Source organism: Magnolia sinica, chromosome 10 (assembly GCF_029962835.1).
Source record: "Magnolia sinica isolate HGM2019 chromosome 10, MsV1, whole genome shotgun sequence".
Classification (NCBI taxonomy): Eukaryota; Viridiplantae; Streptophyta; class Magnoliopsida; order Magnoliales; family Magnoliaceae; genus Magnolia; species Magnolia sinica.
In genome coordinates this window covers 11,512,010-11,578,801 of record NC_080582.1, presented here as the reverse complement: position 1 = coordinate 11,578,801, position 66,792 = coordinate 11,512,010, and the positions used below count along the sequence as shown (strand labels likewise).

At 40.3% G+C, this 66,792-nt stretch overlaps 2 protein-coding genes across 5 annotated transcripts; one reads left to right on the top strand and one right to left on the bottom strand.

The window, feature by feature from the left end:
• Window positions 1-6,048: 6,048 nt before the first annotated feature.
• LOC131257980 (uncharacterized) lies at window positions 6,049-25,954 on the bottom strand. 4 transcript variants are annotated; one of them, XM_058258980.1, is made up of 8 exons: window positions 25,513-25,950; window positions 13,723-13,803; window positions 13,563-13,622; window positions 12,039-12,082; window positions 11,786-11,828; window positions 11,612-11,683; window positions 11,434-11,535; window positions 6,049-6,495 (listed from the first exon to the last, which is right to left on the bottom strand). In XM_058258980.1, the coding sequence occupies exons 1-8, from the start codon at window positions 25,885-25,887 to the stop codon at window positions 6,376-6,378; spliced, it is 897 nt and encodes a 298-aa protein (XP_058114963.1). In that variant the 5' UTR covers window positions 25,888-25,950; the 3' UTR covers window positions 6,049-6,375. The 4 variants fall into 4 exon arrangements, 3 of the variants coding, with proteins under 3 accessions (XP_058114963.1, XP_058114964.1, XP_058114965.1); XR_009177750.1 differs by having other exon boundaries at window positions 6,448-6,495; window positions 11,661-11,683; window positions 25,513-25,953; XM_058258981.1 differs by lacking the exon at window positions 11,434-11,535 and having other exon boundaries at window positions 25,513-25,953.
• A 17,095-nt stretch (window positions 25,955-43,049) lies between these two features.
• On the top strand, window positions 43,050-44,999 carry LOC131257979 (uncharacterized). The gene has a single exon (XM_058258979.1). The coding sequence runs from the start codon at window positions 43,753-43,755 to the stop codon at window positions 44,773-44,775; it is 1,023 nt and encodes a 340-aa protein (XP_058114962.1). The 5' UTR covers window positions 43,050-43,752; the 3' UTR covers window positions 44,776-44,999.
• Window positions 45,000-66,792: the final 21,793 nt, after the last annotated feature.

The following is a 66,792-nucleotide window of genomic DNA, read 5'->3' as shown; positions in this document are numbered from 1 at the left end:
CCCCTACTCCTTTTTATATTTTTTGTTGTTTTTTTTTTCACACACACTCAAGCCTTGTTTTGTTTGGTTCCTCCCCCCCTCTTGTTTCAATTGCCTCGTGAGTTCCATGTGATGGTTCTCCCCTCTACGATTCATTGAAGATAATTATAAGAAGAAAAAGGGATCTTCTGGCTAGGCAGAATGATCAAAAGAGTAACAAGCCAATCCACAAAAATAAGAAAAATGGATCTTGTGACTAGCATATCTTGATACTCTTCGTAAATCCTGGCAATCTTCTAGTAAGAAACAAAAATATTTGATTGTTGCCATTGAACATTTTCTGTAACCCTTTGACCACGAAACGTTGTGTAATGGTTTTTTATGTCCGCATTAGAAACTGAGAAAGAGAAGGTGAGAGTACAAGTGTACTTAGAATAAGATGATGGGATTTCAAAGGGGTAAAGGTAATCATTATATAAGTATAAGATCCAATTGCTTGATATCATAACAAATCATCAATTTTTTCTAGCTTGCCTCGCTAATTTCCTTGTTTGCCTGACTCAGTCTTCAGCTTGCCTCGCTTAATTCGTATGTTGCCTCGGTCAATTTTCACCTTGCCTCGCTCAACTTCATGTTTCCCAGACTCAAAATCAGCCTGACTAGCTCGCTGAATTTCTAGCTTGCCTTGCTTAATTATTAGGTTGCCTCGATCATGGCAAGCTTACCATCTTCTAGATTTGAGCGAGGCCTCGCTAAAATCCTTTTTCTCATGGCTCAATTTTCATCTAAGAAATTGAGCGAAGGAAACTAGAAATTGAGCGTAGGAATCTAGAAATTCAGTGAGGCAAGCTTGAAATTGAGCAAAGAAAGCTACAAATTCAGTGAGGATACCTAGAAATTCAGTGAGGGAATGTAGAAATTGAGCGAGGCAATATAGAAATTGAGCGAGGGAACTTAGAAATTAAGTGAGGCAACCTAGAAATTGAGCGAGGCAACATGGATATTCAACAAGGCAACCTAGAGCAAGGCAACCTAGAAATTCAACGAGACAACCTAGGAATTAAGCGAGGCAAACTACAAATTGAGCAAGGCAGCCTAGGAATTGAGTCAGGCAAACTACAAATTGAGCGAGGCAACGTAGAAATTTAGCAAGAGAACCTAGAAATTCATTTGATAGTCTTTGTTTATAGTCTCCAATTTGCAGCACTTTCCCTATTACAATCAAGTGTTATCTAATAGTTGCCTGGGTATGGAAATCTCATATTCCTCTCACAATGCTCACCTACTTTCCTGCGACTGTGCAAATAATTCAAATTATGCAAGTGTAATGATTGCTTGGTGGAATCCACCATTTTCTTTGCTCTCCAAGCAAAACAAATAGTCACATCAAAGGAAATTTATTTTCTTTTTCTGCTATTTGGCACTGAATCTATGGTTTCCAAACATGGCCTAATGGAAAGAAGGTCAAAATAATAATTAGTAAAATAAAAAGATGCAGCTCTTTAAGATGAGATTGTGTTGTTGGCTTTACAAAATAGCCGAATGACCTTCATTTTCATGGCTCGCCAAATATTAAGGCACTAACTTTCGTCTGAAGATGGCTTTTATTGTCTGATTTTCCATAGAAAAGAATTCAATTCGTGAGAACCTATTGTATTTGAGAAAATGGTTGATGTGCTACCATATGGAATAGTGTGAAAACAAGAATGTATGGTTATCTTGCCAATATTCTGAATCCTTTTTTCTGTCAACTCAACCGTGTCTGTCAGAAAGATTTGGTTATATGATTAAAACCTGTCTTAGTGAATAGTGATTATTACTTCAACTTTGGAATGCCTTTTGGCATTTCTTTGGGCAGTAAATTTCCTGACTCTTTATTCTTTAAAAACAATCCTCCAATTGCTCATATAGATGTGAATATGTGCTTCATTTCTTTCCTTTTGGGCAGTTTCTTTTTCCTCATTAGTAGAATATCTTTGTAACTGAGAGATTACCATACTTGGCACCTGTATATTAATCTATTCTCAACCCCTCTTACATGCACGTGAACTTATAAATGATTATTACCTCAACTTTTGAATACATTTTGGCATTTCTTTGGCCACTAAATTTCTCAACTCTTTATTCTTAAAAACAGTCTAAACGCTTCTATAGATGTGAATATTTGCTTCATTTCTTTGCTTTGAGGGGTTTCTTTTTTCATGTTAACATATTATCTTTGTAAATAGGGGATTACCAATATCTGTATATTGATCTATTCTCAGCCCCTCTTGCGTGTGCATGAACATATAACCTTAACACATTTATGTGCAGTTAGCCTCTAAGTCATGTCCACAATTAGAAAGGATAAAAAAAGAAAAAAAAAAAGGAAAGATGCCTGAACAAACGTGAGAGAGGCAAACGTGAAAAAGCCCGACGCAGATTTTAACTTCTACAAATTGAGTTTGGCAACCTAGGAATTGAGAGAGGCAAACTACAAATTGAGCGAGGCAACCTAGAAATTGAGCCAGACAACCTAAGAATTGAGCGAGACAAACTACAAATTGAGCGAGGCAAACTAGGAATTGAGCGAGGCAACGTAAAGATTGAGCGAGAGAACCTAGGAATTGAGTGAGGGAACCTTGAATTGAGCGAGGCAAACTACAAATTCAGCAAGGCAACCTATGAATTAAGTGAGGTAACCTAGGAATTGAGCGAGGCAACCTAGGTATCGAGCAAGACAACATAAAAATTCAGCGAGGCAAACTATAAATTGAGCGATGTAACCAAGGAATTAAGCGAGGCAAACTACAAATTTAGTGAGGCAACCTAGAAATTCAACGAGGGAACCTAGGAATTGAGCGAGGCAAACTACAAATTGAGTGACCTAGAAATTCAGCGAGGGAACCTAGAAATTCAGCGAGACAACCTAGGAATTAAGTGAGGCAACCTAGGAATTGAGCGAGACAAGCTGAAATTGAGAATGGGTTTGGAAATTTAGTACAAGAATTGTCACCTACAAACATGTAATGGAAAAATATAAAAAAAAAATAAAGTTCACTACATACTTAATGAATCATACTGCAAAAAAGTAAACATAGTTGAATCATTCATTCAAGATGTTAATGAATTTGAGCGAGCTTCAGCATAAATCGAATAAGACTCAAGTGAAATTAAGCGAGGCAAGCATGAATTTGATTGAGGCAAGCTACAAGTTCATCGAGGCAAGCTGGTAATTAAGGGATGCAAACTAGAAATTGTGCGGGTAAAACATGAAATCGAGCGAGGAAAGTTTAAAATTAAATGAGGCAAATTAAAAATTCAACGAGGCAAAGTAGAAAATGAGTAAGGGAAACATGAAATTCAACGAGACAAACATGAAATTGAACGAGGCAAGCTTAGAATTGAGCGAAGCGAACTAGAATTTGAGCGAGGCAAGGTGAAAATTGAGCGAGGCAACCTACGAATTGAGCGAGGCAAGCTCAAAATTCAGCGAGGCAATCTAAAAAATGAGCGAGGCAAGCTCAAAATTAAGTGAGGCAAATTAGAAGTTGAGCGAGGCAAGGTGATAATTGAATGAGGCAAGCTAAAAATTCAACGAGGCAAGGTAAAATTGAGCGAGGCAACCTAGAAATTGAGCGAGGCAACCTATAAATTAAGTGAGGCAACCTATAAATTGAGCGAGGCAATGTAGAAATTTAGCAAAGGAACCTAGAAATTCATTTGATAGTCTCTGTTTATAGTCTCCAATTTTTAGCACTTTCCCGATTACAATCAAGTGTTATCTAATAGTGGACTTGCTTCAGGTGTCATTATCACTGCAGCTTCCTTTGGTGTGGTCCACTAGAGGTGTGGACCTGCTTCATTTTTAGGATAATACCTTAAAGTGATCTAAGAAAATCGATCAACGGCGTTGATAAAACACTTTCATCACGGTGGGCCCCACAGACCCCTTCCCGGATGGATTACCGTTCGGGCGGGGGTAGGACGCAATCCGCGTCCAGCGCTGACGCTCGGACGCGGATTAGATACTGACATATTGAGTAGCGAGCCGGCTACTGAAGTGACGTTATCAAGTTCCGTGGCCCCTATTATGATGTATGTGTTATATCTACACCGTCCATCCATTTTTAGATATCATTTCAGGGTATGAACCAAAGAACTAGACAAATAAAAATCTGTAGTGGACCCCACCAAAGAAAATAATGGTGAGAGTGATTCCCACCATTGAAACTATCCTAAGGCTCATCGTAATGTTTATTTGAAATCCAACCTGTTCAAAAGTTAAAAAGACATGAAATAAGAGAAAACACAAATATCAGCTTGATCTAAAACTTTGTGGCCTTTAGAAGTTTTTAATGGTGGACTGTCCCACTGTTTTCTGTGCCGGGTCCACTGGAGATGAGATTTGGATTTAACTCGTTCCGTGGGTATTGTCCTAAAATGATCTTTCCAAATGGATGAAAGGTGTGGATACGAAACATACATCATCGTGGGGCCCACGAGCGTCAGAGCTCGTCTTCGCACACCAGCCAATCCCCTTCCGAAAGGAAGGCAGGGGTATTTTGGTCCTCAAATGCTCGTCCGTACGTCCAACGTCTATGTTGGGAAGGTAAGTTTTCGACTCTTAGTGAAAAGAAATGGGGTAAAAAGTTGCGTCTACAGTGATCAATTTCTCGAGAGTATGGCATGTGTAGTGTACACATGTATATATATATACACACACATGCACTTACGCACCTTTGTACACGTGTCATGGGCGTCTAATCTGAACGGTCCATGTGATGCGGAATCCCATGAAACTCCAAGAGACAAATTTTCACCCAGATCTAAAATTCTGGTGGGCCATAGCAAAGAGAAATGCAATTCAAGGGAGGAAACGATTTTCATTTTTCGTGGTCCACCGAAGTTTTGGATCAAAGTAAAAATTCGGCCCGGGGAGTTTCATGAGGTGCTGCTTCACATGGACAGTTCAGATTTTGAAGTCACATAACGTATGATGAGTTCTCTAAAAAGTTTGCACGGAACGGGACGATGCGCAGCTGAGCATTTGGCGCTCTCTCTCTCTCTCTCTCTCTCTCTCTCTCTCTATATATATATATATATATATATATATATATATATAACCATGGGAAGGCGTCTGTTGGGATGACAGTGATGATTAGCGTGTAGTTGCACACCAAACGGATGATCCTAGCCATCAGAATTTCCTTTTGAATGCTGATCATTATACCACTTTCCATGTTTAACATCCATTTCATTTCATTGTTGTTTCCTATAGTGGGCCAGCTACAGATAGGACCGACGAGAGAGATATTATAGATCCACAAATCTCCTTGCACATCTCAGGCAACGAATGAATTTCCCCATCCACACCTCGGAGGGCAAAAGCACCCCAGATTAGCGATACGGGCCGTGATCGGCCAGGTTCCGCCTGGCTCGATACCATAAAGCCCAAGACCAGAGCACAGAAAGGACCTATCACAGCAGACCCAAGCTCGAGCCCGAAAGTATTGGTTCTCGGATCCATATTTCAAAAGGTAATGTTCTTAATCCATCTGTGGATCAGGTGGGCCAACATGCACAATGAAAACTTTTAGGAAAAAAAAAAAAACTGACAGTACGCAATATTGCATTTGTTGCCTAACCTTTGAATAGAACGGATATCAAGTCAGGCTGGGCCAGGTTAAAATGACCTGAGCCAAACCCGACTAACTGGCCAAGCTTATAGGTCCAACCCAGTCCAAACCTGGGCCAGGCTCGCCTGGCTGTGGAGGCACCTAGACTGAAACCACTAATTATGGCTCTCAACAAGTCAGGTACGGGTCCAGATACCATATACAGGGAATTGGAACCGAATCACATCGCCATCAATTTGGGTAATGGTTTTCTGACTGGGTGACTCAGACCAACTCGAGTCAGAGGATAACTGGGTCAACACAAGGATATTTGGGGGTGCATGGTTCTGAACCAGATTGGACTCAGACAAGGCGGGTGCCTGTCGAATTACAAATTACATCCTAGGAAACGTCTTTTGACTGTCATCAGACACCTGATGGATGGAGTGGACATGATCCATTTATGACGATAGGCCCCACAATACAAAAGGTTCATTTGCCACTGTAAATATCCACAAAATGAATGTGCGGTGCATATCGCAGTCTAGCATTACATGATTACATCGTATCTAAGCTCATGTAACAGCCTAAAAACTGCAACTACCGGCATGAATGTAGTATAAGAATATCATCACAATGACAATGTGGTTGACGCAAACATGAGGCTAGAGATGACCACATACAGTAAATGCAGCATCCATGTCGACTGTGCCAACAGTATTTGTGATGATTGTCACCGTCTTGGTCCCATCTCTGAAATGCATCTGAGCAGGCAACAGCAATTGGAATGAAGCTGTCATCAGATTGCCTTCTCCAGCCACGTTGGTAATCTCAAAGAACCTCTCATCCCAAGCTTGGTGAGGAATACCGCATATATAACATGCAGCAAGAATACAAAGAATACACAGTTGAGCAGAAGCTGTTTCAAGAATACAAAGAATACAAACTTTCAGTTCAGGGGTATTAGCAAAGCTGTGGAAAAGTAACTAAATGATCAAAGGCTAACATAAAAAAGAAAAGGGAGTCATTCAATATACTCATGTGATGGTTGATACTAAGGCATCCAGAAACCGTATATGAGGCATATATAAACTCAAATTAAACAGTCCAAATTGTGGAAGCCATTGTAGACATCCACTCGGAGAGATTTCGAGCCAAGTCACTGGGAAACTTGATACTTGAACTGACTCAGCATTGACTCGTGAAGACACATCGAGTTGGCTCAATGACTCAGTTGAGTTGACACAATACAAGCTAAGCAATGTGCCTCACCAGCAGAGCATATGCTATCTTCTGCTTAGGTTTTTGTTTTTGGTTACTTATTTCATGCAAAACTATTCACTGATAAGAGGTTAGTAGACTTGATATAGGGGGTAGTACAAAAGACTGGGTGCTGCTTGACTCAGGGGGGTTGCCCCGGGGGAATGTTGGTAATTTGGGACTCAAAGGTGTGAGACAGGGGATCAGTAGAGGGGGTAGTCTCAATCTCTATGTTGCAGAGAGATTTAGTGTTGGGATTCCGTTGGGGATTTACCGTAGTCTATGGGCCGAATAATCTGAATCGCCAGCCGATGTTTTGGGCTGAGTTGCATGAATGTTGAAACAAATGGGGATTACCATGGTGTGTAGAAGGTGACTTTAACATGGTAAGATTTTCATTTGAAAAATCAGGTGGAGTCGTTTTAATCAAAGCATGAAAGAATTCTCCAATTGGATTCTTAAAAATGAATTAGTGGACTTACTGATGAGATATGTGAAATATACTTGGACAAATGGGCAAACCAAGGTGGCTTCGTCTAAAACTGGATTGCCTCTTGGTATCTGTTAACTGGGTTGAGAAGTATCCTCTAGTGCACCAAAGAGGCCTCCTGAGACCGGTATCTAACCATTGCCCGGTTGCTTTAGAGGTGGCGGATGACAATTGGGGTCCACAACCGTTTAGATTCAAATTATCATGGTTTGAAGTGGAGGGTTTTACGTAGTTGGTGAAGGACTGGCGGTTATCCTTTTCAGCTGAAGGATTTACGGGTTTCTTGTTGTTTTAGAAATTGAGGCTCCTTAAAGCTAAAACCATTATGTGTGTGTGTGTGTGCGAGAGAGAGAGAGAGAGAGAGAGAGAGAGAGAGAGAGAGAGAGGTTCTTATGAACTGGACAGCAGTGACAGAATCACCATTGCAAGAGATCCAAGCCTTAGATAATGTGGAGGATATGGATTTATCATCCGAGGAGAAAACTTGGCAGGAAACTTGCTCCACAAAGTACAATGCTTGTTTAAGGGAGGAGGAAATTAAATGGAAGCAAAGATTTAGGACGAAGTGGCTAAAAGGAGGAGACAAAAATTCAAAACTTTTCCATGCAATGGCTAGTGAGTGGGCTAGAGCCAACAAGATTAAATGTGTTTTGGTAAATGGAGAAAACGTGGAGGACAAGTCAGGCAAGTGCAGCCATAGTGGACTTTTATAAGGAGCTCTTGTCGGGGCAAGCGTGGGCCAGACCAAGGTTAGACAATTTGCATTTCGATATGATTCCAAATGAGATGGTTGAATCTTTAGAGATGCCGTTTTCAGAAGAGGAAATGAAGGTGGCAGTGGATGATTTAGGCAACAACATGGCCCTTGGACCGGACGATTATCCAATTGCATTTCTTTTAGAAGTTCTGGGAGGTAGTAAAAAGCGATTTGGTGTGCTTATAAAATGGATCTGATGTGAGAGTTAGAAGATTTTGTAAAGCCACCGAGGTGCTTTGTCTCATGAGGGGTGAGATGCTATGTTGTGGACTAAACATAAGTCTGCTCGGTTCTCTGTGATATCTTTGTATGTAGCAAATTCTGGGTCTTCATCGGGAAAACAGGTGCGTCATACTGCCTTTGTATAGCATTATGGAGCTCATCATAAGGTAGCAGCTTTGGCTTGGCTTATAGGTCAGAACAAAGTGCTTACAGTTGACAATCTTTGCAAGCGGATGATGGTGATTCCCAATGTATGTTTGATGTTCATAAAAAGTGAGGGGTCGGTCTATCACCTCTTCATCCATTGCCCTTCTGCCAAAGGAGTTTGGGACAACTTTTTATTTGTTCTAAGTGGCATGGGTCATGCCAAGCTCAATTGATATTCTCTTTCTGGCTTAGCATGGCAGAGTTGTGGGTAAGAAAGGAAAGAAAATTTGGAGACTCTCCATTGGTTGGCATTTGGTTTCTATGGGAAGAATGGAATTCTTGATGTTTTCGGAATCAATGTAGGCAGGTCTCCGAGGTGTTCATTAGGGCTAAATTGCATGCCATGCACATTAGACAGATACTAAGATTCGCCATCGATCATTTTTTAAGACTTTCCACCATCAAGACCTTTTCCCTACCAACTAGCCATCGGAACGTCGCTGCCTTTCGAGGGGCCCCATGAAACCACACGTGCCTCGTATTCGCAATATCACCATCCCCCCTCTGGGCTTAAAGCTAAAAATAAAAGGACCGGACCAAGAAAATCCCGGATCTATCCTTCTGCCAAATCATCCTATCCTGCTCTTCACCCACTGGATTACATAGCTGAATATAATCTAGAAGCAAAACAAACTCCTCCACCTCTTCGTCCTGAAGGTGTCTGCAGCACATAGGAGCCCATACAACAGACCTGCTAGCAATCTTAAAATTACAGTTCGTTGAAAGACGAGGGAACACAACTTGTAGAGGCGTCTTGCTGATCCATACATCCTTTCATAAACAGATTTTCTCCTCGCTGCTAAGAGAAAAACCGACTCCCTAAAAAAAAGTAGATTTCACACAAGAAACTCCTTTCAATATAGTTGAGGCTCCATACAGAGGGGAGTCTCTAGGGCTGCACATCCAGCCGAGTCAAGTCAAGGTGGGCCAAGCTTGGCCTGACTCATCCGTGCTCTCCTTGAGCTCACCATTGGAGCTTGGCCTGTTTGCCAAACCTTTCGAGGCGAGCTAGTGGATCGAGTCGAGGCAAGCCTACTCCCAACCCAACCCGACCCCCAAATCAAATATTCAAAACAAGATTTGGGATTTTTCTATTTTCAAACAATTACATTAAAAAAAATAATTTAAAATTAAAGAGTAGATTTAGATAGAGGTAACTTGTTGTTGAGAGAGAGAGAGAGAGAGCTCAAGCAAGTGGCTGAGTGTGGGCCGTACGACTGAGACGAGTTCGACAGATGCTGAGGAGAGAGAGATAGAGGAGCTCAGGCGTGGTGGGTTGGGTAAGGAAAGGAAAATGTAAGAAAGGGATGGGTACGGTAGGGTTTTTTATTTTTAAATTATACACACACACACACACACACACATAATAATATATGTATAATATTTGAATTGAGCCGAGCTCGAGCTTTGAGCTAAGTCATATGAAGCTCCACTCTGCTCGACCTCGGCTCATTTTCAAAACGAGTTGGGTCATATGAAGCTTGGCTCGCCTCGATTCACTGTTCAAGTCGAGTCAAACCGGGCTAGAACGAGCCAAGCCGAGCAAGCTTTTCAAGCTAGCTTGGCTCGTGTATAGCTCGAGGAGTCTCTAGTGCACCACCCCCCCTCCTGGCATCCATACTTAATAGCAATGGTCCCTCTCCATGATGCACCCTCCTCCATCGTAAACCTCCCGGACATTCTCCAAAAGAGCGAGATTCATCGACTCTAAATTCTAATACTTGCCCCGCCTTCTTCATAAAACTTACACACCTTTCCCTAGCTTAGTAAGTGGAACACTTTATTCTCTTCCGAGCCCTGCCTCAAGAACTCTTGTCGCAACTTTTCCAAACCAGCCAACACCGACTTCAAGCATCTGAAAAATGACATGAAATATAAGAGCAAGTTTGATAGAGCAGCTTTGATGAGGGTGATTCGACCTCCAAGAGATAGGTATCGGCTCTTCCATCTAGATAACATTCTTTCAAACCTTTCCACTACTTTGTCCCAAAGATGCTTAACCAACTTCCCAATGCACAAAGCTAACCCAAGATACGTTGAGGGAAATGAACCCATCACATGCCCAAAGATACCCGCTAGTCGCTCAACCTCCTCCCTAGCCGCACAAATGCCCAACATCTCACTCTTGGCAATATTAACTCTTAGCCTCGATACCACTTCGCCTCGATACCACTTCATTCTTTCAAACCTTTCCACTACTTTGTCCCAAAGATGCTTAACCAACTTCCCAATGCACAAAGCTAACCCAAGATACGTTGAGGGAAATGAACCCATCACATGCCCAAAGATACCCGCTAGTCGCTCAACCTCCTCCCTAGCCGCACAAATGCCCAACATCTCACTCTTGGCAATATTAACTCTTAGCCTCGATGCCACTTCAAAGCACCTTATGATCACTCTTAGCCTGTCCACCATTGTAGCACTGGCTTCACATCATAGAATTGTATCGTTAGCAAACTGAAGATGGGATACTAGAGGGCTTGTTCTGTTAACACAAATGCCACAAAACAAACCGACCTCCTGCCCCCTCTCCAGCATCCTACCCAAAGCTTCGGCTATCACCACAAAAAGGAAGGGTCACCTTGCCTAACATATCATATCTATTTAACTATTCTTTACTATTCCTAATATTTTTAACTCAAAATTATTAAATATTGAATCAAGTCAGGTCGAGCCTTCAAGTCGACCTGACCTTAGATGGACATCAAGTCAATTTCAGTTTTCGGTTTTTGAACTATCAAATCAGCACGATTTTTGGTTTACGATCTATCTGAATTGAGACGACTATCTGGACGGTTTAATTTAACTTAGTTGTATGCCATGTGTGCAATTTCTTAGAGACAGTGTATCAACCATCACAGTGGGCCAGAGTATCAAAGTTTCCTCCCTAACAAAAATCAAGAAGTTTCATTGGAACTTACCACACTTCCAAAAATGGCATAAATTACATCCATTGTTGGAATCGTATTAATGCCCACAGCCGCGAGAATGTATGTGAGAGAAGCATGAATATTTATGGTGATCTGGAACGGAACATAACTTAGAAATGGGTTATAATGATTGGCAATGAAATCACACTTATGTGGAAGCAACGATTACCAGAGCAAGGATATTTTCTCTGATTAAGAAAGAGGATATTAGAACATACCCCATTGCACCCAATGCACGAACCTGCACATCACATGCCATCCTCAGAAATATAGACATAACCTGACATGATAAAAGCACAAAACAGGTGTAATGAATTCAAGAAATGGGGAAAATTGACAGTACGAATGTGCATAGGACAATGGAAAGACCCCAATTGGCTCCCAACCTGAGAAGATGACAGAATACAATCACCACACAACTATTGCATTAATGAGAGAAACGTGACTATGCAATCAGACATGCAAACGAATGGAAAATCTGATCTGCTGATCACAAGATGCATTCAGGAATAGCAGCAACAAAATTGCCATGGGAATTTAAGGCGGCAAAGGAGCTGAAATAGAAGATAAAGTAGTATTGTATTTGCATGGCACACCTCCACAAAGAACCCATGGCTACACCAACTAATCCATGCATAAGCTGCAGATATAAAAGAAGACAAGTGAGCAAAGATAAATGCTTTTTCTTTCTTCTTCTTCTTCTTTTTTTTCCTGTTAGTATTTTCATTTCTTTTTTTCTGTTAGTACATTTCTTATGGTACAAAAACATCATATCCAGAAAAATACAGAGACGAACAATCAAGCCAGTGGAGATGTGCTTAACTGCAGCAGTGCAGGTGTGAAATAGGGTTGTTTTGTGCAGAAACAGCATTCTATCTACAAGCGAGTATAAAATACTACTGCACCTGTTTAAAAGGCTAAGGATAATGAATTGCTCTGAGAAGATGCAGAATGCAGGGCACATTTGTGCTACTCGAAGTCCAAAGTCTGCAAGCGTGATTACTGTGGTGACTAAAAACCAAGCCACAGTTTTCAACTAGAGATACTACAAAAAATGCATGCATGGATCTTCAGTTTTCATGTGATTTTACATTATTAGAAAAGCTGCTGCCCGTTGATTAGTAATGTGCAGCTCTATTCAAGTATTTAAACATTTATTATAAATTGTCATCTGCCTAAGAGAAGCCAACTTGACTATATTCAGATAATCCGGCCATAAAATGCTCCTACATTAGATTACAAATTTGCAATTCTTGAAAGTGCCCCACTCATCAGACTCTGAACAAGCAACTTTATTTGGACCATTAATTAAGCCCCCGGCCATTAGCTCTTTTCTTTTCTTTTCTTTTTTCCTTTTTAAAGAGGAAAAATTAAGAAGAAAAGATACCAAGATAAAGAAAGAGGAAGAGACGAATCAAGAATAACTAACCCTCTTGTCCAGGTCTACTAAGAGGGAGGGTCAGACATCTCATTTTCCCCTCTTGGAATGGGAATAAATAAGAGAACGCTCAAGTGGGGTACAATGGAATGGAGGTCGTCCAAATAGAGGATAACATCCATGGCTCCAAATATGAAGAAGCAAGTTTGATGACATATTGAGAATCTTCTTTCATAATTAAAAGAACCAAAACAGAATACTGGAAGGTGAAAGGGCTTGAAAAAGTGCCCTGGCTTCAACTTCAGTAGAGTCACACCCTGATCCATAGCTCAAGTGGCAGACAGAGTGAAAGATACCTCGTTTCAACACTGAGGTCTTGGTATCGATCCGTAGTGGGGGTGGCTCATGGTGAAGTGTGAACTAACAAAAAAAAAAAAACTTCATTAGAGTCATTATTCCCAAGCTGCCTGAGAAATGTAGTCCATTGAAGTTTAGCTTGATGAAGACAAGTCGTTGGATTGAAATTTTTTAGACCTTTTCTTCCCAAAATGCCCCATCCATTAGGTGCCGAGTATAACCCTTTATGCTGACACACATCTCATGACCATGGGCGTGAGAGGACAAACAAAGTCTTTACAACTATAATGGAGGTATGGAACTCCTCATGGATTAAAAAAAAAGATACACATGCACGCTCAAGAGTATCAATATATATCTCTACAGGAACTCTAAACATGCTCACCAGATACGTCGATGCTTTTACCGGACCCGACAATGTCAGCAATAGCATAGTAGTAGCCACCTAGGAGAACATCACTCCAACAACTGATAAGAGCTGAGAAAGCAATTCAAAAGTATCTAAATGAGAATGTATTGGATAGTAGGGATAGGTGGCGACATACCATAGTTTTTCTACCAGCTGCGACACCCCATCTCATTGATGATATTACTATTGGCAATGAGAAGAAGCAACCAAAGTAGTTCTGCAAAAAGTCAAAACTCATTTCATCTATAATTCAACAACATTGAAACCGACTTCAAGAATTCTGTGGAACTATAACACCACAAGTGCATACAGAAACAGTGAAGTTGGAGTCAACTTTTTTTGTCAAAAATGTCAGGAAAAAAAAAAACTTATATTTCACTAGTATTTCTACTAGTGTATGCTGATTGTTCTTGATATACCATAATAACTAATCTCTCAATAAAAAAGATATACCATAATAACAAGCACAATCGTTTCTGTATCTTGCACAGACACCAATATGAGTGGAGTACTGGTATGGAGTGACAAATTCACTGAACACAAAAAATAGGATTCTGGATTCTGAAGTATATTTTATTTAGTTTATAAATAATATATAAAATAGAAAGGTCCCTTTCCCAAAGAGCATGGTTTAATTCCTCATTAATGAATTTTCCTTTTGAACAAAATATATGATATTTGGGTTACTTCTCATCGACAATTGTGCCAAAATGATTGATGTCAAGTGAACTATAGATGCGTATATGTGTCTGATTCTTTATACTCTAAGAGCAATATTTAGTTCCTTCCGCACACATCCGTTCTTTAATACACTACAAGAGAATCCTGTAGTCCTCTTTTTTTTCTTTTTTCTTTTTTTTTTTTAAATTTTTTAATTTTTTTTTTTTTTTTTAATTTGAAACCTAAACAAGATGAGACGGGAAGATTTTCTTTCTTCTTTTTCAATTCTAAACCTTCTAAACCTAGTAATGATGATGAAGGCTGATGACCTGCAGCCTGATCATCGCATTTATTTTGACAAATTTCAAATAATAGTCGGTCTTGTCCATTTTGAGTAGAGTGAGATGGTGGAAACCACATATGGTCATACATCTTCAGTTGTTCCTATGATCTTTGACAAATTTAAAGAACAATCATGTTTATTTTGAAATTTTTTGAATAATAATCAATCTTGTCCATTTAGAGTAGAGTGAGGTGGTGGCTACCATATTTGGTCATGCATCTTCAGTCGCTCCCCTGATCTATTACTTCACGTTGATGAGTGCTCTCAACCTTCCTCAGGGACAATAGGTCCCAAGGCTCAAGACTTCACTTCATCAAAAGTTTCAAACATGACTTGGGTCTTCTAATTACTTTCTTGGTGTGAAGTGAACTGTTCTCCTAGTTTTGCATCTGCAAATTGGGAATTTTTAGGAGAAGATAATGTGTATTAGCCAAGGAAACATGGAGAATACATATGATCATGTTGATTGGGAGTTTCAGCTCATGCCCTTAGTAGAACGGGATTTAGAGAGAGGTGGATCAGGTGGATGTCATAATGTATCTCTATGGCTTCGTTCATCACTTTGTTGAATGGGTTGTTGTGGGTTGCTAGCTGTTTCCAATGCAGGGGCCATTTTCACAGCAGGCTCGAGTGGGGTGGCCTATGGGACGCAAGGGCACACTCGGGGTGGGCGGCCCGTGTGAGGTGGGTGCCTCATGTGAGGCAAGCCCCACCTGTGTGACGTGGGTGGCATGTGTGGCACATGTGAAGTGGAACCTATGTGAAGTAGGGCCCACGAGGAAGGTTCAGCCAAAGACCTAACCCATGGGATGTGGGGCTTAGGCTATGAGATAAAGGGATTGATTCGCCATGCTCTACCAATTCGAGCTTTTAGAGCAAGTGGTTAGTTGTCCTGCATCAAAATGGTATCAGAGCGGGAGGTCTCATGTTCGAGACTCCTCACCGAGGATAATTAATGCAGGGGCATTTTTACACCAGACTCGAGTGGGTCGCCTGTGGGATGCAAGGGCGCACTCGGGGTGGGTGGCACGTGTGAGGCGGAACCATGTGATGCGGGGCCCACGAGGGGGGTTTGGCCGAGGACCTAACCTATGGGATGTGGGGCCTAGGCTATGAGATAAAGGGATTGATTCACCACGCTCTATCAATTTGAGCTTTTAGAGCAAGTGGTTAGTTGTCATGCATCGGTTTCTTCTTTAGTTCTAGAGGGTTTTATTAGAGAGATTCATTTTCACCTTTACTTTTGGTGGCAGAAGGTTTGAGCTTGCTAATGTCAAGAGCCTTGGTGATTGGGTTGACAAAATGGATTTCAGATCGGAAATCCAGAGTAAAAGATTTTGCATCTTCAATTCGCGGCTAACACTCTTATACTATGTGAGATGTCAATGGAATAGGTTGGTAATTTGAAAGGAATCCTTAGATGCTTTGAAGCAGTCTTAGGTCTTCAGATTTAATCTCAGAAGAAGTACCATGACAGAGGTAGCTGTAGAGGAAGGTTTGGTCAAGTTTTTGGCAAGGATATTGGGCTGTAGTAGTGGGACCCCCCACATACATATTTGGGATCCCACTTGGAGGCAAGCTGAATATTGCTTCTTTATGAAACCCTGCTGTTGAAAGCTTTGAGAAAAAACTATCTAAATGGAAATGGTCATATCTTTCCTTTGGGGAAGACTAACCCTCATTAAGGCTGTCCTCTCACACTTAACACGGAATTAGGAAAATTTTCCGTGTTCAGTGGTGTTTGTTAATGCATTGTTAGCGCGGAAGACGGAATGCACTAAGTGGCTTTTCACTGAATTCTTTCCGTGATAGGAGTCTCGCTTAATGGTGAACGCGGAATGCGCTCCGTGATTTTTCATTAAATAAAAAGTTTTTGCTTCCAAAAGTACCCCTTTTCAATTTACAACGGCAATTTTTTCTTTTAAGTTGTTTGCACAATACAAAATCAACCTTTAACCTATGAAACTTCTTTTTGCTCCAACATGATTTATGTGTTTGATCTACACCGTCCATATGTTTTGTGAGTTTATTTTAGGACATGATGCCAAAAACGAACTGTTTCCAAATCTCAAGTGGGCCGAAAACGTGCTAATTGAATGTCCACAGTTGAAATATTCGTGGCCACAGAAGTTTTGAATCATGCTAATATTTGTGATTTCAGTTCATCCCAATAAGAATGAAGTTATTAACGGAATCGATAGCATGTAAACATCACTATCGAACCCAAACAGGTTTCAATGGTAGGAATTTCCCAAACCACATTCTCCTTTAGCACGACCCGCATGAGCTTTGGATACAGTTCATTTTTGGTATCATGCCCTGAAATGATCTTAAAAAACCGATGGAAGGGGAGGATTTCTCACAAACATCACAATGGGCCCCATCTAAGTTCTCAGCGCAGGATCTTCCTGCGGAAGGCTTCGGCGGGAAATCCGCGTCCGTTGGCGACGGGATTGGGAAGGACGCGGATTGGCTACTCCCCCTGCCACCAGCCAATGGCTCTGTGGGCCCAACATGATTTTTGTGCTTCATCCATTCCGTCCATCTATTTTTCCATATCATTTTATGATATGAGACCAAAACCGAGGTATATATAAATCTCAATTGGACCACATTACAGGAAACAGTTTCGAAAGAGCGTCGACCATTAAAAACCTTTTGGGGGCCATAAAAGTTTTGGATCAATCTGATATTTGTTTTTTCCCTTCATCTGTGCCTTTATGACCTAATTAACAGATTAGATGTCAAATAAACAGTACTGTGGGCCTGAAGAGGATTTTAATGGTGGATATCCAATCACTATTGTTTTCCTTTGGTGTGGTCCACCCGAGATTTATATCTCTCTCATTTTTGGGATAATGATCTAAAATGATATTTAAAAATGGATGAACATAATGGATGAAACACATACATCATGGTGGGGCCCATAGAGCACCGACCACCAGCCACCAGGCTGGTGGCAGGGGGAGTAGCCAATCCGTTTGGTGGCTGGTGGCTGGGGGAGTAGCCAATCCGTTTCCCAAGGATATAGGGACGTATTTGTTATATCCAAACCGTCCATCCTTTTTGCGAGCTCATCGTAAGGCTTGAGCTGAAAAATAAGACAAATCTAAAGATAAACTAGACCACACTGCAAAATGCGGTGGGGGATTGAACGTCTACCATTGAAACCCTGTTGGGGTTGAAAAAGTTTCGGATCAATATGATTTTTTTAAAAATCTTCATCCAGATATTTTTAACCTTATGAATAGATTAGATGGAAAATAAACATTATAGTGGGCCTTGCGAACTTTTTAACAGTGAAAATCATTATCTCGCTATTTTTGGTATGGTCCATTTGAGTTTTGGATATGATTCATTTTTTGGATAATGCTCTAAAACGATCTAAAAAAATTGATGAACAGTGTGGATATAATAAATACATTATTGTAGGGCCATGTAACTTTGATCTCCTTTGAACCGTTCGCACAACTCGGACATGGAGAAGCGTCCGCGCTTGTCTTTTGCACGACAAATATTTACACCAGCTATATAGTTGGTATGTGGTACAAAAATGTTATAGTGGGCCGATATTTTTGTTTTCCCTTCATCCATGCCCTTATGATATAATGAACAGGTTGGATGACAAATAAACAACATTGTGGGGCCTAGAAAGGTTTCAACGGTGGAAATCATTATCCCCATTGTTTTGTGTGGCAATGGGAGTAGCCAATCCATTTTCCGTGTGGTACACTAGCCCATGGATGTGGATTCCGTGGGAAAGCCTTTCGCAGGAAGTTACTGTGCCGAAAACCTATATGGGGCCCACCTTGACTTTTGTGAATAATGATATTTTAATTTTTTTATTAAGTACTTTATAGTTTATTTGAATTAAATAGAATAATTGTATTTTCATTTAATAAAAAATAATATCTTTATAATGTAAAACATTTCGAAACAAGAGATAGAGGCAAATGTGTCAAATTAACATATTTTAGACATTTCAGATGTTTGTTAACAAACAAATTATTTCAAATACAGTACTTAATTTTCAGACTTCATTCATAATTACCAAACAAGTTTTTTGACTTTAGATTTCAGATTTCAAATTCAGCTTCAAATTTCAGATTCAAGCTTTAGACTTCAGATTTAACAAACGGGGCTTAACCCTCATTAAGGCTGTCCTCTCAAACCTCCCTGTTTATTTCCTCTCTTTCAAAATTCCTGCTGCCATGGCCTTTCGTATTGAGCAGCTTCAAAGATACTTCTTGTGGGAAGGAAGGAACTAAGCTCCACCTTAGCAACTAGAATGAGGTCTCGAAGCCTATAAGGGAGAGTGGTCTTGGCATTGGCAAATTTAGAGGGAAAGAAATTGAGCAAAATGGAGGTGGAGATTCAGAGATGAGCCGGAAGGGTTACGGAGGAATGTGGTATTCGGAAAATATGACAAGTCAGAGGGGGGATGGTTTCCAAGAATTGGTATTTGGAAAATATGGCAAGGGGCTGGTTTTGTGTGGAAGGATATCAACAAGATGGGTAAACAATAGGATGGTCATAATAGGAGCATATCGAACATCATAGGGAAGGAGTTTGGGAAAGGCAATCAGTTTTTGGTTTGTAAAGCCAACAAAGTTCACTTCTAGAGGATGCTTAGTTAGACGACAAATCTCTAGAGCCATCCAATCAGGATCTTTTCGAGCTACCCATTAACAAGGAAAAGGTTCAGAATTGTTATGATGAAGGGGGGGGGGGGGGGGCGGTGTATCACATGATTAGGAATTTATAGGCACGCCACAGACACACTTTGGCAGAGCACAGGCACACATGGGCAGCACATAAGCACACCGTGGGCAGCACACTGATGTGAAATCGGGGCTTTTTGCCGATCTTGTTACAAAACTGAATGAGACGCATGTTGATAACTCAGCAGACGACCGAAAAGTGTGGAGATGGTCAGCTATTGATAAATTTTCTGCTGAGTCCTTGATGTTGATGGTGTGGGAAGGTGCATCTCCTCCATGTGCAAAACTATGGACGGCCTATGTTCCCGCATAGATTAAAGCCTTAACTTGGGTTGCCAAGGCTAAGAAGATCCTTAAGTGAGACAATTTAAAGAAGACAAAAATGGCCTTTCCTAACATGTGCATCTTGTGTAGGAATGATGAGGAATCAGGTGACCACTTGTTTTTATGTTGTGTAATGGCTAGGGAGGTGTTGACTTTCTTCCTCTTTGTGGGATTGCTTGGTCTTTTAATAACTCGATTAGAAGTGCTGTGGTGGAACACTAACATACTCCGTTCAAGGGCAGTAAGGAGTAGAGCTTTTGAGGATGCGCTTCTTTGGGATTTTATGGAGCGTTTGGAAGGAGAGAAATTCTAGAATTCTTGAGTATAGCATATTGTTGGTTGAAGCCATAAAAAGAAGGGTCCTCCATATGATTACCAAATATGGACTCTTAAGACAGTAATTCCAAAGACGCTCCGAGGCAAATCTTTTGGGGAATTGGGAGTATTTGTGATTGGATGTGACAATTCTAATTTGGTCCCAGATTCCCAGGTTTTTTAAAATTTTCCATTCCCTACTTTGTTGAGGCTAGCCTAACCTCTAAGTGACCAGAGGGTCAGTTGCAGTGGGCTTTGCTCATCTTGTTATGCTTTTTTCAGGTTAAAAAAATAATCAATTTTCGAAAAAGGAAAAAGTAAAAGATAAAGAGGATTTGACAGATTACAGATATGAACATAACAGGTCCTCATAAAAGATTAGAACCACGTTATTGGTCCTATACTCCTATTGGAGTGTGGGACCACAGATCTAATCAGATGGCCTTGATTGATAATTGATAGGACTTTGGAGTCCATTGGTCCAATGGCTGACTTTCTTTCTTTTCTTTTTTCTGAGAAGAACTTAGGCCGGAACAACAACTACAGCCCAAACTCAGAAATTAAATTACAAGCATCAACGGCCTTTAAACAAGAGGTCCATTCCACCACATCTTGCTTAACCCTTCTCACCACCTCTAGCACCAACCCACTCAAGTTCCTGAAGCTCCGACTGTTCCTCTCCTATCAAATAGCCCATAGTACTGCCATAAGAACCAGCTGCCACACCACCCTTCCTTCTTTTCCTACCCCACCCCGATGCCAAGCCAATAAGAGGACTTCAATTGACCATGGCATTACCCATGGGAAGCTCTCCCACACATTTTGAGCAAATTGGCAATGAATGAAAAGGTGATAAACCGACTTTGCGTTATTCATGCACATTAAGCAGACATTGGTAAGCACTATCAATCTTCTTTAAAGGTTATTCATTGTGCACCCTTTTCCTACCGCTAACCACACAAATGTCACTACCTTAGTGAGGCACCATAGAACCAGGTAAATGAAGTTTGGTCACTTTTCTCACTCAACAAGACACCCTGAAGCAACTTGTAGAAAGAGCGAATAGTAGACTTCTTTTTTTTCTTTTCTTTTCTTTTTTTCTTTTTCTTTTTTCTTTTTTTTTTTTTTTTTGAGAGAGAGAGAGAGAGAGAACAATTATTTTATTAAGAAGCTCACAAGAAACAAGCAAAGAATACAAGGGACAAGCTGAAACTTAATGAAGAAAATCAGCCAATGCTGCCTTTTCATGCAAAGCCCTCCCCCCTAAGAGATCTTTCACTTTTCTCATGACCTCTTCAGGTTCTAGCCGAATATTCCTAAAACAACACCCATTACTAGCCCCCAAATAGTCCAAAAACAGCCCCAATAATCAGTCTCCAAGAAGGTATCCCCAACTGCCCCATGCCTCCGCCATGCCAAGCCCGAAGAAGGCCTTCTACTGTCAACGGAATCACCCAATCTGTTTGAAACAGAGAAAAGAAATGGCCCCACACCTTACTGACAAAGAGAACAGTAGACTTTATACAACCTTAACTATGTGTAACAATCATAAAGCCTATCTTCCCGTACAGCATTTGTCTCTTAGTACTTTGCTTAGAGAGCCAAAATAATGGCTTGGCCTAAGTGTTCCACAGAAACCTTGGGGCGATAAGATCGAAGGATTTACTTCAATGCACACCCTATTCATGAACGTTTGCCTCTCTCCTACATTGAGTGATAAGTGGAAATGGAAGCTCTACTCTACAGCAAGGTTTTTGGTGAAGTCCTGTCATTTCCTTCAAAGGGAAGATTTGACTGATACTCCAAAGCCAGCAGCAACTATATGGCAGATCTCAGTCAGTTGAGGGTCATTACATTTGGTTGGTTAGCGGTTAAGTATAAAACCCTTACTATTGATAATATGTGAAGGAATTTGATGCCTCTGGATGTTTGTATTATGTGTCTTGAAGAGGCAGAATTTGTTAAGCACCTACTTATTCCTTGTGAGATTGCCTCTAGGATTTGCTGAATGTTCCTGACCCCCCTTGGTTTATGTTGGGTCAAGTCCAATTAGATTGGTAAGCTTGTCTATGCTTGGAGATGAGGAAAGTTGGGTAAAAGAAATGTTTTTTTTTTTTGGCTTCTTTCTTTGTTGGCTGTGGTATGGTCATTGTGGAAAGAGCGTAATACCCTGACTTTCTACAACAAATTGGAACATTTTGAGATTGTTTTCAGAAGAGCTAAAGGAAGAGTTATTTCATGGGCTTCAGGCGTCAATCATTTTGTGGGTTGTAAAAGGGAAATTTTCTAGGTGATGGTTTGCTCCCCACAAATGCGAGTTCGATTCCCCTCCCTGTGCTTTACCCGATGCACGTGGAGTGAAGCCTATGGATAATATAACCCATGGCTAACTTCTTATGAAGCTAGGGTAGGGCAATCTATCTCGAAGCTCCGTCGGCCTTCCTACCAGAATGCCAGCAGCAACCTGACGCACGTAGTAGACTCCACTTGTTGTACTCATGCGATACCAATTTTGCAGGTGATTGTGTGCATCTACAAGGAATAGTTTCGCCTTAAAGGGGCAGAGACACCATGTCATCATATATATATATATATATATATTCATATTCTAGGTGATTGGGTTAATTTAATGTAAATTGGGTAGCAGGGTTGTGGGATGATATCCCACCATCCCACATTACTCATATGCTTTTTATTCATTTCTAATAAAAAAAACTTGCAACCTTTAAAAAAATCCTATTTACTCTTTATTTCCTTGTTTAGTTATTCCTTCTTCTTTTTTTTTCATTCTATAAGAAATTGGGATAAGTTTGAGACAAACAAAAAAAGGAAGGCGATGATTGACCAAAAAAGGAAAGTTGATTGTTTCTTCTTTTTCTTTCTAAGGGGTTGTTTGGCAACATGGATTTGAGTGCATTCAAAATCCAAAAGTTGTTTGGCCGCGTGGATTCAGAGGTATTTGAAATACATAGTTTTGCTTTCGAAATGTTGTGATTTGAAATCAAATGCCTTTTTTGGCTCATTTTTTAAGGCAAGAGAATTGCACGTGTAACAAATGTGTCACTAGGCTACTAATCCATTATATGCATGGCACATCGATGATACCCCAAAACAATTAAATTATCGGCTGCATCACTAAAATTACATCAACAAAATGATCCAAACAGTCCAAATATTAGCCATATTAGTCAACGGTTAAAAAATGTTGGCAAATCGCTCATTTGTAATCCTATGCTTGTGGCCCAACCTGAGGCTTAGAATTTCATCATTTTGGGCCAAAGTGTATATTTCAATGGGCTTATTACAATCATCTAGTCAAATATCACATATGTGCACTAATTTGGGATATTAAAGTTGATTTAGTAATTAAATTCAAATTCCTGTAAATATACTACAGAATTTCAATGCATTTCTATTTTTTTATTGCAGTGCATTTTGAATACAAGCTCCAAACATAACTGAGGATTCAAAATCACCTTGATTTGTGATTTAGAATCCAATGCTTTCCAAATACAAGCTCCCAAACGAACCCTAAAGCGATCTTAGCCATCAAAAGAGAAAAGCAAGGATGGACCAATAGGCAGCCTTTGTTTCTTTAGCTTTGCGTAGGAGTTTGTAAATAAGGCTTACATATAAAGCCATACATTAGAATGGTTGCACTGCACAACATTTTTTTTTCTTTTAGCAAAATAAATGATTTCTTGTTTCCTAAGATGGGATTCAACCCTGGAATGAGACTCCTCTAGAGAACTACTGTTGAGATTCATTTAGTTCATGTATTATGGTGAAACTCGGCTATTCTGTCGTTCTTCCCCTTATTTTTTGCTGTTTTTTGCTGCTCCCTTTCTTTTTGTTCAGCAGTTGCCCTTTCAATGCACTAATCATTCTCAAAAACCTTTTTTTTTTTTCTTTTTGTAGTTCTACAGACTTGATGATCCCCAGTCCAAACATAAGACATGTTGCATACTTTACTAGTATTTATTCATTTTTGAATTATGAGTGATAACTGCATTTTATTAAAGAGAAGAACAAAGAGGGATTACAAGCCGAGATGATGAGAAATCATTTGAAATACAAGCTTAGGCATCCCCTCAGTATTCCTCAATTTGCTCCCAACTAATCCCAAAGAAGATCTTCAGCCATATTGTCCAACTTACAACTTTCCCATGGAGGTAATCTCCTTCAAAACTGACATAGCCAGTAAAAGCATCAAATTATTGAATGCATTCAGTGATATCCAGTATCTCCTCATCACTGTGGGAGCCCATTTCTCCTTGAAACTATGATGCTAACTGGATTCATTATTGTGGGTCCACTACTAGATTTGCCTCTCCATGATCCTATAAGAGAAAGAAACAGGACAGTGTCTATGACACCAAGTCAGAATATCATGCTGTCCCATCCACCTATGGTGAGATTGTCCAATTTCTCATGACCTAGATGGCTAGATCTTCATACCACTTCTCTGAATCCTCTCCACACCAATATCTCTTGACCTGTATGAGAAACGTCCTATGCACATAGTTTCCTTTGGACTCGTTTGACATCCAAATCACCTATCTGGACAGTCCCTAAACGTCCAATCCATTCTTCATAGGCTGCCTGTTAAAGATCATACTAATTGGATGATCCAAACTATCCAGTCAGTGCCATGAAAAAACATACGAACATTTATCATTCATGGAAGATGAGCCGAGTGATGAATGTGTAGTGCCATCTGAGTGTTTAGTACACGTTAGTGGAAGAAGAGTAGACTGGACCTAGTAGATGGTCCAATTAGGTGATGTGAATGCCAAAGTATCCAAAATCCAAATGCAACTGTATGCATGGGAAGGTTCATATACGCTTAGGCCACTGGATCATATCTCTACATGTCCACTATATTGAAAAGAGAAATACTCTGGCAGTCTGATGGATGATACACAGGCACTTAGAAATTACTTAAACATTGCATCCTTGGTGTACAAGTAATTCAAACTAAATTGTCCAAATAATGCATCCCAGTTCAGATATATCATTAACCAAAAATTAAGATTAGTTGATTATCTAACTATCAGATATGGACATTGACTGGACAGTTAAAAACTGAAAAATATACAATCGTCCCATTTCAACAAACAAGCATCCACAAATCAGCAGTCAGGATTGTTCAAGCAATCTGATTTTGGAACTGTGACCTAGCAACAGTGGTTACAGAATTCAGCCAGTTCATTTGAGTTACTGTATGCCACATGTACAATTTCTCGCTGCCTGCGTATCAAGCATTATACGCTGACAGAGTATCAAATAACTCCCCTGTCGAAAAATGCACTACTATATGGAAACTGTACCCCACCATTGCTACTCAGCAGTGGGACCTACTCACTGCTGGATCATCCAATCAGCATCAATTCCCGCACCCGAAGCTGTCCACATTGGGACCCATCGAACGAACGTTTCCGATCACCAAGGGTGATGGACACCACAGCAGAGGACCCAAGAACTACAATTTCAATCGAAATAAAGCAAACAGATAAACTAGAGAGAGAGAGAGAGAGAGAGAGAGAATTCAAAAATCCCCGACCTCGATTGCGAGGGAATTGCTCAGGAAATACACCAATCCAGCGACCGCCGCAAACATCGAGCACTCCACAAGCCTCAGAGTGTTCTTGAAAACGGGTCCGTCCGTCGCTAAATCCTCAAACTCATTCGAAACTCCGCCTCCTCTTCCTCCTTCTCCCAGAAATCGGCCCGAGACGGAAGTTTCGGCACCGTCGGCATAAACCCTAGGGTTCCGGAGCTGGGTTGTACGGAAAGAGATTGGAGAAGAAGAAAGAGAAGAGATTGGAGAGAATAAGAAGACATTGCGTTTGGAAAGACGAGATTTAGATGAATTAGGATTTATAGAGATTGAGAAGAGAGAAAGAGAGCCGAAATTGGATGCTTTTACAAAACTCATCAGAGAGAGAGAGAGAGAGAGAGAGGAAGAAGAAGAGAAGCGAGGAGTGGGAAATGAAGGAGAAGATTACCGACAGCTGGGATGTACGCTAACTTGGCAACCCTGCAGTAGGATTCCCCCTCCGACACGAAATGGGGTCCACCGCAATATTCGTGTCACATCTACTCCGTCCATCCGTTTCTTTATCTTATGTTAGAAGAAGAAATTGAAAATCAGGAAGATCCAAAACTCAAGTGGGCCACACGACAGGAAAGAGTGAGGATGAAAATGCTAACCGTTCAGACCAACTTTAGGACCACCATGATGATCATATGCCATCCCAACCGTTCGTAAGGTTTTTTCCACTGGGATGAACCAAAAACATGAGTGGTCCAGATAAGGGAAATGGGCTATTAACCCAGGCCAGCCCTCTCGGCCCAAGTACTTGGCCTGAGCTTGAAATCTAGGTTAGCTTGGGCCTAGAAAACTAGTCCACAACTGAGTTGGCCTTGGGCTGAAGCCACGTATTATTAGTAGGGGTGTACATGGAGTCGAACTGAGGCGAGCTGGCCTCAGCTCGGCTCGGCTCGGCCACTAGTTGACCTCAGCTCAAACTCGGTTCAACTTGGTCCTCGAGCCTGACCGGCGAGCTCAACTCAATTAGCAACTGAGGCCAATTCAAGCCAAGATCAAGTCAAGTTCACCGTTGCAACATCTTCACAAACATCTGGACTACACCTTCAAAATCTCAACGTATTTGAGATAGCAGCAATGGATTTACAGGTATTTTATCAAACACCTTCTAAGTAATATAAAAATCAAAGGAAAAAAAGAAAAAGTGTTAGTTTTATATACCTATATTCCTTGCAACCAGCCACATTTCTTTGAATCATTTCATCAAACACTTGGTGAACAACATCAATATCAAAGTAATTGAGTCACAGAATTGGATCGATCTGAGTTTGATTCGAGTTGGGTTCAATCCGAGTTGAGTTGGGGCCAACTTGAACTCGGCTTGAACTCATTTTCAAGGTAAAAAAAGTAGCTCGATTGGGCTCGAACTGAACTTCGAACCGAGTCCAATCAAGCTTTTTCGAGTCAAGTCAAGTGAGCTAACCGAGCTAGCTCGGTTCGTGTACACCTCTGAATTAATTAGGTTGAGCTTAGGCTAACCCCGGCCCACCTGAGACCCAGCTCATTAATGTCCGCTGAGGATTGAATTGGCGAGATTTAGCCAGACAATATGTACAATTGCCATGAAAATAAAGATCTGGATTATTATCACTACACGTGTTGGATAAACGGTTTGGATCTTCTCCATGTATGCTATATGTGGTTCAAATTTAGAGACATTTGATTGCGAGCTCCCGCCCCAGGGCTACTTATATTTTAATATTTGAATTTTTAAAAGCTCATTTTGAAACGCATGCTCTAATTCCATCTCGCAAGTGTCACATGATAAAAGATAAGTGCACATTTAAAATTTACTTATGCTTAATCACACATTTTTTTTTAATATTAAATTCATGGAGCTATGACAACAGGTGTGCAATAAAATAGCCTTATATACATGCCACATATGAGTCAGCATGGCAGATAGGTTTGTGATCCAATCCACATAATGGCTCTGCTATACCGATGCCCTGGCTGGAGGAGGGGTTGGATGCTACCCCACTAGGACCTGTTAAAAATCAGTGGTTTTTAAAAATAATAAAAATGAAAATTTGAATTTTTCAAAATTTCAGAATTTTCCCGCTAAAATGTTTTTTGAATTTTTTGAATTAAAAGGTGCGGTGTGTGTACTTTGTCTCACATCGGAAATATGAAAAAAACGTTTGTGGTTTATATGTGGACTTATGAAGAGTATTCTTACTTGGAGTTTTTGGAAGAAATGAAACATTAGTTGCGTGTTCCAATGCGTAGCACTGGAACACACGTGCGCGCTCGGGCTTGGGCTCGGGCACGGGCGAGGGCAGTGAAGCTATAATGGCGCTAGATGGCACACTTCGCACGTGCGCATCGTGTCACAGAGTGGTCGCTCCCTCACGACCTTACGCGAACCGGCGCGAGATGGTGCGACCTCGGTGCAATGGGTCTGGTCAGAGCCTTAGGGCGGTGTGGATCTGAAAATCTGAAATGAGCCTGAGTTTTATAGGTGACTGAGAACGGTCGGATCTTAAATCCGAAACGTCCAGCCGTTTTTAAAAACGGATAGCTACCTTGAAAGCTACAATGGTCCGAAAACGGACGGGCTAGGATGATCCAACGGTCAGATCTTCTGATCTGACGACCAGAAACGTCTGGGATTAATGGACAACGGCCAGAAACGTTTTTCAAACGTTCTGGACCATTGAATACCACACAGCAACGGTGTTATACCTGATGCCTATATAAACTGGACCATTCCAGTCCGATTTCATCATCTCAACACACCATCTCTCCCATCAAATCAGATACGATCCATAGCTCCATTCTAAAATACTTAGAACATCTCCACCGTCTGAGTCTGCCAGAAGAAATCTGCTGCGTTAAAATTGTTCCACAGTGAACCTATCGTGATTGCTGCACGCTAGATCCAGATGATGCTTGTCTTATCCTGGAAGCAATTCGCCTGTAACCCATCAGCAGTTGATAAGGGGGCGAATCACGCTTTAAAGACAACGTATTTTATACGTAATTCAGCCTAGTGAAATATTTTATTTTGATATTTTTTGATGTATCCAACATCTATTCCTAATAAGACCTAGCTGGAGATGATGTTCATGTAGGGGATTTTGTGGTGCCCACTATGATATTTGTGTTTTATAAGTTGTTCATTGATTTTGAAAGAATATTTTAGGGCATGAGCCTAAAAAAGAGGCAAATTAAATACCCTGATCCATAGCTCAAGTGGCATGTATATTGAGTGAAAGATACCTCCTTTCAACACTGAGGTCTTGGTATGGATCCCTAGTGGGGGTGGCTAACACTGACGTGTGAGATAACAATGGGGTGTACTAACAAGTTAACAAAAAAAAAAAAAAGGCATATTAAAGGCTCATGTGGACCACACCATAAGAAACACTGGAAATTGAATGCCTACGAAAACCTCTTAAGGGCCATGGAAGTTTTGAATCAAGCTGATATTTATGGTTTTCCTTATCTAAGATTTTGTGACCCTATGAATAAATTGGATGTAAAATAAAATGGACCCTAGGAAGTTTTCAATTTGTCTCCTTATTGATCTGTGAAAATGGACAAACACCATGGATAAAACATATACATCGCAATGGGTCCCACAAATCCCCTTACAGGACCATTATTTCTAGCTATGCCCTACCCGGCCTAGATAGAGGATTAGGTTGATGCACTATTGAAGTGGGGCATTGTTTGTGAAATAAATATAAAACTTTGAAAACCATGCCAAAAGTCTTCTAACCCATTTACTCGTTTTCAATATTGGCATGTGGCACCGACATGTTGTTTAGACTAGATTTATCTTTAGGAAAGCTTGTACAAGGTCAGACCAACTTACAAATGGATTAGATTCCACACAAATGTGTCATGCTGGCATGTGTGGCATGTACGTGACCTTCATTGCACCTGCATGTGGGCATGGTGAAGCTATGGCCTATTTAGTTTTCCAATTTCATATATCATTATCATTTTTGGGTGTTTGTTTAAATAAAAATTATAGTTGAAAATTTGAAAGTTTTATAGAATTATAAAGTAAGCAGGTAAAGTAAATCATAATCATTTAACTCTCATATATAAAATTATCATTTCTATTATGATTTATGTGTGAAACAAGCATAAAAAAAAGAAAAAGTGAAGTGATGTTAACACAATTACAAAAGTAAATGGATGTCAACACACAATTACAAAAGTAAATGATCATTGTCCATTTACAACACCCAATGAGGTTTGGGTGAGCAGCCGACACAGCAGATTGCTCTTTATAGGCATAGGTTCAACTCCCCTCCTTGGCATTACCCGATGCATGTGGTTTACATTAAGGAGTTTTGTGCCTCTTAACCTACTTCACAGCATTCAAGTGTGAATATAGATCTATTTTCTATTACTATTTTAGGGTTTGGTCAAGCCAATTATTTATATTTTTTTGGGGCCTTAGTGGAACATTCCAAAAGGTTTATTGGGTAAATGACCATATTATTGATGAAATTATATGACATAGGCATACAATCCCTGGTTTATACTTTGAAACAAAAATAAAATCAAAGCTCCTATGGTTGATCACTTGACACAAATCCTTTTTAAAAATAAATAATGTGTGTAAATAAAAGAAAATTTGATCGGTTGGTAGGTATATATGAAAGAGAGAGAGAGAGAGAGAGAGAGAGAGATTTTGCACGTTCCCATTGTAAGAATTCCTCGAATAAGGAAGCAAATGAGAATTCCTCACGCAATGCATGTTTGTAAGGAAATCGGATTGCTTACTGCGTTACTCACTATGCTTTGATCATATATTGTAAACTTTGTTGGGCCCACCATGATTGTACATGGTTTATCCACGCCGTCCATCCATTTTTCCAGATCATTTTAGGAGTTTTATCTAAAATTGAAGTATATCCAAAGCTCAAGTGGACCACGCCACAAGAAACAGTTGGAATAATGATTTCCACCGTTGAAACCTTGATAAGGCCTGCAGTAATATTTATTTGTCATCCAATATGTTCATAAAATCACAGAGACATGAATGAAGTAAAAACACAAATATCATCTCGATCAAAAACTTATGTGGCCCTAAGATTTTTTTCAACAATAGACGTTCAATTTACACTGATTCTGAAGTATGGTTCACTAAAGCTTCGGATATACTTCATTTTTGGGGTCAAGCCCTAAAATTATCTGATAAAATGGATGGACGGATGGATAAAATATAAAATTCACGGTGGACCCCATAGAATTTACTCAGTACGCTCTACTTCAGTTTGAAAGTTGGTGGAATAGGCGTTAAAACGGATTGCGTGATGTGCCGCCTCCATGGTGTGTTGATGTCAACAAGTTTTATGGGCTCCACCATGACGTATATGTTATATCCACACTATCCATCCATTTTATGAGATCATTTTAAGGCCCAAGTTCAAATTTCAGACAGATCTGAAGCTAAAGTGGACCACACCACATGCTGATTTGCACCTCACTTCATCTGTCTGCATGACCTCTTGAACTTGCTGATGACAAATAAACACCATGGTGGGCCCTAGAAAGTTTGCAACGGTGGAACTCGTTGTCCCCACTACTTTCTGTGGTGTGGTCCACATCAGGCTCATTACCTAAAATGATCTCGCTTAGTGTGGATATAACATATACATCATGATGGGCCCCACTTGATTCAGCTTATTTTTGGCCTCTCGTCTTAAAATTAGTTTTTTTAAAAAAGGATAGACGTAGTGGATTTATCAAAAACATCATGGTGAGCCCCACATTGGCTCCCAGCGCAGGAACCTCATGCAAAAGCCTTTAGCAGGAAACCAGCATTCCTTAGTATCACTCACAGCGACACTTGGCCCAATAAAGTTCGGACAATTAGATTATCAAGCATATTTAGCCAATTGGAGTGGATTACGTGAGACCAAGGCCTCACCCAAGACGGTGCGGCCCCTATAGGGTGGCCCACTTTGATGTATGTATTTTGTATCCTGTTGTCTATCCATTTTTCTAGATCATTTGGCCATATGATCCAAAAAATGAGGAAGATCCAAATCTCATTAATTTGGACAGTAGTGATTGAACACCCCATCATTAAAAACTTCTTAGAGTGCTATAGTATTTATTTGCTATCCAATCCATTGACAAGGTCATGGTAGGCACCCCATATGTAATAAGATTGGATCTCGCCCGTTGACTTTAGTAGGTCTCAAACAAGACAATTATATATACAGTTAAAATCATGCCCCGGAGACAATCAGCAGGGCAGATCAGCCACTGCCAAGGCAAATAGGTGGTAGGACGACGAAGGAGCATGGCCTTGGGGACGTTGAATAATAAAAAGACCATAAGCCTAGATTTTTTATTTTAGTTTTGGTAGGTTAGCTGGTTAGTACACACCCTGTTGTTGGTAGACCCTCCACTGTTAGCCACCCCCACTAGGGAATCTATACCATGACCTCAGTGTTGAAATGAGGCATCTTCACTCAGTCAACCACTTGAGATATGGGGCAGGGTGTCTATAAGCCTAGATGCATTGGTACTAAATCCATATCCATGGATATGGTGTTCGACCACCATAATCATGCCTATCAATCCTCCATGTGTGCCTTAACCACAACTAGGGGCGTACACGAACCGAGCTAGCTCGGTTAGCTCACTCGACTCGACTCGAAAAGCTCGATTCGACTCGGTTTGAAGCTAAGTTTGAGTCGAGTCGAGCTGATTTTTTGAGCTCGAAAATGAGTTCGAGTAGGGCCTAGCTTGACTTTCAGATCGAATCTAGCTCGAATCAAACTCGGATTGAACCAGTTCGGTGACTCGGTTACTTTGTCATTAATGTTGCTCACCAAGTGTTTGATAAAATAACTCAATGAAGTGTGGCTGGTGACAAGGAAGGTATGTACATGAAACAAATACCATTTTTTTCTTGGTTTTTATGTTTTTTAAAAGGTATTTGATAAAATACATGTAAGCAGACAAGATGTGCAGTCCAGGTGTTTGTGGAAATGCCTCAATAGCAAACTCGGCTCGATCTTAGCTCGAACTTGGCCCGAGATGGCCCGAGTTGCTGACCGAACTGAACCGAGCTGGCCAATCAAGCTCGAGGACCGAGCTGAGATGAGTTCGAGCTGAGGTCAACCAGTGATTGAGCCGAGTTGAGTAGAGGCAAGCTTGACTCGATTCGACTCAATGTACACTCCTAACCACAACAACACCCAATTCAAAATGCCATGGTAGCCTTATGATGCACTAAAGGCTCCAATTTATTATAGGCAAATTTGCTTATTTAAGTAGCTCCCGGAGGGGTAAAATGGGAGAGGTTGAGGGAGTTTAAAGGGAGGTAAGAGACAACGTATGAGAAATAGAGGGTTCAAAGATAACGGGACGCCACGGAAGTTCTGCCTAAATATTCTCTTGACATAGATTCTAGAGCGCCGCCGCTTCCTCTTTCCTTGAAGTTATAAGTCACCCAAATATACTTCAATACCCTGTCACCTTGAGAAATGCTCTTTGACCACCATTTCATTGATTAAGAAGTCAAAAGCGCAAAGAATATTGATGTCAATGAGTAGGAACTAGATTTAGAATAATCGATCGTTCATTTTGATTTTTTTTAAAAAAAAGATGGCTAATTTTCCATTTTCCTTCTTACATATCAAATTAAGTCATATTTCATTCCATACATATTCTACAAACCAACAACATTTACACCTACTCACATCTTGTCTGCTTTCGTTTTCTTTAATAATTTGCCTACTCAAATCCTAAAAAATGCAAGTAATATGGCTTAATACTGTATATACACCACTATTGCTTCTTTTATATATATATATATATATATATAATGATTTTTGTTGCCTGCCTTGACTCTAGGGGTTAATATATTATGGCTTGACTTTATAACATTGGAAGTTACTCTAAATCTCTAAAAAACTACATATTTCTATAAAGTAGAGACCATGCATTGTGTTGGGGGCCGTTGCACAAAACCTTAAGATCTAGCCTCCTAAAATACCAGAATTATGGGATAATAAAGCAATGAAATAAATCAAAGCATAAACCACATGACACAAGAGATTTTTACATGAAAAACCCTTAAAGACGTAAAAACCACGGGATCTCGTCCAGATTAACAATCCACTATGAAGTAAAACGTTACAATCGATCACAAGCGCACACTACTTGGATTAAACCTTCTTCACTCACGCAGAAGTGAATAAATAATAAGAGAATAAAGAAAAACAGAGAGATCTCACCGATTACGAGGATGCAAAAATGCTGAGACGTCGACTGTGAAGTAGATCACCTATACGAGCAGAACCTCCCTTTGATAGCTCTAAATCCTTTATTAAACTCTTGCAAAGCTTTAGGAAACTCTCTTGCATCCCCTAGAACAGCCCTAGAGACTCATATTTATAGTTTAGAAAACTCTTTTTCGAACCTCTGTGAAAACCGCCCCAAACTTACACAGTCCGCACAAAATCCGGACTCGAATCTGCGTAACCTCGACTAGTCGAGTAGGGTCCTCCACTGGTTGAGCGGCCCACTCGACCGGTCGAGCATGTCCATCGACTGGTCGAGCACCACGGAGTCTCAAACCAATTTGCTCGCTAGACTTTGAGTCAAGCACCATTCGACCGGTCGAGTGGCCTCCTCAACAGTTGAGCCGCCTACTTGACCGGTCGAGTGAGCTCGTTTTCTCTTCTCTATGAGGAGGAAAAAACCCATCACATTGCACGGTCGAAAATGGTGTCTAACTCATTTCCTTTTCAAAACCGAAGCTCTTACGCAAAATCTACAATACCGACCAACTGCAGGAGTCACTTGAGTTCAAAATTATTCGGATTTCTTACTCTTTAGGTGATTCCAAGGGTCTTGTGACAATCGTAGATTCTAAAATCTTATTTTGGTTAATGGCGACTACAAGTCATATGCATTTTTACCTCTTAATCAACCTTACATTCAATCAAATCAAAATTAGAATTGATAGATGAAAAAGGCCAAGAAAGTGATGACTTCATTTCGCCGTTGTCTTCGCTCGCAAGAGTGCATTCACAATTACAAAAGCTCGGATTAGAGAAAAAGCAAATATCAATTTGATCAAAAACTATAGTGGCCCATTAATGGTCAATCACCATTGTTTCGTATGGTATGGTCTACTTGATAATTGAATTTGTTTCATTTTTTGAATAATGCCTTGAAATAATCTTGAAAAATGGATAGGCGGTATCGATGCATGATACATACATCAAGGTAAGCTCTAAGGTAAGGGCCACGCCGTCTTGGGTGAGGCTCATTAATGGTCCATCACCACTATTTTGCATGGTATGCTCTACTAAAGGTGGGCACAATTCAACTCGATTCGTTCGACTTGTTTAGATTTGACTCAACCCAAACCAAATGGGTGAGTTGATCAACTGAGTCGGCTTCGCCCAATCTGAACTCAAATCGAGTCGAGTTCAAGTTACCCAGTAACTCGACCTGACTCGACTCGAAACTCGATCCGGTTAGACTCAACTCGATCTGAAACCTAACTCGACTGATCCTGCAACCTTACTCGCCGCACCCTACCTCGACCCAATCCCAGAATATCTCTCTCCCTCCCTCATCCTCCTCTTCTAAGCTCCGGCAACTACTCACCACCATCACCCTCATCCTCCTCTCTCTCCTCTCTACTCCCTTGCTCCCTTATCTCTCAATCCGACTCAGTGCCAACTCGACCCGACTCGATACTTCTAACTGAATCAGACTCGGTCAGGATCAATCCAGTCTAGACCGAACTTGGATCGAGTCATGTATGCTAGACTCGGTCTCGAGTCAGATTGAGTTCAGGTTAGGCCTATTTCAAAACCGGATTGAGTTGAGTCAGCCCTAACTTGGTCCAACTCGACTCCATGCCTAGCTCTATGGTCCACCTTGTAATTGAATATTTTAATTTAAAATGATTTGAAAAATGGATGGATGGTGTCGGTACAAAATACATACATCAAGGTAGGCCCCACGGTAACGGCCGCACCATATCGGATGAAGCCGGGGTCTCAAGTCATTCGCTCCCTCAACCGTTCCACTTACCTTTTTCGTCACCTGATATTTCACAAGCAGCAAAGTCAAGGACTTGGATTGCATGTTCCTTGATGTGGTGACAGGACGTGGCGGGGTTGATTTAATGGGCCAGTTCTGTCCGTATTGGACCCAACAACTTTAAGCATGCTTTGTAGTGGGGCGGCTCGGGTGCACCCTGGCTGGTGGGCCCACCTTGATTTATAGGACTTTCAACCACACTGTCCATTCGTTTTGACAGCTCATTTAAGGTATATATAAAAAAATGAAACAGATACAGACCTAGGTGGACTACATCGTAGGCAACGGTGGTGATTGATCATTAAAAACTTCTCATGGCCCACAAAAGTTTTGGATTAAGCTGATATATGTGTGGTCCTTCATCCAGGTCTTTGCAACATGATCAGCAGGTTGGATGACAGATAAACTTTCCAGTGACTCTGATAAGATTTTAATGGTGTGGATAGGATGACCATTGTTTAATGTGGTGTGGTCCACCTAAGATTAGTATCTGCTTCAGTTTTGGGATGATCCTTAAAATAAACTGTCAAAATGGATAAACGGTGTGGATTTAAGACACATACATCATGGTGGGCCCTACACTATGGGATTCACCCACCCCATGCATGGGGTGGATCCCCGAGGGGACCACCATAATGTATGTGATTAAGTCCATTCGTTTTCACAGCTCATTTGAAAGTAATATCCATTTCAGGGCAAGATTAAAAGATGGAGTAGATTCTTTGGTAGGCTAGACTACACAGGAAACAATAATGGTTGACTATTTAAAGGCTTCCTTTGTACTACAAATAAGTTGTGGGCCCCAGAAGTTGTGGGTCAAGCTGACGTGTGCGGTCCCTTCATTCAGGTCTTTGCGACCTTATTAACAGGTTTTAGGGCAGATACACATTCCAGTTGCCCTAAAAAGTTTTTGATGGTGGGTATTCAACCGCCACTGTTTCCTATAGGGTTGTCCATCTAAGAATTTGATCTGCTTCATTTTTTGAATCATATGCTAAAATAAACCGTCAAAATGGATGGACTGCGTGGATGTAAGGTACATACATCAAGGTGGGCCTACAGTCAGGGTTCCATTTACATCGGTGGAGGGGGATCCACCGAAGCCGTCGCCCCATTTGCATGGAAGAAGCGGATTGGCTGGTGTACCACACACCACTGGCCTGGCTGGTGTGTTGACGTCACCAAGTCTTTGGGTCCCATCACGAGGTAAGTGTTATATCCAAACCGTCCGTCCACTTGGCGAGTTAGTTATGAGGTTTTTTTGTTTTTTTAGTTTATTAGTACGCTCACTGTCAGTCCACACTTACCTGTTAGCCACCCCCACTACGGAATCGATACACGACCTCAATTGAAACGAGATATCTTTAGCTCAATCTACCACTTGAGCTATGGATCTGGGTGTAGTTAGTCATGAGGTTTGATCCTAAAATTAAGACAGATTCAAATATCAAGTGGACCACACTGTAAAAAGCAGTGGGGCATTGAACCTATTCCATTGAAACCTATGTCAAGCAGACCACACTGTAAAACATTTTATTTTTTTAATGGTCGATGCTCATTCAACACTGTTTCCTGTAATGTGGTCCACTTGAGATTGAAATATACCTCCCTTTTGGCCTCGAACTGTAAAATGATATGTAAAAATAGATGGAAGGCATGGATGAAACACATACATCATGGTGGGGCCCACAGAGCACCGACCATCAGCCATTGGCTGGTGTCAGGGAAGTAGCCAATCCGTTTCCCCGGTGTCAGGGGGAGTAGCAACCCCTTTCCTTTCAAAAGCAACAACATGCGACCCGCTTTCCCGATCGTAGCCTCTCAACAGGTGGGACTATCTCGGAAAGATGGGTAAGCTTTTAGTATAGGCCCGACGGAACACCCACCTTGAACAGAACTTACCTAATCAAATTAGACCTTCTTCCCTGCCGAGGAACCCATAAAAGACGGAAATACTCCTACTCTTTCCGCTGCTTAACCCTAAAGACTCATGATATTTTTGTCCAAAACTCTAATCTCGTACCTTCAAAATCTGTTTTGGTAGCCCAAATTTTTGGGCGGCGAAAAAAAAAGAAAGAAGGCATAGGGTCTACAGTGCTAATATTTTCCGGAAAGACCCCGCGTCTAAAACCAATCTGGCCATCTAATCTGTCGGCCTCACATATGCATTCCAATCTGGACCGTTGGTAAATTCCCCTAAATCATCCATTTCTTCCGTACACGTTGCCATCCTTCCTTGATGATCCCATAAACCCAGTCACTTTCGGCGACGGTCGTGATCCGTCCGATGAACGGCTAGGAGGTCCCACAACTCTACCACTTGCCACGTGTCAGAGAACAGTGCCAAAAGGTGCACCCCAGCTAGTGGGCAGAGCATTTTCAATCCGAAAAGCTTCTAAACATCTCGAGCCATGCTTCCATCATGACCGTCTACAAGGAGGAGAGCATAATCATTCTCTTAGCTCCTCGCCTACCATAATTTAATATCCACAAACGGTAGCTGTACTCGCGCGAGCACACAACAAAACTGCACTCTCCAGTCTCCTCACACTTGGGACAATGTCCCACGTGTGTAAGATCTGGACAGTTCATCAAAAAATTCCTAATGTTTAGATTTCACATATATATAATTAACAAAATAAGATTATCATATATGACCCAAAAATTTGAACAGAATCTGAACCATTGGTCAATTTCTCAGCATCGATCTATCTCAAGTAATGATCTTATAAATCTTAGTTTTCAAATATGGGATTTACATGGTCATGATAGCCTGATGAACGGTTCAGATCCTTCACATGTTATTTTGGATTCCACGTGTGAGGGCGCGATCCTATTTAATGGATGCATGCGTTGGATATATTAATATTTATTACAGTACTCGTATAGATTATTCCTCATATAATGATGATGGGTGATGCATGGCCTCCATGCGTGCGGGGCATTGAATCTTCCATGCACGCGCGAGACATGCATGGCCTCCTTGCGGCAAAAATCATTTGCTGCACCGCACTACTGTATGCATAGGTTTCAATTTAATAAGTGGAGGAGGCCATGATTTGCTAATCCAGACCGTTGGTATATCGTGGTCAACGGCAGATAGCGTTCTTTTAGAAAATCTTTGGAATTTATTTTAATAGGACTTGTTTTATTCTAAAGTGGACCGTTATATTTTTGTTGTCGATCTTTTATTATGGCTCAAAAATCGAGAGCTTAAAGATGTCCTGTGTGGGGGAATATTTGAATGATGGTCTATGTTTGGTGGGAAATAACAGTCTACTGGTGTGGATTACTAAACCATGGGCCCCACATGTAAGAATTGAACGTATGGTTCATCTACCACGAAATGCCCCTGCGATTCGAAGAGCTGCACATGTGAGAACACGACACGTGTGCGAGATCAGAGCCATTCGTCATGAGGAGCAGGCTTTGAAATGATATTTTGGATTGAATCGGAGTCATGCGCTCATCAGGTTGGACAGGAATGCAGGTTGAGTATAGACCGTCAGTCACTTTTCTCTAACCATCTCAGATGTGCATGGCCCACCTGATGGGTTAATTGATCTTGGTTTTTGTCCAGAATATGATTATTGTGGACCCCACCTGATGAACGGCCTGGATCTCGTAGTTTTGTCTCATATTCACCTGCTCAATTGATTGGGTGGCCTGGCTTGCTGAAGGTCTACCAAAATAGTTGGTGCCGAAAGCTATTACTGGAGCAACGGCATGGAGCTTTGCTCATCAATCAAATACACGAGTGGGCCCCACTAGCCTTCAAAATCTTGATGAACAAAATCAAGGTTTTTATTTTTTATTTTAAAGCATGGCCCATCTAGGAGAAATACATTCCCATGGTTCACACAAATACCTGTTTGTGCTGAATCTGAGCCATTCATTAGGTGAAGAGCATCTGGGACTTATCCCCACCCAAAATTCAGGAAATTCCATTGATCAGGTGGGTCGCAAGAGTACAGTGAATATGAACCATTCATTTTTCTCATTCGAGCGAGGCCTAGTGGATGACTGGACAGATCTAGTTTTTTGGCCGGGAAAGGTTTATGGTAGCCCCCACTTGATGAATGGCTCAGATTCTGACACGTGTGCTACATTAGCATCCTTAGTGTGGATGCCCCTTGACCATCTAACACGTGTGATTAACAGGGCTGGCTCAGGTAATCACTTCCATCAGAGTTTTCAGTGCAACCTCACAAACAGAAAAGGAACTTTCTAGATTCAACGGTTGTCAAATGTGGGAACAATCACCTACTTCGTTGATGGGCCAATGTGGGTCCCACTGCATAATCAGACAATAGTCAATGATAGCTTATTATCGGACGGTCCTTAATTTTCGTAACACCAATGCAACATCCTTATTAGGTGCATGTGGGACGAAATTCCAACTCTTTTAAGTTATGGTGACTTTATACTGAGTGCTACATCTCCTATCTTTAATCATTCCATTCTTTGGATTTTTTCAGATCTCTACCGGATTCAATCAGTAGAAGAATGGCCCATCTAGTCCGTTCATTAGATGGGACACCCCTTAGATTGGCTATAGGCAGAAAATCTTTGTGGTTGGAAGATCCTAGCCACCCAATAACGGTCGGAATGGATGAGCACATTCATGAAATGCCGGGTGAGGCAGTGACCGTGGGCCTACCTTAATGTATCTGTTCTATATCCACGCCGTTCATCTGTTTTGACATATCATTTTAGGGTATGGACCAAAAAACCAGGCCGATCTAAATCTCAGGTCGACCACACCAAAGAAAAAAATAACTTAGTGGGCCACAAAAGTTTTGGATCTAACTTACACATGTTTTCTCTTCATCCAGGTATGTGTGCCGTTATCAGCGGGTTCGATGGCAAATAAACATTATGGTGGTTCTTAGAAGTTTTTAATGGAAGGCATTCAATCACCACTGTTTATTGTGGTGTGGTCCACATGAGATTTGGATCGACTTCATTTTTGGGATTTTAAGCTATAAGGATCTGAAAAAACGGATGGACGGTACAGATATATAGAAAATATATCAAGGTGGTCCCACAGTTACGGCCCTACCGAATCCGCGTTCAGATGGAGCAAGCCACACACTTGAGGGGGGAAGCGGATTGGCTGCAGTACCTCACACCATCTATAACTGCTGTAGGTAAGTGTCGTGCGAAGGCGAGCACTGACGCTCCTCAAACTCCGAGTTGTATGAACTGTTCAGAAGAGATCAAAGTTACATGGCACCCCAGTGATGTATTTATCATACCTACATGGTTCATCTATTTTTAGGCACTATCCAAAAAAGAATCGTATTCAAAAAATCATCTGGACAACACATAAAGAGCAGCGGATACCATGATTTTCACAATTAAAAAATTTGTAAGCCCACCATAACTTTTATTTCCCATCCAAACTATCCATAAGGTCACAAAGATATGAATGAAAGCAAAATCAAATTGTATATTGATCCAAAACTCCGGTTAACTTAAAAAGGGTTTCAACGGTAAACGTTTAATCCCTCACTACCTTTAGCAGTGAGTCCACTTGATAGTTAGATTTGTCTTATTATTCGTCTCAGGCCTTAAGACAAGTTCTAAAAACGGTTGGACGGTTTCAATATAACACATACCTCATGCAGACCCACAAAACTTGCAAACTTAAATACAGCAGCTATATAAATGGCATGAGGTACACCAGCCAATCCGCTTCCCTTGAGGTGCAACGCATGATGATATCAAAGAGTGAGGTATATCGAATCTGGGTTGGTGGGACCCACAACGATTCAAGCGGCTGGACCGCATTGTATGATGGACCCCACATAGAAATGAGATAGATCACGAAGGGTTGCGGTCCCGCATGTACATGTTATTGAGTGTCCAACACTCCACCTTTAAATCCTCACTGTTTCATGTGGTGTGTTCCACTTGAGCCTTCGATCTGCCTCATGTTTGGGCTCACGTACTAAAATGAGCTGGAGAAACAGATGGACGGATCGGATATAAAACATACACTACATTGGGCCCCACAGACCCCTGCTCCGTGTCCGTACTTTACATCCACCGGACGTACGGATCGGGATAGAAGAGACAAAACAGAGATTATGCAGTTCATGATGAATCACACGCACAAATGGGTCCCTTGGCTAGGTAATCTGAACCGTACAAATTATCTTCCCTACCATCGATACCGTACATCCATAACTCACAAGAAAAACGAGCATAGAGATTCGACACGTGGCCTTTCTTTTGGATAGTTCCTTTATTCTTCTTTCACAACCGTCAATTTGAAGGCCGCCGATCAAAGGTGAAGATCTTTCACCTTGGAAAAGTGGTGGATAATCCTCCATCCATAATGAACCCTTCAGATCAATGGTTGGGATTTCCTGACACTTGGCCCACTTACACGAACTGGCAGATGAGGACACAATTCACTTTTAGATGCACCCGTACCTTAGATTTCTATTGAAGGGGGACAGTAGGTAGCAGGTACGGAGAGAAGTTAAAACTACGCACGTCGAGTGCAATTCTTAAGTAAAACCATCTTACATGTATAGACAATTCATAGGCACGCGTATTATATCCGAACCGTTCATCAAATCAATGATACTTTTTTCATGCTATTTATTGAAAATCAGTTCAATATATTAATCAATTATTTGAGAAAAGATAATAACTTTATGACCGTTGGTTAGTTTCTTTTAACTGTCCATTTGTTTTGTAACTTGTGATAAGCTTGATAATCATATCCATCCAATTTCTGAGTGTTCGTATCTTCATGTTGAATTCATCGTCTCTGATGTAACACACTTGTGACTCCATCCATGTGTGAGAGAGTGCACGTACAACGTGCACTCGAGCTGGAACGGATGGGAGGGAGCAGCACACGCTGCACACGTCGGCTCTGTAATTGAAAGCTTTCTCCAGCACTTCACTCAATTCCACTCGCGCACACAACCACGCCTCCCTGCAGCTATCCTATAAAGAACCAAGGCGACTCGCGCGAGTAATTATTGAATAAATCATTCGCGATGCACATATCAACCTGTTTCACGTGTGAAAGATCAAGACCGTTCATCATTTTATTTACATGGTGATTCATCCTATACTTAGAATTCAGTTCAATATTTTTTTTATCATGCATCTACGGACCATCAGATCAGTGGATCGGGCAAATTGTTCGACGCAGAGCACGAGGTAGACTCCACATAGTGAGTGGCAGAGGATCTGGCACACGTGTAGGACAGTGACACGCTTGCGCGAATGGACTGTTGAGTCTGTCTAGGGGGGGGTCGCTTTGGAAATTAACGGCAGCTATATATGGAGAGGTGCAGGCCTTGTTCCTTGCAGTACTCAATGTGTCTGTCATATGCGAGGAAGCGTAAAGTATCCGTCTCTCTCTCTCTCAGCATTTTTTAGGCTTTTTCTTTTTGAATTTTATTCTGTTCTCTCTCTCTCTCTCTCTCTCTCTCTCTCTCTCGGCCTTTCACTTGAAAGTCCTTGATTGATTCATCTTTTAGCTTGAAATCTCGATTTCAAATCAATTCGAAAATCTCTCTGTACTCGACAATTCAACTCCATATCGGGTTCTTTTAAAAAGGAGTAAAACCCATCTTCCCCCCGCACCATTTCAGTTCCTCACACTCTCTCTCTCTCTCTCTCTCTCTCTCTCTCTCCCATTTCCAGTTCTACATTCTAACACTGAAAACCCATCTCCCTCTACCCCATTTGAAGATCAAAGCATTCAAAGAAAACGAAAAAAAATCCCAGAAAACTCTCTCTCTCTCTCTCTCTCTCTCTCCATACAATTTCAAGTTCTACATTCTAACACTGAAAACCCATCTCCCCTTTACCCCATTTGAAGCTCAAAACATACAAAGAGAGAAAAATTCCCAGAAAAGTCTCTCTCTCTCTCTCTCTCTCTCTCTCTCTCTCTCTCTCATTTCTCAATCCACCCATTTCAACTCCTTCACTTATATAGAGAAAAAAGGCCTCCTTTCCCGTTCTACCACATTAGACAGAATTTCATTAAAGAAAATATAGAAGAAATTCAGTCTTCCAATCCAAACCCAAGAATTTCTCTTCTAATTTCGATCTCCTTCCAATAGAAAAAAAGCTCTCCTCTTCAATTCCCAACTCTCCAAGCCTTCCAAAAGAGCACCCATGAAAGACAGAGGCAAGGCAGTTGAAGCTTCCACCTTCTTCTCAGACGCACCTTGCAGAAAACACCCATCTTCCTCTTCCGTCGGAATCTGCGCTTTCTGCCTCAAAGACCGCCTGATAAAGCTCGTCTGCTCCGACTGTGGCGAGCAGCGCCTCTCGTCCTGTTCCTGCTCTGACATCTCCTCTTCGTACCGGAATTCCTGCTCTGTCGAGGTCGGCAGCGTCGGTCGCATCTCCTTCCTCATCGAGAACGATACTGCCACCGGCTCCGAATCCGCAGGGCATCTCTCGAAGCCTTCTCTTTTATCTCTGTTGAATTGGAATTCAAAGCTGCAGCATTGCAGAGAAAAACATGAAGCCGATGGTCTGCTCAAGAGAAACAGCAGCAGCTCTGTTTTCGAGAAAAGGCGGGATTTTTGGCACCTGGGATGGATTTTTAAGAGGAAAAGGGAGATGGGTTTGTCTGAGTCGAGGTCTGTTTGCGGTTTTGATGAATCAGAGGAGGGTTTTGGGTTTCACAGAGATGGAATGTTGGAGTCTGGAGATGGTTTTGGGAGTATGAAGATGGGTGGTTTTACTGAGCTAGAAGGTGGTATTTTAGAGTCTGGAGGTGGCTTTGATAGCTTGAAAAGGGATGGTTTTCTTGAAACAGATGGTGGTTTTATAGATTTGAAGTTTGGTTTGGATGGAGATAGGACTTCGGAGTCTGCTGAAAGTGGTTTTGGGGGTATGAAGAGAGGTGGTATTGGTGGTGATAGGGGAGGTGGTTTGATTGATTTGAAGGTTGGTTTTTCAACAAGTATGAAAGGTGGTTTTCCTTGCTTGAAGGGTGGTGGTTTTTCGGAAAGAGAAGGTGGTTTTGAAGGTAGTTTAGGAGATTTGAGGAGTGGAGGGTCTTGTAGGATTAGAGTGGATGATGAGTCTGGAATTACAGCAACTAAGAAAGGATCCAAGGTTTGGAAATGGATTTTCGGGAGTTCAAGTGCAAGGAATTCAATTGAGAGAAGGAATGGTGGTGAGTGATTTTTTTCTTTTGGATTGTAATTGGAAGAGATTGGATTTTGGTAGGTTTCATGTGTTGCTGTGGTTGAGATTGTGATATCTCTCTTCAATGGAATGAAATCTCCTGAGACTGAAAAAGCAAAAGAAAAGAAAAGGAAAGCTCTTGTTGTAATTTGACTGAAGTTCTTCAGTGGGGTTGTTATTGTACTCCCTCTTTTTTTAATGGATACACCCTTTCTTTTTTACTTTTGGGAGTGCTGCTTCACTCTGCTGGTAGGCTAGGAGCTGTTGGTATTGATTTTTATACCCCCCCTTTTTGATAGATACACCCTTTGGTTTTACATTTTCCTTTTTGTATGATACAACTTTTTTTAAAACACAGTTGTCCACCTAAAGCTTCCATGGATGGGAAACGGATTGGCTACTCCCCCCTGCCACCGGCCAATGGCTGGTGGTTGGTGCTGTGGACCCCACCATGATGTATATGTTTCATCCATGCCGTCGAACTATTTTTCCAGATCATTTTAGGATAAGAGACAAAAAATGAGGTATATGCAAATATCAAGTGGACCACATTACAGGAAACAGTGTTGAATGAAGATCGGCCATTAAAAACTTTTTGAGGGCCATAAAAGTTTCGAATCAAGCTGATCTTTGTTTTGTCCCTTAATCTAGGTCTGTATGACCTAATCAACAAATTGGATGTCAAATAAACAGTACAGTAGGCCTTAGGATGATTTTAATGGTGGATATCCAATCACTATTATTTTCCTGTGGTGTGGTCCACCTGAGATTTATATCCCTATCATTTTTTTGATTTAGCCTAAAATGATCTCTAAAAATAGATGAACGGCATGGATGAAACACATACATCATGGCGTGGCCCACATAGCACTGACCACCAGCCACCGGGCTAGTGGCAGGGGCAGTAGCCAATCCGTTTCCGATTTTGTCATCTGCTAACGGATATTTGTCATATACTTCTTGGATGCATTATGCACGTCCGCACGTGTGGACATGCACTTAATTCCAGACACGTGGTAATCTGGTGCATGTATATACTACTAGTTGGACACGTGGCGTATCCAGGTTCTTTGGAAAGGCTGAATGTGGAAAATGTGTGGTACTTGAAGGTACTGTGACTTGTGTTACATACGTTAGTGGTACATGTGATATATATATTTTATGAAAAATGAGCTAAAATTTTGTTTATATTCTGACAGTATAACAGTAACATAGCAACCAAATGTACTCTCTTTAATCCTGTTTGATTTACCATGTCAACTGTAATTACTTTGCAGATGGTTAATAATTATTTGCTTAAATAATTATGGCTTTATACAGACACTAATAGTTTAGTTTTTGAAAGTTAAATTTGAGGATACTATGAAATAAATATAGGATATACTGTGATGTTTATGGGTTGTCCATACCATCCATCTGTTATGCCCCTTAAATTTAGGGCATGAACCTAAAAATGATGCCAATCCAAAACTCAAGTAGACCAGATTAAGGAAACAATGGGAATTAAATGTCTACCATTAATAACTTATTGACCCCTATGAGTTTTGTATAAGCTGACATTTGTGTTTTTATGTTTATTTTTTATCCACGTGGGTGTGACCTTATGAACAGGTTAAATGATAAATAAATGTTAATGTCGGCTCAGTGGAAAAAAAATAAATTTCAACAAGCTCACTATTCCCATTCTTGTGGGCTACTTGAGTGTTTGATTTGTCTCATTTTTTCGTATCATGCCTAAAATGTTTGGGTAAAATAGATGGATGACATGAATATGTTATATGCATCATGGTGGGGCTCACAAATTTAAGCTGGTACTTTTGGACCAATTTTCAAATAAAAATTACCTTTGCATTTTCAAATTATATACATTATGGGACTCACAAATTTAAGCTAATGCTTTTGGACTGATTTTCGAAGTGGGCACACTTGTGCATTTCCAAACCGTGAAAAAAAAAAATTACTTATTTAAAGGGATTCACGTAGGATATGAAAAATCAAACAAGCCCTCTTAACTTTAATAGTAAAGAGTGCTATTTTTGTTTTTTGTTTTTGATTTTTTTTTTTTTTAAATAATTATGGAATGCAACTTAGCAACCAATTGCACCTCAGGTCGGTGGCACCAAATCCATGGGTTGTTAAGTAGTGTGGATTGTAGTGTATTTTGAAGTTTTGTAACTCCTCCCTTATGCTTGAATTACCAATCTCATGCACGGTCAATGAGTCGGGTTGGCTTGTTGAGCTTTTGGGCCTAACTCACGTCAGAATGAGCTTGGGTTGGAGTATTAGGCTTGTAAGCAAGGCTCGAGCTTAAGTTCTAAGTATAACACATCGCATATTTCACCATAATTGATCCTAGCAAAAATATGGGTGTAACCACCAAAGAATTATGCCAATTCAATAAAATATCCTTAGAAAGCCAATGAATATGCTTGGTCACCTAAATGTTGGGCCTGACCTTATGATCCATTCATCTGGGCCAAGATTTAGGCGACTCACCATTGATTAATCACAATAATTGTAGCTTAATGAAAATTCACTTAAAATTAACATAACTAATGTATTAGATCTTGACTATATATATATATATATATATATATATATATATATATATATATATATCTCTCTCTCTCTCTCTCTCTCTCTCTCTCATATTGATTGAATTATCCTTATGGCCTAAAAATCAATGGCCTAGGATAATTGGGGCCAAATCACCATTTACGTTAATCTCGTGAAGATTAAACAATAAACTTAGATAATCTATACCTTATCAATCAGATACAAGAAACTCCACTTCTCGAATCATCTTATAAATGACCAAATTAATTAAATAAACTCTAGACCACTCGTTAGTGGGCCATCGACCACAAAGTTATAGAAAAACATTCGTCCTGACAGGTTTGACATCTCAGGTAGTTTGGATGGTTGAGACATTGTGCCAAATCATTCAACTTGGAGCTACTAGAGAGCACATGAGAAATCGTGAAGAACCCTAGTTGAGAATGAAAGTTTCCTATATATTTTTGAAAATGGAAATTAGTTACATTAATTCGTAATTATTCAATAATGTGATTATTTTGGGTATAATCAAAATGCTATGTGTACAATGGATTAGTAGCCTAGCGACACCTTTGTACAACTCTCCTACCTTTTAACAAGAACAAAAAAAATGCATTTGATTTTGAATTATAATACAAGGAGGTGGTTTTGAATAAGACATGGAAATGTAGGGTGTAGAGACTCAAGAGAGAGAAGTGTAATGGGTAAGATTCTATAGTGTTTTAATTTTTTAATTTTTAATTTTAATTTTAATTTTAATTTTTAATTTTAATTTTTTTTTATAAATATACGTCTTAATCTCCTCACCTAATCATACAGAAAATCATAGTCTCATTAAGAGGTTTTTATTAAAAGTGTAAGAAGCAGAAGATCAAATTTGTCTCTGCAGTGGTATCGACAAATTAACATCAACAAAACTACTCACACGGTTAATCGCATTCAGGTTTGATCTTATCTATTTTATGTATATTTACATGCTTTAAAATTTCAATGTTATTACTTGCCTATATTCTTAGGATTGGATACTTGATTTTTGTTTTGGTACAAAATTCCACCATATATAGAATTAAAAGATCTAGCCGCTATGTCATGGCATGATGGAACTCGGTGTTACTCTAGCCTAACCAAATCCCACCCCACCCAAAAGCAGTTCAGCAACCTAACGCCCTTTTAATTTTTCTGATTTTAGATTTTACTATAATGGCCTTTTCTTCGCCCACCATTGACTTCATGTGTTTATGAAACTTAACATAACCCACAGGTGTATTCCATTGTGATGATCATAGGATGGCCTAAAACCAAATCTGATCTAATCAATCGGTGTGTCATGCCATTACATCACCGAAGAATCTAAAAGTGTTTTGAAAGAATAGGAAATGATAATTTTGTCATTTGATCCTTTGAAATGCACTTTTTAAAATATAAGTTAATAGAGTAATTTAGAACCTCAAGTTTTTTGGTAAAATAGGTAAATGATGATTTGTCATTTGATCCTTTAAAATCACATTTTAGAATATAAGTTATATATATATATATATATATATATATATATAAAATTAGAGAATTTTACATTCCTGTACCTTTTAAAAAAGGTTTTTAGAAAGATACCTTACCGAAAATGAGGGTCCTACCTTGATGTTTATGTAAAATTCACCTTGATCACCAAGTGTGTCACACCTTATTAGGCCAAGGGCCCAAAAAAATCAGCTCTATATGTTATTCAAGTAGACCATATGATTGGAAACAAAGTACAAGACAACACTCACCCTCCAAACTGTTTCCATTATTGTGGCCACTTGAATAGGGATGGGTATGATTTTTGGTCTAAATGCCTACATTTTTGTGTGGAGTTTAATGGTTGGAGTGGATTTCATATAATTATCATGGCGGGCCCCTCAACAATCAAGGGTGCACATCTCTCTCCCAATTATTTTGTGTGGCTACCAGATTCACAAATCAACATGATGTTTTATCTTTGGGCCTGATTTATGACTAAATATCTAGTGATCGGTGTAGATCTTGCATAAGCATCATAGTTGGCTGTGTCAAAATCAAGAGTAATGGCTCATACAATTCCTTTTTTTTTTTTTTGCCTTGATCAAATATCTGCGGACAATTGTAGATGGATGCCGAGACTTGATATGTAAGCAAAATCCACTCCACCCATTAGATGCATGGTCCAATATGAGTCAAGAGCACAAAAAAAAGAAGAAAAGAGAAGCCGACTTGTGGCTCAAGCGGGCTACACGAAAGAAAAAATTTGGGAGAGAAACATCCACCCCTAATATTTAGAAGGCCCAGGTGATGATTATAAGAAATTTACTCAAACCACTATATGCACACCAAAGTTTAGGTTTGGGCCTAAAAATCATTCCCATCCATGATTCAGGTGGGCCTTACCAATTGGGAAATAGTTTGGAGGGTGATCATTTTCCTTTCACTATTTCCCATCATGTGGTTCACCTGAATCACCGTTGGTGGTGATTTTTGGGTCCTTGACCTAACATGTGGTTGGCGTGGATTTCATATAAACATTAAGGTGGGACCCACCCAATCAGTGACCCATTTGCTCGCACGCCCACCAAACTTCCCATTAAAGAAATGTAATAGAAGGTAATGGGATGGTAATTATATAGATTAATGAGGTAGCTTTTTGAAAACTGTTTTGAAAAAGGTATTGGAATGCAAATCCCATATTACTTAGGTAGTTTCTTGTAAAATTTCCTATAAAATTAATAATTATTTTTTTGTGTGTAATCTCTCTCTCTCTCTCTCTCTCTCTCTCTCTCTCTCTCTCTCTCTCTATGGCCTTATGTTGATGTGTGTCTTGACAAGATATGTAGATGAAGTAGAATTGGGTAAGAAAGAAGATGATACTTTAGAGATAAGGAAGAAAGATTAGAAAAGAATAAGAAAGAAGATAATTGGGAGAGATAGAGGGAAGGCAAAATTGAACGATAATAGCTATTTCTTTACTTCCTAAGGATTGCATTGTATTATCTAAGCATTACAATTAAAAGAAATAATTAAAAGTAGAAATTATAACTTAAAAATGAAAATTTCAAATTCAAATGAGAATCGAAGATTTGAATGGGACCTCATCACATCCACCCATAAGACATGAGTGAAATCAAAGTTGCTCATCAGGCAATTCCCACTAGAGGTGTAACTTGGATAAAACTAAAACTTAATTGGACCAACCAAACTTTATGTCATGTTGGGTTGGATTGAGGTCCAGGTGAACTTGGGATAGAAATCTTCAACTTAACCCTAAGTCGAGTTGGGTTGGGATTGGGATGAGCCTGTTGTCAGATGTTAAAGCCTTCAACATTTTGGGGCTGCTCGACCGATCGATGGCTCGACCGGTCGAGTACTACTCGACTTAAAGTCCAGCGTACTATTATTTTTGGTGTCCGGACCGCTCGACCAATCGAGGGGACGACTCGAACGGTCGAGGGGGTCCCTTGACCAGTCGAGGCCTCGGCTTGACTAGTCGAGGTTACGCAGATCCTACGCGGACTGCGTAAATTTGATGTGGTTTTCGGACTTTTCCAAAGGAGGTGCCATAAGTAGAGTTTTCTAAACTATAAATAGGGGTCCCTAGGGCTATTTTAAGGTGTCTAAGGCTTTCTAAAGGTATTCTAAAGGGTTCTAGGGTTATCAAAGGATATAACAAGGGTGAAATTCGAGGTTGTTCGAATCAGGTAAGTCCTCTCTCTTTGTAATTTATGCTTTCATAGTGGAGATCTGTCGCTTTGTGCCGTGGTTTTTTCCCACAAGGGTTTTCCACGTTAAATCTTTGTGTTCTTTTGTATGTGCTTGGTGCCATTGGATTGCTATCCTAGATCTAGATTTGTGTGATTCCGCAGTTCAAATACCCAACAAGTGGTATCAGAGAAATCGTTGGGGCACAGATCTGAATCGGAGGGATTAGTAATAATGGTAAACACTATGTATGATATTGAGAAGTACACAAGGAAAAATAATTTTGAGTTATGGAAGATCAAGATAATCAGTTCCTTAATCAAGCAAGGCGAAGATGGTGCTCTTGAGGAACGAAAGTCTACTATGATGATGATGAATGGAATACTTTTGATAAGAAGGCTTTATCATCGATCCATTTATGTCTCACCGATGAGGTTCTCTACAACATCACGAGGGAGAAAACTGCAGCTAAATTATGGGCGAAGTTAGAGGATGTCTATGCGAAAAAATTCTCTGAAAATCGCTTACACTTGAAGTGGCAGTGGTATAACTTCAAGATGGCAGAGGGTGAAGATCTGGAAGCTCATATCGGCAACTTTAATAAATTGGTTTGTAAATTGCTGGATATGGAGGAAGTGATGAAAAATGAAGAACAAGCATATATGTTGCTGAATTCTCTTTCGACGTCTTATGAGTCATTCAAGGACACTATGTGCAGCACGGATAAAACCTTTAGTGTCGACATCATTATCTCAGCCCTTCAAGGGAAGGCTATGAGAAAGTTAAACAGCGACATGAGGACATCTTTTGATGCACTATTTACAAGGGGTAGGAATTTTGAACAAGGTACGGGTTCTTCAGGTTCTATATCCAAATCCAAGGACAATGGCAAATGAAAGGTAAAGTGCTGGAACTGTGGGAAGAAGGACATGTGAAGAAGGATTGTGAAAATCCTAAATCGAAGAGAGAAGATTCTGAGGCTTCATATAGGGAGGCTAATGCTACCATGTCTGATGGATCGAGTGGATGTGATGGTAATGTTTCGTCTGTGTCTACTATCAGGCGGCCATACGATGATCATAAGGACGAGTGGATGCTAGACACAGGGGCATCTTTTCACATGACTCCTCATCGGAGTTGGTTCACCAGCTACAGAGAGTGAGATGGTAGACACGTATTTATGGGCAATGATATTGCCTGTAATGTTGTGGCTGTTGGTTCAGTGCGCATCAAGATATTTGATGGAGTGGAGCGTACTTTGACTGATGTCAGGCACGTTCTTGACTTGAAGCAAAATCTGATTTCTTTTGATGTACTTGAGACAAAAGGATGCAAGTACACAGGTATTGATGATGCTCTTAAGGTATCTAAGGGGGGCACTGGTAATCATGAAAGCGCAACGACTCACTAACTTGTACAGGTTGATCGGGAGCACTTCAAAAGGTAGAGTTGCAGTAGATGTAGCGGATTCCACCTCTACACATGTGTGGCATGTTGGGCATGGCCACATGAGCGGGCAGGGCAGGAAGGCTGAGACGTGTGGACAGACATACCGAGCAGGTGGAGCAGCCACCTGTGAGAAGAATCACACGACATGATCGCAAGATATCGGGGAGGTACATGGACGACTCCAATATCGCAGGGGATTCATCTTCTATTTAGATGGCTCTAGGTGAGCCTGGTGCTGAGAAGTGAAAGGTTTCTATGGGCGATGTGATGGATTTGTTGTACCAGACCGACATAGGAGAGCGGTTAGATGCAGGTGGATTTTCAGGAAGATACAACATAAATACAAGGCGAGTTTAGTAGCGAAGGGTTATACTCAGAGAGAAGGGATCGGCTTCTCAGAGATATTCGCGCCGACGGTATAGCAGGTGTCTATTAGATCAGTGTTGGTGCTGGTTGACCAATGTGATCTTGAACTGGAAGGATGAATGTAGAGTCTATACTTCTGCAAGGGAAAGTGAAGAACAGATTTACATGAAGCAACCAGAGCGGTTCGAAGTTAAAGGGGTTGAGAAAAGACTTTGCAGGATGTCGTGGTTCGACCTGTCGCCTAGGCAGTGGTTTGATTCCTTCATAGTGAGTCAAGAATTGATGACCTATAGATCACCAATTATGACATGTCTGAAATCAATGTACTGAAGACTCGGTTAAGTGGGACATTTAGGATGAAAGATCGGGGGGTTGCAAAAATGGTTCTCGGTGTTGAGACTGAAAGAAGAGTAGACTTTGGTAATCATAGGAGGAATACCTTGTGTGTACATATTGATAAAGGATGTGATGGGTTAGGTAAAGTCGAAGAGCGTTCCTTATGCGTCTCTCCTCAAGTTTTCCTCCGAACATGTCCCAAAACAGATGAGGAAAAGAAGGATATCTCATGAGCCTTACTTGAATGCGGTTGGGAGTGTATGCCATGGTTTGAATTAGACTGGTTATTTCACAGGCTATCAGTGTTGTGAGCAAGTACCCCAGCAAGCAATGTTGGGTAGCGGTGAGATGGTAAGAAGACTACGTCTTTCCTTTTGAGAAAACATGAGCAAAGGTGGTTGGGCATGTGAATTTTGACCCGGCAGACATACTCACCTTGATCGTTCCTGTAGAGAAGTTCAAGTTCTGTGTAGATTCTCTGGGCTTGGTAATGGCATAAAAGAAGGATGGAGTGTGCATAAGAAGCTATGATGTGATGCAGATATAAGGGAAGAGGTCAAGAAGCTACACGGTTGAATGTTAAAGACTTGGTGGAGATTGTTGTCAGACGTTAAAGCCATCAACATTCTGGGGCTGCTCGACCGGTCGAGTAAGTCGCTCTACTAGTCGAGCATTGCTTGACTCAAAGTCCAGCGTGCTATTATTTTTGGTGTCCGGGCCACTCGACCAATCGAGGGGATGGCTCGACCGGTCGAGGGGGTCCTTGACTAGTCAAGGCCTTGGCTCGACTAGTCGAGTTTAAGTAGATCCTGCGTGGACTGCGTAAATTTGAGGCGGTTTCTGGACTTTTCCAAAGGAGGTGCGTAAGTGGAGTTTCCTAAACTATAAATAGGGGTCCCTAGGGCTATTCTAAGGTATTCTAAGGCTTTCTAAAGGTATTTTAAAGGGTTCTAGGGTTATCAAAGGGTGTAGCAAGGGTGAAATTCGAGGTTGTTCGAATCAAGTAAGTCCTCTCTCTTTGTAATTTATGCTTTCATAGTGAAGATTTGTCGTTTTGTGCCGTGATTTTTTCCCGCAAGGGTTTTCCACGTTAAATCTTTGTGTTCTCTTGTGTGTGCTTGGTGCCATTGGATTGCTATCGTAGATCTAGATTTGTGTGATTTCGCAATTCAAATCCCCAACAGAGCCCTCAGGGCAACCTATCTAAACCTTAGCCCAACTATATATCTTTACCAAATACAATATAGGTAGCCATGGATATAAGTTCCACTCAATAAATTTTCCCTTACTTAAAATTTAGCCTCACGGGTCCGTTTGGTTGCACCAAATATCATGAAAATTTGCAATATCTTACACTAAATTGAATTGTGGCTGCATTTCGTGATTAATTAATTTAATTTGTCACACCCGATGTAACTAAACCAAATTAGACTGATTAGTTGTAGAATATCATGAAATTTTATGATATTTGCTGCAACCAAACACACCCTAAATAAAAGGCATTGTTAGACCGATCTGATCTAACCCTACCAACTCAACCCACTCCGAGTTGGGTTAGGATTAATGCCTCATGTTCGGCTCGAGTTGGGTAACTCTGGTTGAGTTGGGCATCGTTGGGCTGACTCCTCATAAGGCTAGGTTGGTTAGAGTCTGGGTTCGGCTTATGTTGGGTAGTTTAGGTTGTGTTGAGCATCGAGCTAACTCCTCTGAGGTCGGGTTTGGTGGGAATTGACCCGACCTGCGCACATACCCCACCTAACAATCATATTTGCCCAATTTGGATGTATTGAATAAAAGTAATGAGGGTTAGGAATAGGGCTGACCCATTAGGCTTCTAAGTCGAGCTTGGATTGGAGTATCTGCCATGGGTCTAGGCTTAAAATTCAAGCCTACTCATAAGTATGTAGTTTAATTAGATCATATATCTCTCTTGGCATATCCAATTAATAGATAGGAGCATGAACTAAAGTCAAGCTTGGCCGTTTTCGATATGGGGCATCAATATCATCGGCAAAACCAGACCCAAAGCATCCAACGACCACAAATATATCCTGGTAGCAGTCGACTATTTCACTAAGTGGGTGGAAGCGGTATCTTTTACCACCATCAATGCTTCTCACGTGGTACGGTTCCTAAAAAACAACACCATCAATCGATATGGAATCCCACACGCCATCATCACAGATAACAGGATGCCTTTTATGAACCGAAAGGTGGACAACTTCCTCGAGCAATTTAAAGTCAAAAGGCATTGATTCAGCCCCTATTAGCCGCAAATGAATGGAGGGGTAGAAGCAGCCAACAAAACACTCGTTCGTATCCTCGAAAAAATGGTGAAAACATATCACGACTGGTCAGAAATGCTCCCATACGCGCTTTGGGCTTATCGAACATCCATACGCACCGCAACGGGCGCCACTCCATACGAACTCACCTATGGAATGGAGGCAGTTCAATGACATGTCACTCTGAGCTTCAACTTGACTTCAATGAACTGTCTCTTGCTGACTTAAAAATCATTGAAAAACCAAACGGATCAAACTAGGAGCATACTCAACACGTGTTGGAGACAACCAACGGACCCGATCGACTAACACTAAATCCAATAACGATTTAGTCACGGTCGAATATTCAAACTCCAAAACCTCTGAAACTCTCTGTATGATGCAACCAACATGCAAAAATGGATAAAACGAATACTCTCTACCCATAGATCACTCTCTGTATCATTTAGTCTTCCGAATAGTGTTGTGTTAAGGTGTGAGAGGTTGTATCTTTAAAATCACGGAAAAGTACAATCGTCTTGATATATAAAATGGTCATGGTATTATTGGCGGAAAATTCTGATCGATTAGGATGATTTATGATTCATTGTAAATGTGGTTAAATAATTTTCTTAACAAACTTAAGTTTCCTTCAATCCGAGTCATGATGAGGAAGATCCAGCTCGTTTATCAAAACCATGCATTGCTAATTGACCAAAATTGAAAAAACTTTAGCTGCATTTTAAACTAGTCAAACGGGATCTAATTGATATGATTTCAGTTACGATGAAAAACTTATTAGACGACGTTTTCAATGATCATAATATCATCAAAAGCAGATCATTGGTCAAATTACAAACAAACGATTTTATATATTGGATAGACGTATTTTCAGCACATCAAACGAAGTTCTATTAAAGTGATTCTAGTATTATTATAAAGCTTATCTGATTATCTTTCCAGCAAGATAAAGATTACAAAAAATGGACAAGTAACAAATAAGACATGAATGTTTGAACATTTATAAGAAAAAGATAAAAAGTAATAATTACTTTTTCCATGTATACATAATATATTTATATATATTTTTATATATAAATAAAAAAGTAATTATTACTTTTAACTTATATATATATATATATATATATATATATATATATATATATATATATATATATAATTGTAATAAGATCATTTATTATATTATAACAACCACAAGTCAGTGTGGGTGCTCACAATTCAGTGCGGGCACCCACAACATGACCCAAAGATATGGGTCGATGCCTATATAAGGCACTCGGGCCACACAGGAAGGACATAGAATAAATCAGAGAGAGAGAGAGGCTAAGGCAGGGAACTTAAGCAGGCAGAGAGAAACAGAGAGGGAGAGAGAAAAACTAGAGAGTAGAAAGAGAGATAGAAAAATATAGAGAGGGTCTGAGGGTTGGAGTTTGCCTTGAGGTACTATCCAAAGTACCTTAAAGATTTCCATCGTGCTGACATGCTGCCCAACACAAGAGATAAAAAGGGCCACCGAATGAGTCAAAAGATCTAAGAATTTATCCACTTCTATTTAATTTGCATTCCACTCCACACATTTTAATTGCATTAATTATTTCTACATTTTATTCCGTATTATTCTCCATCTTCAATTTTTCACTTTATTTACCTACCCAAGATCTTAAATCCTGTGAAGTAAGGCTAGTTAGTACTTTATCTTATTAACTGTTTTCACTTTATTTGCTTACCCAGGGCCACTTGGCTCTGTGATGTAAGGCTAGATAACTTTTTTCTTTTTTATCTCTGCCTGCCCAGCCCACTTGGGTTATGCGAAGCATGACTAAGTATAAAATGCTGAAATTCCATTAAATTTCTAAAAATTATAAATTTTGTAAAGTAGAGACCACACATTTTGCAGGCGGAAAAGGGTGCTTAAACCCTTCCTTTTCCATCATTGAATCCCTTACTTGGAATCTACGGCCGCAGACCAACTGCAGGAGTCACTTGAGTTGGGAAACCGTGAATTTTTCAACTCCAAAGCGATTCTATAGTTCCTAGCCGGCCGTAGATTTTATGCTTCATTTGGCAAGTGGCGACTCCAAATCAAATGCATTTTTATACCTAAGTCAATAACGCACATCGCCCACAGTAACAAAAATCAATACGAAAGCCAATAAAGTGAGGGCACCGCCACGCTCGTGCGCGTGCATGGGGGGAGGCGTTCACAAAGTCATTATATATATATATATATATATATATATATATATATATATATATATATATATATATATATATATATATATATATATATTTGCAATATAATTAAAGAATTTTACAAACAACTACCTAACTAAGATGGAATTTACATTCTTGTCCTTTTGAAAAAGGTTTTTAGAAAGCTACCTTATTAATCCATAGAGTTATCATTTCTACCTTCCATTTGGCACCCGCATGGGAAAATGGATGGGTGGCTCGGGAGGGCCCTCCCTTGATGTTTATGTAAAATTCACCTTGATCACTAAGTGTGTCATTCCATATTAGGCCAAGGGCCCAAAAATCAGCTCTATATGTTATTCAAGTAGACCACATGATTGGAAACAATGTACAAGACAACACTGTGTTATTGTGGCCCACTTGAATAGGGATGGGTATGATTTTTGGTCTAAATGCCTACATTTTTGTGTGGAATTTAATGGTTGGAGTGGATTTCATATAATTATCATGGTGGGCCCCTCAACAATTAAGGGTGCACATCTCTCTCCCAAATGTTTCGTGTGGCCACTAGAATCACACATCAACCTGATGTTTTGTCTTCGGGCCTGATTTGTGATTAAATATCTAGTGATCGGAGTAGATCTTGCATAAACATCATAGCTGGCCGTGACAAAATCAAGAGTAATGGCTCATACAATTCCCTTTTTTTTTTTTTTTGCCTGTATCAAATATCTGCGTACAATTGTAGATGGATGCCGAGACTTGATGTGAAAGCAAAATCCACTCCACCCATTAGATGCAAAAAAAAAGAAAAGAAAAAAAAAAGGCTTACTTATGGTTCAAGTGGGCCACACAAAAGAAAAAAGTTGGGAGAGAAACATCCTCCCTTAATATAAGAAAGCCCAGGTGATGATTATAAGAAATCTACTCAAACCACTAGCGGCACACCAAAGCTTAAGTATGGGCTTAAAAATCATGCCCATCAGTGATTCAGGTGGGCCTTACCAATCGGAAAACAATTTAGAGGGCAATCATTGCCTTGAACCTGAGTCACCAGTAGAGGTGATTTTTGGGCCCTTGACCTAACATGTGGTTGGGGTGGATTTTATATAAACATTAAGGTGGGACCTGCCCAATCAGTGACCCATTTGCTCGCATGCCCACCAAACTTGCCATTAAAGAAATGTAATGGAAAGTAGTGGAATGGTAATTATATGGATTAATGAGGTAGCTTTTTGAAAAAAGTATTGAAAAGCAAATTCCATATTAATTAAGTAGTTTCTTGTAAAATTTTCTATAAAATTAATAATAATTTTTTTGTGTGTAATCTCTTTCTCTCAATGGCCTAACGTCAATGTGTGCCTTAGCGGGATGTGTAGATGAAGTATAATTGAGTAAGGAAGAAGATGATAATTAAGAGATAAGTAAAAAAGATTTAAAAAAATAAGGAAGAAGATAATTTGAGAGAGATTAAGAAGGAAGGCAAAATTGAAGGATAATTGCTATTTCTTTACTTCCTAAGGATTGCATTGCATTATCCAAGCATTACAATTAAACAACAATAATAATAGAAAAATAACTAACAATTAAAAGTAGAAATTAAAACTTGAAATTGAAATTTTCAGATTCAAATGAGAATTGAAGATTTGAATGTGACCACATCACATCCACCCATAAGACATGAGTGAAATCAAAGCTGCTCTCAGGCAGTTCCAACTGGAGGTGTAACTTGGATAAAACTAGAACTTATATGGCCCAACCAAACTTCAGTTCATGTTGGGTTGGATTGAGGTCCAGGTGAACTTGGGCTAGAAATCCTCAACTTGACCTTGAGTCGAGTTGGGTTGGGATTCGGATGAGCCCTGAGGGCAACCTAACTAAACCTAAGCCCAACCATTTATCTTTACCAAATACAATATAAATAGCCATGGATAGAAGTTCCACTCAATTAATTTTTCCTTACTTAAAATTTAGCCTCGCAGGTCCGTTTGGTTGCACCAAATATCATGAAATTTTGCAATATCTTACACCAAATTGAATTGTGGCCGCATTTCGTGATTAATTAATTTAATTTGTCACACCTGATGTAACCAAACCAAATTAGGCTGATTAGTTGTAGAATATCATGAAATTTTACGATATTTGGTGCAACCAAACACACCCTGAATAAAAGGCATTGTTAGACCGATCCGATCTAACCCTACCAACTCAACCCACCCCGAGTTGGGTTAGGATTGATGCCTCATGTTCGGCTCGAGTTGGGTAGCTCTGGTTGAGTTGGGTGTCGTCGAGCTGACTCCTCATAAGGCTAGGTTGTTCAGAGTCGGGGTTCAGCTTATGTTGGGTAGTTTAGGTTGTGTTGAGCATCGAGTTGACTCCTCTAAGGCCGGGTTCGGTGGGAATTGACCCGAGCTGTGAACATACCCCACCTAACAATCATATTTGCCCAATTTGGATGTATTGAATAGAAGTAACGAGGATTAGGAGCACGGTTGGCCCGTTAGGCTTCCAAGTCGAGCTTGGATTGGAGTATCTGCCATGGGTCTGGGCTTAAAATTCAAGCCTACTCACAAGTAAATATGTAGTTTAATTAGATCATATATCTCTCTTGGCATATCCAAATAATAGATAGGAGCATGAATTGAAACTTTTCAGAGCTAGAAAGATAGTTATTGAATGGTTAGCACTACATAAAAACAATTCTTCTAGTTTTTCAATCGGGCTAGGTTTGGACCATTTACCATAACTCATCAAGTCGACTCAAGTTTTTAAACCATACAAATCGTAAAAAATCTCATTTATTCTTATCATGCGCTCCAATCTCTCCTCTATATATGCTCCAGCTGCATCAAGCATGCTCGGGTGTGGGTCCACCATAAACATTTTGGGCTGGGCTCGGGCTGAACCTTTTGTGTTCGACATGGCTTAGGTCTATGTTGAATAATGTATGGGCTTACATAGCCCGGCCCGGCCCGAACCGGCCCATTGATACTGTGATCAGCTGAGCATGTTAGGTCTTATGCACGTGCGACTATATATGAAAGTGATGAATGAAGTCCAATGATCAACGGTGAAGATCATCAGGATATCTGATTTCTTGCAAGGCTAGCAATCTTCATGCGGGTCCTTGTTCATGCCTCGGTGGACTCACAAGAGTTTCAATGTCGGATGTGTGATCCTTACCACCCAATGGTCTTCCTGGGATGATCCTATCCATTCATTAGTTGGCCCTCTTACTAACAACCTTTCATTGTCGAAGTGATAAAGTGACTAGGCCCGGTGCTCGAATTTCAAGTCCGGACCCGTTTGATGCGGTAGAGCCTGAAATTCGGGTCCACATACAACTCGCGGGCCTCAAATCTCTACCATACCCGGCCCAAAACAGGGGACGTGGATTTGGTGCATCCGTGTCTGTGAGGCCCAAGGTGATGTATTTGTGTTATATCCACACCGTCCATCCGTTTTTCTAGCTCATTTTAGGGTATGACTCAAAAATGAAGCATATTCAAATATCAGGTGGACCACACCATAGGAAACAATGGTGATTGAACGCCCACCAAATACTTGTATATATCATGCAGGAAGTTCCTACCGTTGAAAGCTATGTGGCCCCGGTGATGTTTGTGAATCCACCCCGTCCATCCATTTTGCCAGCTCATGCTACCACATGAGCCCAAAAATGAAGCAGATCAAAAACTAAAGTGGACCACAGGACAAGAAAAAGCATGGAGGAAAATGCTTACCGTTGAAACATTTCCATGGTCCACCTTGATGTTTACATGCCATCCAAACCGTAGTTTTGGATCAAGCTGATATTTGTGTTTTTCTTTCATCCAGGACTGACCTAATCAATAGTTTGGATGGCAAATAAACATTACAGTGGGCCCAGCAAGATCAGATTCCTTGTGGAACTGTTCCCCTAAGCTTAGGTGGGCCATCCAAAATAAGGGTATCATTGGGCCGGGCTTGGGCCGGGCTAACTTCTGTGCAAGCCCAGCCCACATTGTCCAATGAAAGCCCAAGCCCAACTAGGCTTTGTCCAGCGAAAGTAGTCCAACAAGAGCTGGAACCAAAATATTTTTATAGGCCCGACTGTGGGGTCCACCATGATGTATGTGACTTCATCCATTCCGTCCATCCATTTTGATATATCATTTTAGGGTGTGATCCCAAAATTGAAGCAGATACAATTCTTATGCGGACCGCACTGCAGGAAACGGTGGAGATTGAATACTCACCATTGAAAACTTCATGGGGGCCACCGGAATTTTTACTTTTAATCCAACCTGCTGATCGGGTCACAAAGACCTGGATGAAGGGACTGCACAGATATCAGATTGATCCAAAACTTACTTTTGTGGCCCACAAGAAGTTTTTAATGGTCAATCACCATTGTTTCCTATGGCTGTGGTCCACCTAAGGTTTTATGTGCTTATTTTTGGATCATGCCCTAAGGTTTGTATGTGCTTATTAATTTTTGGATCATGCCCTAAAAAGAGCTGTCAAAACAGATGGACAGCAAGGATGTAAGGCACATAAAATCATAGTGGGCCCTACAGCCATTGATCCACCTACCTCGGACAAGGTCCTGATACTCCACCCACACTTGTTATTTACTTCTTTGCTTTTTTTTTTTTTTTTTTTTCTTTTCTTCTTCTTAAGCCCCGCATGCTATCCGTCCACTCACGGACACGTGTCCTAATTTGGCACACGTGTGTGAGATCTTAGTCCTCCATCAAGCGGCTTTATTGAGATGACATATTGTAGAAAGCAAATCAACTAAAGTAATTATTCTAGCCATCCCTTTGTTTTGTACAGTGGTTCACTTGAGGAGTGAAATTTTGTTGGCCCACCTTGAATGTATGTAGTTTATCCATGCCGTCCATCCCCTTTTTTAGATTATTTTATGGTTGGAGCCCAAAATTTAAGCATATCGAAATCTCAAGGGGACCACCCCATAGGAAACAGTGAGAATAATGAAAATCACCGTTGAAACCTTCCTAGGGCCTGTAGTGATGTTTATTTGTTATCCAACCTCTTTATAAGATCACACGGACATGGATGAAAGGAAAACATAAATATCAGTTTGATCCAAAACTTCCGTGCCCCCAAGAAGTTTTCAATGGTGAACATTGTGTGGTGTGGTCCACTTGAGCTTTGGATATGCTTAATTTTTGGGATCAAACAATAAAATTATCTAGTAAAATGGATGGACAAAGTGGATAAAATAAATAAATTACAGTGGGCCCCACAGAGTTTACCAAGCGTACTTAATTACTCGATGAGCAATTCGCTTACAGCTGTGTCATGTTGGAATGTGGATGTGACCAGAAGTAGAGCTGGGCATCCGACCGAATCGACTCGGATTTGGCCCAACCCGACTAGGTTCAGATTTTACATGGCTCAACCTGAACTCGGACAGAATCGAGACCGAGTCTGAGTCAGCTGACTCGGTTAGACTCGAACATGTGCTGGTGTGAACCGATCCGAGTCCGACTCGGTCAAGAAAACCGAGTCAGATCAGATTGTGCAAGGTTCGGATCCAATTGCTAAACAATAAATATTTGGTGGCCCCAGGAAACTTTTAATGGTGGCCATTCAACAACCACTGTTTGCTGTGGTGTGGTCCACCCTAGATTTGGACATGCCTCATTTTAGGGAGCTGCCAAAATAGATGAACGGCGTGGATATCTGTCAAAACAGATGAACGCTAAAAATCACAACGATCAAACTTAACTGTTACCCTTGAGTCATGGAAGAAGGATCTTGCTTCATTAAAAGAAAGTTGAGCAAGAACAAGTGGCTGAGTATCCTACATTCGTTTTGATTGTCAAATCATGTTTATTGTTGATGTACAGGCCCACTAGATAAATAAATCCAATTTCCCTAGACATGTAATGCATTACAGTGGAGATGCTACATAGATTGAAAACAAACAACTCAACAGATCTGGGAATGGTAATCCATTACAGATCTGAGACTGAACTACACAATAGACACAGCAATAACGTAGAATCATGGAAAGACACATTATGTATTTGGGTTTTCATCAAATCCTTCCAAAACCAAATCAATGCTCTGAATAGATGCATGCCAACAACAGAATTGGAGTTAAGATCATGCAGGAACTTGAGAAATCAACTAGAATGATGCACAGAACACCAGATTCAAGACCAAAAAATTTAAAAAATAAAATAAAATGCAAGAACAATAATAGATCAATCACAGTCAGGGATTCAAGATGGGCGGTGTGGATCAGCTAAAAAGTTCAAGATAGGCCCCACATGGTTTACTCAGAGAGATAAAAAAAATATAGCTTCTTAAAGAAGCTTTACACTCACACATAGCTTCTTGAAGAAGCTTTATAAAAGTAAAGCTGTCTGTAGGCTGTAGCTAGCACCAGCTGTCTAGCTGCTCTAGGCACATGTTGTGCGAAGACAGCACAGACGCTCCTCGAGCTCTGAGTTGTGAGAACGGTTCAAAGGATATCAAAGTTACATGGGCCCCACAGTGATGTATTTATTATATCTACACCGTTCATCTATTTTTAAAGATCATTTTCGAGCATTATCCAAAAAATGAATCATAACCAAAGATCATCTAGACCACACCATAAATAGTGGCAGAGATAATGATTTTCACCGTTAAAAAATTTGTAGGCCCACCATAACGTTTATTTTACATCCAATCTCATAAGGTCACAAGTACCTGATTAAAAAGGAAAAATAAATTTCATTAAGGTCATACGTACCTGAATGAAGAGGAAAAACCAATTTCATATTATCCAAAACTTCTGTAACCCTGAGAAGGGTTTCAATGGTAGACGTTCAATCTCCCACTAGTTTTTGCAGTGTGGTCTACTTGATGGTTAGAACTGTCTTATTTTTTGTTTCAAGCCTTAAAATGAGATCGCCAAATGAATGGACGGTTTGGATATAAAACATACATCGTGATCTGTCTCATCTCCCACTAGTTTCTGTCATTTATTTTTTATCTCCATGTCTGTCCGGCTATTCGCGCACTCTCCAATCACCATGTTTGTCCGCACTCCGCTTTCTCTTTCCCTCTTTCTTTCTTCCAACAGAGAAATCCAAGCTCCAAAACCCAACGGCCTCCATGTCTATCTGTAGTCCGCTTTCTCTTTTCCTCTTTCTCTCTTCCAACAGAGAAATCCAAGCTCTAAAACCCAACGGCAGAAAGAAAAGGATTTGATCTATATGACATCTAGCTAGCCTTCTTTTTCAACAGAAATAGAGAGAAAATCACAGATATAGAGAAAGACAGAGAGACTCAGGTGTACATTAGGCGGGATTTTTTAGCGCCAAACCTAAAGCCTAGGTGGTAAAAGTAAAAAAATAATAATACACACACACACACACACACACACACACACACACACACACACTAATATATACGGTTTGGATCGGGTCGGTCCGAATCGGATCCAATTGGATCGGGTTTTCAGGTCGGGTCGGTTCGGAACAGGGCTTATCCGGATTCGACCCGAAAAACTATCGGATTTGGACGATCAGAATCGATCAGGCCCAATCAGACCGTCGGTTCTGTTCGGAACGGTACTGAGTCGGGTCTGGTCGGGTCAGATCCACCGGATTGGGCCCAACTTGCCCACCTCTGACCGGAATTGTCTAGCCCACCACATTGTGTACATGAAATGTAGTCCGTTCATCAGGTGAGAACCCTTATCTTCACCGTTTATATTAAAGATAGGCTTGATTTAAAAAAAACTCATATGTGCCACGCTAATGGGAACAATGTGAGATTTCGTCTAAAGCCTTTTAAGTTCATGTGGTGTGGCCCACTTGAATTTCAGATTGGCCTTATTTTTATGCATTCCCTTTATCCTGCTGAGTAACAACCGATAAGTGGATTTGATGAAAAACAAACACCACATACACACACCTATCTATGGTAGGCATCATATCCTTAGTTGTTCTCTTCTTATGGACTAGATAAGTTGTTTATTTTTCTATTTTTGACATAAGGAGAACAGTTGATTGATAGATTGTATGTGTGATATGACGTTGAACTCATATTTATGTAAATATTCAGAAAAATATAGAGATTTTTTTTTTTTTTAGTGGGAAACCATTTCGAGGATGGTGGGTCTTTTCGCATCTTTAATTTTTTCTTAATTGGTTTCTCATAAAAACATTACTCTTTATTCTCTGCATCTAATTACTCCCATCTTGTAGCAACTTAATTTTAAGACAAGCATTTTAATTTAAATATAATAACATAAGGAGAGAATAAATATAAAGGTGATCCTTTTATTCAAACTTTAAACTTCATAATGGATCGCTTGGCACCATGGATTTGGAGGGGTTAGATGGGATTTCAAATCCCCTGGTATGTTTGACACCATAAAGTAACCGGGGCTTTCATAACCTAAGGGTTTCAGATCCTCTAAAAGTAGGATTCTCAAATCCAAGATAAAAGCTTGGATTGCATCTAAAATCCTTTCTAGAGTTGCATGTGTAACATGTGTGTCACTAGGATATTAATCTACTGGGTACATAGCCAATTGATGATATCCCAAGAGAGTTAGATTATCAATATTGCATCACTATAATTACTTTAATATGATGATCTGCATTGTCCAAAATTGTCCATGTAAATCAATAATTAAAAATTGTTGGTTAGTCACTGGGATGTGATCTTGTGCTTGTGGCCCATTTGAGACTTGGATTTTCATCATTTTCGAGCAAAACATATATTTCAATGGGCTTATTATAACCATTATGTCAAACATTACATATGTACACTAATTAGAGATATTAAAGTTGATTTAGTAATTAAATTCAAACCCTTATAAATATATTATCCATAGCTTTGGATTACAGGGAATTCTTAATCCAGGGTGTCAAACACAACAGAGGGATTTCAAATCCAGGGGGTTCCAAATCCATGCTCATAAACAAGCCTTAAATCTAACGAACAACATAAAAACAGAATCAAGGTGATTTTCTTTATTCCGTGTGTGTGTGCATGATTAGTGTGGTGTGCATCATTCCCCACACCTTAAAAATTATGGTTGTTAGGTGATGCCAACTTCTATGATGGGTTCTTTTTACTCTGTTAGATCTTCTTTGAAACTCATGAGAAT

Coding starts and splice junctions, on each gene's coding strand:
- LOC131257980 (XM_058258980.1), bottom strand. CDS start 25,887: ATGAGTTTTGTAAAAGCATCCAATTTCGGCTCTCTTTCTCTCTTCTCA. Junction 13,804..25,512: donor GCAATTCCCTCGCAATCGAG/GTCGGGGATTTT, acceptor GACTTTTTGCAG/AACTACTTTGGTTGCTTCTT. Junction 11,829..12,038: donor GCCATGGGTTCTTTGTGGAG/GTGTGCCATGCA, acceptor TCATCTTCTCAG/GTTGGGAGCCAATTGGGGTC.
- LOC131257979 (XM_058258979.1), top strand. CDS start 43,753: ATGAAAGACAGAGGCAAGGCAGTTGAAGCTTCCACCTTCTTCTCAGAC.